This window comes from Coptis chinensis, chromosome 1 (assembly GCF_015680905.1).
Source record: "Coptis chinensis isolate HL-2020 chromosome 1, ASM1568090v1, whole genome shotgun sequence".
Lineage (NCBI taxonomy): Eukaryota > Viridiplantae > Streptophyta > Magnoliopsida > Ranunculales > Ranunculaceae > Coptis > Coptis chinensis.
Window position 1 is genome coordinate 19,911,121 of NC_141456.1, and position 61,467 is coordinate 19,972,587.

Sequence of the window (61,467 nt, forward strand, 5' to 3'; positions counted from 1 at the left end):
CGCAAACTCCACAACTTTTTGGTGCATGGATAGAGGTGTTGAAAAATGCAAACTCCATGACTTTTTGGTGCGTGGAGAGAGATGTTGAAAACACAAACTCCATGACCTTTTGGTGCATAGAGAGAGGTGTTGAAAACACAAACTCTATGACTTGGTGATGCATGGAGTAAGGTGTTGCAAATGCAAACTCCATGACTTTTTTATGCATGGAGAGAGGTATTGAAAACGCAAACTCCACGACTTTTCGGTGTTGCGCGGAGTAAGGTATTACAAACGCAAACTCCATGACTTTTTGGTGCATGGAGAGAGGTGTTGAAAATGCAAACTCCATAACTTTTTTTAGTGCATGGAGAAAGGTGTTGCAAACGCAAACTCCATGAATTTTTAGTGCATGGAGAGAGGTGGTGCAAACGCAAACTCCATAACTTTTGAATTTGTATATGTTTTGTATAGTTTAACCTTCATATCAACTGCTTGTCATGAAAGGTCATTAATTTTTGTGTGCCCAGCTAGTATGAAATTGTAGCCCGTCATTGCTAAACTTTGCTTCACAGTCTTTGAAAGTAAAAACTCATCTAATTGTCCATTTTCAACTAGCTTATGTATCTTTCCCCTGAGGGATCTGCAATCTTCAGTTTCATGACAAAAATCGTTGTGGAAGTGACACCCAAGATTTTTGTCACGTCTAGACTTGGTGTTTTCAGGTAAGGGCATCGGAGGAAAAGTAAATTGCGTCCCTTAATCTTCTCATATATCGTTGCATATTTGGTATTAAATGGAGTGAGCTTCATTTCTTCACAAACTGTGTTCACCTTTTTGTAGTCTGATTTTTGTTATTGCCCTTCCGCAATGCTTTGCTTCTATTTGTCTTTACCATCGCTTGAATCTCTACTCCGAAAATCTCTGTCTCTTGAGGCTTTTGTTCTAATATCTTTTTCGAAGTTAATGAACTGATGTGTTCATGTAAACAAATTGGATTTTGATTGTGGGGGGTCCCAATTATGCTTAAACCGATCTGTGAACTGATTTGCTAATTCTTGGAATGACTTGATAGAACGAGCTGGGAGGCTAGAGAGCCAACGGAGAGCTTCTCCTTTTAATGTAGACATAAATTTTTTGCATAAGAGGGGGTCATCTCCACGCCAGAGAATTAGTCTGCTTTTAAACTCCATGACATGATCGTTCAGGTCACCTCTCGCGTCATCAAACTTGGGAAGATATGGTTGTTTGAAGCCTTCATGATGTTTTGCATTTTGTATTGGCAGAGAAAATCGCCCAACAACATATTTGTTTACGGCAAGGTCTTTCCATCGAGTTTCATCCATACTTGCATTGCTCGTTATTTTCTTGATAATGTCTTTGATTTGTTGTTCTGTAAATGTTGCTCCTACGGCTTCTTGACTTTCGACTTGAGGAGTAACTTCGTTATGCTGCCTCTCACGGTGTGGTCGCCCCCAGTTGTTACTTACTTTTAGAGTTCGTTGGTTCTTTGGATTGCGATATCTTAGTCTATAGTACGAACTATATTGTTGAAGTTGAGAGTAGTTTATTCGATGTGGTCACATTCTAGGCTAGTCTTCAGTAAACATTCTATATTAGTTATCTGTATTCAAACCATCGTGTTTAACTTTGTCGCCCCCAAGTTTTGAGTTGTACATAAAGTATTGGTGAAACATGAACTTTATTATAATACCAACTTCTCGATATGTCTCCAGTTTTCTTTAAGAGCGACTTATTGACCATGTCTTTGTGGGGTTATTTAATGTTTTACGTCAGATTATACAACTTCTTGACGTCGATTTCTTACAGTCGCCCCCAGTTCTATATTTTGTATGCAAGATCCTTCTATTGAGTTTCCACCACACTCGCAATGCTCATTGTTTTCTTGATAATATTTGATTGATGGTCTGTGAATGTTGCTCCTGTGACATCTTGATTTTTAACTTGAGGAGTAACTTCGCTATGCTGCATCTCATGGTGTGGTCGCCCCCAATTGTTGTTTACTTCTATATTTCGTTGGTTCCTTGTACTACGAGACCTATGCCGATAATACGGGATAAGCTGTCAAATTAGAGAGTAGTTTCTTCAGAGTGGCCACATTCTAGACTGATCTTCGTTAAACCTTCTGTATCGGTTTGCTGCATTAATATTCAAACCATGTCTTAGGTCATGTTGCAATTCGTGTCTGACGTCATGGCCTTGTCATCTGACATCGCCTCTTATGTGTCCACCTTTTTTTATCTTCTTGATATGCTGCGATCAACGCGCGATGATCTTGGAATCTATGGGAGGTATGATGACTGCCTGACAATGTGTTTTGTTATTCTTCATGCCTTGTGTTATGACCTTGCTACGCCTATCGTCGTTGTTATTTTGAGATCTGGATCGCCTCCTCGAATGGGATGAATCTCTGCTTGACCTTGAGTGATTTGGATGATTTTTAAAGATAGATTCAAATAGACAGAATTTGCTGTTATTATTATGTATTCACTTCCCTTTGTTCAGTTGCTTTTGCAAGTAGTTGTTGCGTTCATTTTCTCTTATGAACATTTGCAGCATCATTTCTAACGTAATGTCTTTATCTCCTGTCTCTATATTTTCTGGATCTATTTCGTTTGCATTTTTAGTATCTAGATCTTGAGGATGAGTTATTGGAGCCTAAGGTCGTGTACGTCTAGATCTGGGTTGTCGTGGCACTTGGAGATATGAAGGTTGAGCTTGTAGATCTAGTGTGGCTAGTTAATCCATCGCGGCCTGATTAATCGAAACTTTAGGATTTGGTAAGTTATTTTCTTCTTCTTGTCGCTAGTGTTGCCCAGAAGTGTTGCTCATTAGTGCTGCCCACTTTTGGTGCCCAGAAGTGTTGCTCACTAGTGCTTCCGATTTTTGGTGCCCAGAAGTGTTGCTCACTAGTGCTGCCCATTTTTGGTGCCTACGAGAGGGTGTCGTCTTCCTCTGTTCTTATTATTTTTTGTCTTGTATTCAGCCCATATGCTATAGTTTACACTAAATCTGATTGTGTTGTAGAAGTGGCAGCGTTATTGTCACTGTCTATCTTGTGGTTGTTTCCTTTTGCTTTATGCTAACAATATTGTACCGTCTCCTCTGTAACAATGGTATTGTCTTGTGTGCAGTTATGTTTTCTATTGCTGAAGCCTAAGGACAAAAATAAATAGTAACAAAAATTTAAACGAAGAAAAAGAGAAAAACAAAAATTGAAACTTTAAACTATAAAAGTCTGGATCTGCATTGTAGTGGCCTGGTCATTAATGAAGGCAGTAGAGGATGCAAATTAATATTGAGTCTTTTGGCTTATAGAGTCTCTTGATCCAGCGAGTTGTTGTGTTAGACTGATGAGGCCTTGTTTGCCTGCTTGTCTGATATCGAGTAACAACCGTTGATGGAACTTGAAAGTAGTAGATCTATTTCGGTTGATAGCTAAAATTTGAATGTTTGCTTAACTTCTTCATTCCGCTTTCCGCCATGGTTGATTTCGGTGTTCTTTTCTGTAAGGGTGTGAGATCTGATAACATCTTAGAGCACTTGTGGAAATTCTCTTGCGTTTTCTCCATTGTTGATAGTTGTACTAGCCTCCCTTTGTTTAGTTGCTTTTACAAATTGTCGTTAAGTTTCATTGTTTTTATGAGCCTTTGACGCAACACTTCCAAGGTCAGGTTTTTATCATCTGTCTCCATATTTTTTAGATCTGCATCTCGCAAAATTGTGCCATTATGAGGAGAAGATATTAGCTAGCTAGTGAAACCGTGGAAGTTTATATCTGAGCTTTCGTGGTACTTGAAGCCGCAAAGGTAAAGCCTTTTGGTATGGTGGAACTTGATTGACTGGATCTTCAAGATTTGCTAAGTTGTTTCCATCAGACTGTTGTGTTCTTGCCTGGTTGTTTACTTGAGATCTTGTAGTTGTCGTCATTAATGGAGCTTGAAGAAAAAAAGGTGGAAGAGGGCCCGTTGATAAGAACCACAGACGACACCAATTATGTTTGGGGTAAGAACTCACCCGAACACGCTAACGATCTTGTTAGGGAGATTGTTTTTAGAATTGTTGAGACTGTACCTTCAATGGCTGCCTACGTATCCAAATCGTTCTCTGGAATCAAGTCTCTCAAATGAACGTAGTTCTTTGTTTGAAATGATTGTTGGGTATTTATAGGAAAATTAATATGTTACCCTTTCCTTAGTTGATGAGATATTTCCCTCTTTGTATGAAATCTTTCCAAAAGCTTTATATGGAAAAAATCCCTTGACATATCTTCGGACCTGCTATATATAACTTGGGTGCTATATTAGTGGGCAGTGTCATTGCTCCAGGAGAGGGCATGCCAGAATGCAACACTGGTAGGCAAGTGGGAATGCCACAGTAACGGGCAAGCAACCACGCCTCACTAGTAGGCAAGCGGGAATGCCACAGTAGCGGGCAAGCAAGCATGCCTCACTAGTAGGCAAGCGGGAATGCCACAGTAGCAGGCAAACAAGCACGCCTCATTAGTGAGTTGCTCTTATAGTAGTGCCCAATGATGGTCGTTCGTAGGGGTACGAGTACACTGGTACGTATAGTTTCTAATTGTAAATATCATTCCAAAACTCCAATGAAAAGTCCATCAGAAATTGGTGTTAAAAACAGAAAGACTACTCTCCATCAAATAACATAATTCATTGAATATTAGTTAGCTATATATAGAATTAAACCTTGGGTAAATGATTACTCATTAATTGAAAGCAAATCCGGAATTCCCACGGGAATTGAACTTCGGTTTCGAAAACATCCCGTGCAAATTAACACCAACAAATCCCAGCTCTCTCTCTCTTGGACGTCTCCCCACACATGATAATTGCTTCTAGTTAGTTGATTTGGGTGAGGTGCTTGCTAGAAAATTTTAATAGAGAGTTTCTCCCCCTCAATTTCTCTCTGTACGTCACCCCTTTTCCCGCCTTCATTTTCAGATTAACTATTTCCCTCTAATGGAAGGAAATGATAAGAGTGATAAAAGAATGAGTGTAGCAATTTGGTAAATCTAAGGTAAGTATAGGACAAGTCCCGGTTAGGATGACATCCATTTTTTTCTTCTCTATTAGAACACCCAGATTCTTTTCTAGAGTAGAAGGTGCACTTTCTAGTTAAAGCTAATATATGTAGTACAAGGCTTACTTTTGCGTTAACAGTGTAGGAGAATGAGAAGAAGCTAAAGAAGGAGAGAGACCGACAAACCAAGTTGGAGGCAACTCTATTGTTGTTCTTTACCAAGATATGAAAAGAGCGAAAGGAGAGACGGTGAGATATTCTTGGGCTTTTGTTTTTGGTTTTTTGGTTGGTGGCAAATCCATGGCAAATTTGTGTGTTAATCTGTTGTCGCAAAATTTACATAGCTCCCCCCCCAGAGTAAATTTTTCCATCAAAATCATGGTAAAGCACAACTTGTGCAAATCCAAAAAATATTTATAATGGGTCAAAAAACACATCAAACAGTGGCAAACAAATGAATAGTGTCATTTATTTTTGCATTTGCCATCGCAAATAGAGCTATCAAAGATAGCCCAAATAAATGAAGGTTGATAACTAGTTAAAACAGTTAAAACTCAGTCAAGTCAATTTTATCAGTAACATACATAAGAAGGAAAGGCTTCAAGAGAATACAAACTGAAATTACAATGAATAAGATATCGCAAAACGCTAACCTTTGCGGGTGGGCCTCGCTTTGCTACAAAGGTCCACCCATGACACGCCTTCCGGCCGATAGTCTTTGCTTAGGAAGGTGCCTTTTGTAAGGCGGGAAAGGCGTTTAAATCATTATTGGCAATTGAATCAAAATAAGTAGTTAATACATCGACATACACAGAAGTCTCAGTTGCAAGACTGTAATTAGTTGATCGACGAACTACAAATTTTAAAATTATAAAAGTAAAAAAATGACAAAACTAAAAAAATGTGCATAATTAGAACCCTAATATCATTGCCCCTTTGCAAACAAACTACAACATAGTAGTTTCACTCGAAGAACATACACAAAGCAAAAGTAAAAAGCATACCTTTTGCAACAACTTGAACCGAACTCGGACTGAATGAGACCGAACAAACCCCTGCATCATAACGGAGTACAAAGCGAGAGAGAAGTTAGTGCTACTAAACAATTAATTAGCAAACCCTACGTAATTGAAAGGAAGGGGAAGGGGTACTTACGGTGGCGGCAGCAAACATCAGAGAGAGAGAATGAAAGAGAATAACGAGATTTGAGAGAGATGCAAACATAATTGAGAGAGAATCGATGAATCGGCAGAAGTGAAGAAAGAGTCGTGAGAGATCGTGCGATTCATCTTGTTTGTTTGGTTCTTTTTTCTTCAATTTTTACTTTTTTGTGTAAAGCGTTTCTTAGAGGCACGAACCTGCAAGTGTTTGAAGAAAGTAGGCCGGGAGACTGAACGTTGGCTTCGAAGTAGTTATTTAGTGTAGTTGTGGGGCGGGACTAAAAAATTTGAATTTGGCCTTCTATGACTCAACTCACATAATGTCTGGGAACATGTAACTATTTTAGTGAAATAGTCACAAATAGTTATCGACACACATACACCTTCTTTAGAAAAAAAAACTATTAGTGGCCGTTTCGAAAACGCAAGTCACAAAAAACTTTTTAAAACAGTCACAAAAACTTTTTTCTGCCATTTGTGACCATTTCGAACAAAACCATCACAAATAACATTTTAAAACAGTCACAAAAGCCCTTTTTTGTACTAGTGAGCATTGAAATCAATTTTAGAGAGATAAAACCTGATCAATTTTAATTCCATGATCAATGAAAAAAACGCTGAGAATCAAGACACATGTCTGTACAATAAATTTACCATGCATGACTAATTGACATAATTGGAGAATGAGAAAGATTAGATTCCAAGGCAATATAAAATAGAAAACCAATTTGATTCGAATAGCTTGGGCATGTCTACGAAGATAAACCAGAGCAGAAACTGGAATTGCTTTGGTAAACATTAAAGAGATAGATATTCAGGTCAACGGTTGTGAGCATATGGCTGCATGAAAGGAAAAAAAGATCAGCACTGTATATGCACTGGACAATATTTTGACCATGCACACTTTAACTTAGAACAGCATCACTTAGGAGTTGAAACCAGTATAGTTAAGGCGTTAAAGCGCACCTAAGGCATAATACTCTCTCTCGGCCTTAGGGCTAAGGTATAAGCGTGTGTAGCCTTTGATTGAAGTAAAGGCATATAGTAATAAAAAAATAGATATATCAAATAAAAAATAAAATAAATATTAAATATGACATGAATTATCACTAAATTACTTAGCCAAACTTTAAAATTAATTTTATGTGATTGTAAACATGAAACCATTGTAGTCATTTAAAAGAAAAATCTTAAGCAATAAATAAACAGCAAAATAAAACTCGTATCTCTCAAAACAATCTAACTTAACTTTAATAAACTAAAATAATGAACCAATCGAATTGAGCCAAATGAGTTCTTTATGAAATAGAACACGTTATTCAAATTTTAGAATCTCGTAAAACTTCATTTAATTCATCTTTGTGTTTTCTCTCAATCCATACAACTTAACAAAAACTAGTCAAAATTAAATTTAGAGTGTACTCCAAAATAAAACTTACTAAATTTGTAAAATTTATTGTACCATACAACAATTGGATTGAGTGTAAATGTGTCACAAATAGCAAAAATTGTAAAAAAAAATTAAAAAACTGTAAAAGTTAATAAGGCGCGCGCCTTGTGCGCCTCGCGCCTCAACTAAAAACGCACAAAAGCGTGAAAAGCGCAAGCCTCATGTTAGTATCTGCGCCTGGGCTGAGGCGAGGCACAAAAAAACGCCTCTCCGTGCCTTACGCCTTAGGGGCGCGCTTCCTTGCGCATTGACTACACTGGTTGAAACCACCTTGTGCAAATCTGAAATACTACTACATGCATTCAACATTTCCACCCGTAACTAGATACAGCGGACTTCCCGACAAAAAACAATAGCAGGCTAAAGTGCTAAACTCACAGGAAATAACAAACAGCCTGCACCTTAACACCACAGGTACAGTAGGAAAAAAATTAAACAGAAAGAAAGAATTTCATGACAACAACAGGACAAGCTAGTTTCTAACCTGCAACTATACTTTATTTAATTTTAGGAAGGCCATGATGACACGCAACATTTTCATGTTTCAAACCTCCACATTCAACAAGATATTTTTCAGTAACCAAGCAACATGCATGTGATGGTAGATAATAGTCATTCTCTAGTAATAACAAATTAAAGGTACTTGGCATCAATTTTATGATACATAAAGGATGACCCCCATAGCACGCACTTAATTCTACTGATTGTATCATAATATTACACTACTAATGTTGCAAACTCAGAGACATGGAACTATTGTCAACATTAATGCATTAACCTGGGCGCCCTTCGAGCAATGAGGTACTCCTTTTTTGCACGCTTGCAGGTCTTTACAAATGATTCCCAAGAGAAAAGCAACTGTAGAAAGATCAAATAAGATTAGATGATTTTTCTTTCATAGATAGTCACATAGTAAGATACCACCTATAAAAGGATGCACTAAGGTACTCGTACAAGATACACTGTTTTTCAACAGAGAAAACTAAAATGTGGAGAATATAATTGATATGCTATAGTAGTTAAAACCGTGAACACATCATATCATGATGACGAGGAATAACTCCATGCTACTAAAGGATATCTCCTTAGCTTTCCACTATTTTATCTTGCCACAAAATTTTAATATATTTATATTCAGTATTGCATCGATAAAGATCGATCATGAGGATGGTGCACTGAAATTATCAGCTACAGCGGAAATTTATTGTGATTTTTTTATTGACTTGGAATTTCTCATTCAACATAACTTAAAATTAAATGAGAGAATATGAGTAAATGAACTTTGGGTTATCTAAAGATTATTGTCCCTCAGTTATAATATCCACTAGTGAGTGCCCGTGCCTTCGGCACAGAGTGTTTAAATTATTATTATTAGGTGTATTAACATCTCCGAAATACTTATTGTAGTTTTTGTTACCTTATTATATAGTTGTAAATGTTTTTTTTTAAATTAGTATGCTTAATATACGTATCATGATTAGTTATAGGCTTGATTTTGAATATGCTCGATATTTAGTAGATGCACAAAGTCGATTCTATGTAATATAAACTAACACATACATTATTTCTAGTTTGATTGTTTTTTTGAAATGTAGGTAACATGGAAAGTGTAATCAGCCCAAAAAACACTTATTTGGGGATGCAGTTTGGGGTAACTTTATTTACTAAATATTTCTCTAAGGCATTGAAAGTATTTAGAAGTAGATAAATAATGCATAAATTTGACTATCAGGGGAAATAATGGTAATAAGAAAACTCGACAGTTTCAATTTGTTTGTTAAAGGTAAGATAGTGGCAAGTGATGACCGAGTTTAACTCGTGATGTATTACAAATTAATCTATGTCATCCATGGAATTTGAGTCCTGTTCTATATCATTATTTTTTGCGATTGGCTTCTCTCCAACCGAGACCTTTATTTTCATGTCCGATTTGTAGATGTTGTCGAAAATATAATTCACTGCTTTTAGATTTGTAATAATTGAGGTGCTATGGGCCTTATAAATGGTGAATTTGTCTTCAGAGGATGTTGATGATGGCATGCTTGTATTTGGAGCTATGATTGGCAGATTATCCATTCCTGAAAAAGTAAAATATTGATTCAATCAACATATTTGAGAGGAATGAGGTAGGAATAATTCTATCGGACAAAAGTATAGATTAGTAGCAGTTGCAGTAATAATAGGTTATTATGATTAATCGGGTTAATAATAGAGGGAAAAAAATAAAAAATAAAAATAAAACTATTTAGAAAGAAAGAATTTAAAATACATACAAACATACCACAATGAAGAGGGGAAGGAAAAGAAAAACTTTTTAACAAATTTTGTTGTTCATCGGGTTGAAAAATGATTTATATAGAGTTAGAGCTTAACGTGGAACCTAAAAGTGAAACCCAGTGTTAAATAAGTTATAATTGACTTAATTACTAATGAGGTTTAGTTCTGGGTATTAATGTGCTTTGAAGTTACACGTTTTTTTTTGGCGTTAAACCCTCATTTTGTTCAAAGCATAATGGAAGCACTAAATAAACAGGTCATTCAGTTCGTTGTACTCTGCAATTTAGAAGCATGAGCTGTTTGCAACCATATGGCAGTGCCGTTAGGCAGTGTGTGTTTTTTTGCTAAATTTTCTTATTTTTTCAGTGGCGGAATGGTTGTGCTCTCAAACGACTGATTCCAATTGTACCCATTTTGGTTGTCGAAGCTGCTGAAGGCTCTATGCAGATAATTTTGAGGTTGCTGCTATATAAAATCTGTTGAGTGTGGGCACACTCAATATTGCAATATGTGGGTTGTTATGGAAGTGGAGTTCTTGGCTGGGGAATTGTAGGCTTCAGTGAATGCCTTGACATGATGTCGGGCATGATTATAAACACCTTGTATTGCAGCATGTTCAAAGTTGGTCCTATTTCGGGTATTACATATTCCCAAACAACAATTCAAGGTTTTAACTCTTTCTCTGCTGATACATCAGCTCAAACCCACAAGCAATCTTCATGCCCAACTCAGCTTTCACATACCCACTACCATTCGACCCATTCAGCATCGGATATTCTGAAGACATACTTTATATAACCAATAAGAATTAGAGTTGAGGCTCAGGTGGTTCAGGAAATTCTGAAGACAGTACTAATCGTGAATTTTTCAAGTGATTGACATCATTGAAGTCCTCAGAGTCAATGAAATATATGCTATCTAAAGTCAAAGTTGTTGGTCCAATTCCCATGCAAGTAAGATTGGATGATGGAAGTTTCTACCCGTCAATATGCACAGACATAAATAACAGGGATGAATAAATGATAGGAATTTTGTACCTTCAAAGCATGTGAAAATCCTGATTGATAGACTGAATTGTGGGCAATATCACATAGATCACATGAGCTTAACTTCCATACCTGGAACCAAATAACATAGTTTCTTCATACTTGAATGATGAGAAGATTTCTTTAAGCTTGTAAAGTACATAAAAACTTACTGAAGCTGCTATACTAGACTCTTCCACCAAAGGTGCCTTTGTCAAGTGAATTTGTAATGTTTCATCCGTAGATAGAGAAACATTGAGGCCCCATAGAAAAAACATTGGAAAAGAATTTCGATGATAATCCAGAAATAAGGAATTGTTACTCAGACGAGACATAGCTAAAAGCCAATCTGATAGCAAAAGAACATAAGTACACAGAGATATCAAGTTATGTTACACTGGGACTGAATTTGCTTATGTGTGCAAGGTAATACAATTATTGAAGGACAGGAGACTTTCTCAAATTGATTCCATGCGCAATATTATGGGATGTGAGAAAGATCGCTGCCAGGTGGTCTATGTCACCAGCCTGAAATGAAATACCACCTGAGAGACCGACATTTAACAGAACAGGATCTTTCATAATACCTCGCCTGAATGTGGACGCAATTTGATGGTTGTCATGCCCTTTGACTCACGAAGCTGTCAGAAAACCAAAACTCACTATTTTCAGTTTATTCTCATTGTTGGCCAAAAATCAAAAGATATGGAAATTTAATTACTATGAGTAATAGTTAAGTTCAGGGACTAATAACTCATAGGCATCCCAATTTTGGACCTAAGAGGGTCTTAGAACTAAGGGCTCTCATAATCAACTTTAATTTAAATCGGAAAAATCACTATAAAGAAAATAATAAAAAAAACAATAAGGGATGATTAAAAAATAGAAAACTTTCAAAATTGATTAAAGAGGAGAAAAATATTGAGATCACACCTCCCAAGATGAAAATTTTAACATGAAAATGAATAAGTTGTACTGTGTCCTACCTTGAGCAAAATTGTGATAAAAGAAGTGGGACTCTTCAAGTATACGATGGAAGGGTAGACGATAAAGTGATGCACCTGTTAGTTAATTGATGAAAGCATGTAACAAATAAGATTATTCAAACACGGTGATTCATGAAAGCAAATCATGTCATACTATAGATTTGAATAGCCCCTATTTGTAGTATCCTACTTTAACAACCATGTAACAACAACACTCTTGATTAACATTCTTTTATTTGTAGTATAATATATCCTTAATTGTGTGCAAAAAAATGCTAAGCATTCTCAGTCATCTCTTGTTTTCCAATGGACATAGGCGTATAATCTTTGAACCATTCACATACACTTAGTGGAACCTGCACAAGATACATAAACATTAACGATTCTATTGATGACAGCGAGCAAACTGTGGATGAGATAAAATATGAAGTTAAGTCTCACTTTTAAAACCTTCTTCTCAAATATATCAAAGATGCTAAGGAACAGAATGAACGATGTTTTCTGCTAGAAAACAACATTTAGGTGGATAAAAACACAACAATAAATGGTGTGATTCCAAGGTATCCAAGATGAGAACCTCGAAATATGGTTCCTTCATAATGCAATATTGGAAGAGTTCCTTGGTTTCCATCATCCGGTTCTTGTTTTCATCCTCAAAGAGCATCTGATCATACCTAGATTACCATTGTAAGTTCAAAGATAGTTAGACTCTAACATATATTCTGTCCAGCAAGAGGACATTGATCAGCTTAAATAAAATATACCATCTTCTACAACATCTTCGAACCAACTTGTGGCCCATGAGGGTACCCTTCTGAGTTCTGACAACCTAACCTCAATCATAAAAGTAGGGGTTATACACCGTAATAAGTCTCAGTAAAAATATAAAAGCCTTCCACCACCAGCTACATAGTGCAGTAAGCAATTACTTTTTTGATAGGAAAAAAAAATAAAAATAAAGGTTAGAGTTTGTGTGAAAGCCTTGTATTGGAATCTTTCTGCCTATCAACTTAATACCGTGTCCTGTCTTCATCAAATATAGAATGTCTCTGGCTAATTTGTTGGAGTTAAAAATGTGAGTTTGAAGGAGAAAGGATCATTTTTCATGTCACACTAACTCTTGCAAACGCATCTATATCGCATGATATCCTCAACTTGAAGCCTAGCTTTTCCATGAATCTAGGAAGGCATTGGGAGCCCCTTCTAAATTATATGCTTTTTTTAAGTGCTAAGGTGGGACTATGGAAACTGAGAAATGGAGTCAACTTTGAAAATCAGCCCCAGCTTCTTTTCTGATATAACTATGTCCACAGACTGATCCTATGCAGTAATCAACTTATCCAAGCTCACTCCTATAACAACAGCTTTGACACTAAAATACCAAGTTCATTGGAATACAATTGAACCCAGGTCCTGCTCCTATGACGAAAGAAGTTTTTCGGTCCCTCCCTGAAACCAATTTGAACAATATCTCAAATTACTTCATGGAGTATGAACTCCACAAACGTTGTATCCGTCCTTGCACCTTTTAATCTAATATAATCTAATATAATTCTTAATTTTAAAAAGTTAAGCACCTTCAAAGAAAATTCCTCGAATGTCACAAACTATTCAGTATTTAATATAGGTACAAAATGAACTGAAGAGCAAATACTTGAAATATAGATCATATCACTTACATCACATATGAAGGACTCCTCGCGAGAACTCCCCTAGGAAAACACCAATGTCTTAAAAACAAAGTATACCGACACACACAACAGAGTGAATTCATAAATGAGTATAACCCCCTCGGCCCCTTGCATGCGGTAACTCTAATTGAAACATGAAACCCAACAATAACAGCTCCAACAATAAGCGAAACCAATGCACAACTCGACATGAGTAAAATCTAAGACAACAACATCAACTGAATTCAATTAAGTAGCACTGCATATGATTTCAGATCAGCCGTAAGCTTAAAGGCATAAGTTTGATTTCACAGGTTCATTTATTCTTCGTTGAGAACTGAGGGGATGGGAGAGAACGAAAGTACGACCAAAGCGTTTTCACCTCATTCCCAATTAAATTCTAATTCTGGAGCACGAAAGGTTTGAACACGAAGAGTTTCCACATTTAATAATTGTATTTATTGGCCTAACCTCACATGGACACAATTGCGACCATAGATTTCTTGAAAGCTGAGAGAGAGAGAGAGCAAAAGGAGATAAATTATTTGGGGAGATGAATTGAGTGGGAAGACAGAAAGAGAGAGAGTGTGTTATGCGGGAGATTTATTTTTCAAATAATTCCCCCTCGTTAATTCTATTTTTTTAATTTTACAGGTGTCTTCGGTTTTGACCCTCAATTTATACCCGCTCATATTGAATCCCAGCCGTTGGTCATAAAACTTCCTTCTCTTGTTATATTAGATGTTGCAATTATAGCAAATTAAGAAAGAACATACTTCAATTTTGCACAAGAAATAGTGTTTTGGATTTTGGGTACTTGAAATTTAAGTCTTTAGTAAGTGGATCCATATTCTATGGAATGTATAGAGTTTGGTCAAAGCATATGAAAAGAATTTGGGAGAAGAATTTGATGCTAAGAAGCGGGTCTTTTGAAAAACTCCTAAGTGGGTGCTAAGAGGTGCGTAAACAGTTGAGATAGGTTAGTAAATTTTTGGCCTATGGTTAGCGAGTTTATACTATGTTAGGGCTTAATTCACCATAACCGTAAACTCTTGTTCGGTTACACGTAGAAGAACCCTGTGTGAGGCTTTTAGTCTAGGTTGTTAGACCTAAAATTATTTGTCTTGCGGATGTAATTGAGTTATTTTTCTCTATATTCACTACATATATAGGAGCCATTAGTTTGCCATAATTATTTAGATTGCAATAGTTAATTAATTTCCGCTAATTTGAAGAATTGATTTATAACAATCTACTTGATATATAAAAGAATTTTCAATTCCACATATGTGGAATTTTATTTGGTATCAGTGAGGGCCAATTTTCTAATAGTAACTTGAGAGATCTTGGCATTATGCATCAAGAGGGTGTTAAAAAGAAGTACAAAAACTTATCTTTATATCTCTAAATGAAACCCATAAAGTATGCCCTAATGGTTAAAACCTATCATTTAATAAAAATGAAAAATCAAAATTTTAAAGTTTTTCATCAAAAAGGTGACTGGCCTTTGCAAAAGGGTGAGTTGCTCTCAAAGGGAAAATTGACAGGCAGAAACATGAAATGGTGGATGGTTGGACCTGTGCAAAGAGTTAGTAATGATGACATCACGAGGTGGGGGTCGAGTCACGAGACGCTGGGACTATTGAGCATGCGAGTCTTCAGATATAGCAAGTGTTTGGAGTCATCTACAAGTGTCATATGTTTGGGGTCGCATTATACTGAAGGAGTCGTTATATATGAGTCTTGTGCACGTACATTGTCACGTGGGATGTCCCTTACATATCTCTATCTAGAATTATCATACTCTGATCGAAAAGCTTTTCGTGTGGGAGGTTGAAATTTATTTTTTCATCCGGATATAGGATTCTTAGAAACCAGACATGGATCAAGTGGATTTCGAGTGAATATCATTCCTGCCATAAACTGAAGCTCATAATGTGCGGTTCCAAGAGCTAGACTTATCTTGCACATTTCGTACAACCATATTATTGGCATTGGTGTAGAAGAGGCAGAACTTGGATTTATTATAAACATTTTTATCTCTTCTGTAACAAAAAGCTTACATAGTTACGTTTCTTTTCCTTTGGTAGTACATCGAACAAAATTGTTACTAACGTAAGGTCGCCTATTACTCCTTGAATGGTCCATAAAATGTGCCTTTTTAGAATTGTTTCAACATTTTCAGTAGTCTCATATCTCAATTGGTTCGATAAATGATTGCAAATCTGCTCATGCTTGGCTCCTTCGAAACATGCTGGAGCTCGATCACGTAACTTACTGAAGTTGCTAAGCATGAACAAACATAAGCTCATATTGTTTTTGTCTTAGCTGAAGCTCATGCATACAGTACGTATCAGCAGGCTGTAGCTCAGCATGGCCTGAACAGATTAAAAAGCTGGTTCACAAATGAGCCGAGACAAGCTTACTAATGTTACTATAGCTTGTCAATGTCAGGGCTTCAGTTTCTTCTCACAATTGATAAAAAAAAAAATCAGTTTTCTATAAGAGTTTGATGTTAAAACACAACTTGGTTTGTCCTCGTTGAATCAAATTTCTTCAGATTTTTTATGTAAAGTTTTTGTTAGGTTTCCAATTCTTATATGGAGTGACGAAGGATTTGGTTGTTTATAAGTTGGTAAAAGGGTATGTGATGTGGATGCTGAGTTGTCATGCATGGCATGTAATCCTAACAATCCACGTGGAAGGTGCCAAGAGGACACCTGTAAGACAAATAACTACCGTCAATAAATCTTACCTCAACTCATCTCCACCAATCATCAACTATCTCTCACGTGGGACTACTGCCCCCCACCAGCACTAATTCCACCCCCACCACCTACTTACATATCTTGCTTCATCAATATTCATAACAAAGTTTACTACTATATAGTTTAATCTCTAAACATTCAGTTAGAAACCTTTTCAACTGTAGTTATATTGTTCTCCATCAGCATATATCCTATTTGGTACTTATCTATAGTAGTGCTAGGTGATAGATATATATTGTTCATTTGAGTGTAATCGTGGGGACTCTTCTGCTTCATATATTCGTATGGTATGTTTCTAATAAACTCGGTTACATGTGCGAACGTTTGATCTGTTAATTGGTTCATCTTTAAATTGGTAATATAACCAGCTCTACTATACTAGTAGTATCTCCTATAACTAATCTGGACCCTTAAATTCATCCGGGTATTTTTCTTAAATAATATAATATTTAGAAGGGTTGCTTCGTCTTTCTCACCCTCTGCAAATTTAATGTACCCATTTTGTCCTTAAATTGAAGTATTGCTTAACACCTTTGAATGGGAGTAATTGGTTATTTCATGTGGTTGTTAATTAAAAATTCAAATCCACGCCTCTCATTTTGAATTGTACATACAATAAATTTAAATAATTAGCAAAAAAATGAAAAGAATGTAGAGAGAGAGTACATTCTGACTTCTCTCCCGGACTCCTTTTGTCTCTTCCACTCCTCTCTCTTAACCAATTCTCCCCTCATTTGCTCTTTCCTAAAATCTACAAGCAAAAAAAAAAATAAAAAATAAAAAAATAGAGATCCTATTATAATAAATCCCTGCCTCTCCATCTCTCTCACTTCATCTTCCCTCCATTTTTTTTCTTTTTTTCGCTCAAATTCGCATCCTTCAATATGTCCACAGTCTTAGATATTGTTCATCGAATTCCAATCCATCTCGTCTTCAATTTGATTCCATTCTGATGTACAAGTAATTAAGTTCCTTTGCATTTTGTTACATCTAATCTACAATTGTTTGTTTTTCTTCCATTTATTCGATTTTCTACTTTCAATTTTCTTAAATCGATTTTGAATGATTTTTGTTTTGAATTGGTTTGTGGTTTTGATGTTATAGTGATTTGAATTGTTTTGTGGTTTGTGGTTATATTCAACTCTTGACTATTCACATTATAATTGTTGTCATTTTAGTGCCTCTAATTAATTTTGCCTTTGATACCGACCTTTATTGACTTGCACTGTTCTGGCTTCTCTTCTCCCTCTTCCTACCTTATCTCTGTTGCCTATTCCTCCATTGAAAAAAAAGAAAAAGAAAAAACTCTCTGTTGCCTATTCCTTTCCTCTTGTTTTCTTCCAGTTTTGAAGAAATTAAGGAAAGCAAGTGGTAGAATACCGACTTGAAGAAGTGTAAGCACGAAAAGGAGTGGGAGCGGTGAGAGCACGAACGACCATATCGTGGTGTTATAATATCACGTGTATCATCAAGGGTATTGGTCATAAAGGTGAGTTTTTTTCATTTTGCAATCAATTTAAAATTTTGGAGTGCTTGGTCTGATCATGATTTCCTGGTTTAATGGGGTTGTATTTTGTTACTTTAAATGGGGTATGTTGTGAAAATGTTCAATTAGAGTTAACATGCATGAACCCTCAAATCTATAGAGAATGTTTTGGTATTTATGTTTTGTGTGGATTACTATGACCCATGATATTCCATTCTAATAATTTTATCAAAACTTTCAGTGCTTATAGTGATGTGTATGTCTAATATTGTCATGATTGTTTGTGCTATTAGTTTAATAACCTAAAGATGTTTTCTTTCATTCCTTATTGTATTAAATTGTGGACAATTGTGTCACTACTGTTTAATATGACATTGGATTTCATGGCTACTGTTCAAGTTCAATTGCACACTGTTCAAGTTCCATAGTTGGACTGACAGTGAATTGAAGTTTCGAAGGTTGAAGTCATTCTTATTGTTAATCATATACTTAGTAATATAACTTAATATTGATCCATAGTAAGCATTTCATCGTCAGCTTACTCTTAGTAGTCACTACTAAAAAAATGACTTGTGATGACGGCTTTTAGCCATCATGAAAGAGGTTTAATGACATTTTTTTCGTTTAAAAAACAACTATCATTATAGAGCCCGTCATAAAAGTTAACAAAAAATGTCTGATGACGGTTCTAGAGAAGCTGACATCAAAACTCGAACTTAATATGACAAAAATTTATTTATAAACGTCATAACTGGATCATTTTGCATGACATGTTTTACTTAACGGTCATAGTTTATTAGAAAAAGTGTTAAGAACTAAACCTTCATTTATAACTGTTTTTATTTAAGCGACACCCTGAGAAACAAAAGCGTCAAGAAATTAACACTAAAAACTGTCAAGAATTGGTATGCCACACGACAGTTCTTTGGAAAGAAACAGAAGATTATTTCATTTGGGCATTTTGATTCGGATGTGGAAAAGATATCGAAAGAGGTGGAGATTGATATCGCTCCTTGCTATGAGAAATTGGTTGGGTACGCAGCTAGTGAAATAAAAGAAGCCACTGTTGTCGTTGAAAATACTCAAGTCCATGAGTATACTGTAGCTGCAAAGCCACTTGTTGTTGTTGGAAACCATACGAGATTTCGGGGTATTGGAATATCTCTAAATCCTAGAGATGGAATTAAAACATCTCATGATCCAAGAGATCGTATTGGAACTTCTCTAGTTGACATGGAAGTGGAGATGATATTTGGCACTTTTGATCCCTTTGTGTTGAAGTTTGTTGGTGATCCCTTGAGGGACTCACGCCCTTCTGGGCATTGATATGGGCATGATTGTTTATTGACCCCTTTTTTGGGGGGTATGGAAGAACTACGAAGGCTTTATCTATTTACCGGGTACGTAGGTAACCACTTCGTGGTGTAGTCATTGTTAAGTCCTTAGGGTCATTGATGGTTGGATTGGTTGGTTCTCTCTTTGATGTTTGTTGGTTGGTTGGGTGTAGCGCTTTGGTCGGTTTGGTTTGGTGTAACGGATTGGTCTGCTCGAATTTGAGAAATTCTTGCCGAGGTGGATAATTGTTGGGATGGGCCTAATGGGCCTTGATATTTTTGCAATCATTTGCCGAAATGAACCAACCGAAATTTAAGCTACACTTTAAAACAAAGTTAGGGTTTAGAAGAGAAAAAGTGTGAGACAAAATTGGTTGCTAGGGTTTGAGATTTGGTGCCTATCTTGAGAGAGCTTTGGAAGAAGAAAGACTTAGTCTTCTCTTCATTTGTTTATGCCCAAACTCTTTGGTAGTTGTCTACACCATTCAAAGTTGTAGAGTTGAGAGAACATTGTTGTGAGGAGAGAAAAAGAGAGATTTGTGAGTTTCTTCTTGGGAAACTTTGGGGATTCTTTGGAATCAAGGTGAGAGCTTATTGTACTCTTTTAAATATTATCTCTATTGAAAATTTCTTTATTTGGTTGTGGATTAGGCACAAACTAAACCACATAAATCTCTGTCTCTCTTCTCTTGGTTGTTTGTTTGAATTGGTAAGTAGTTTACATTGTTTACTACCACTACAAAAAAAAAGACTTTTAGTCTTGCTTTTTATTTGAGGTTTTGTGTCAATTTTTAGATAAAGTGACACAATATGGCCTAATGTGTCGCTTTAGAAGAGGAGGGGGTATGTTGACACACGGAAATCAATTTATGTGTCCTTTTATTCTTAAATTGACACTAGCAGAGCAACTTTATGTGTCAGATTTAAATTAATTGAGACCTAAATGTTGTGTATGGTTTTCCCACTAAAAAAAGTGACACGAGATTTTTATCATTCTTCTTCTTTCAGTATACTGGGAAAAAACCGACACCAGAAAAGCCTCGCGAATTGGAAGTGAAAAAAAAAATTTTGAGTCTGGCGCCCCAGAAAAAACAAAAAATCGAAACCCAAAAATCGTAGGGCACGAACAGTTCTCAAAGAGCCCATGCTCTCTCAATCTCTCTAGCACACGCTCGCTCTCTCAAACTATTTGTAGGCCAAGAAAGAGAGTAATTTAGGGTTTTGAAGCTCGAATCAGCTCAAAAATCCGATTTTTAACAATGGGTACTTCAGGGAAATGGCTAAAATCAGCAGTTGGCATGAAAAAACCAGAACAATATGACCAAGTAAGCTAAAAAAAAACTCAATTTTTGGTTTATTTCTTCTTGTTTTTTATTGTTTACTAAGTTTTGAGGTTTGGGTATTGTGTTTTTTGTAAGAGAATGTTAGTGGTAATAAGAATAAGAAGTGGAAACTATGGAGAAGCTCTTAAAAATATTTTCTAAAGGAAGTCATCATAGAGCTGCTTCAGAGACTTCTCAGTGTTCTTCAACGGATGATGCTTTTAATGCTGCTGTTGCTACTGTAGTTCGTTCTCCGCCTAAAAGTTTCAGGGTTGAGGCAAGAATGAGCTGCTATTCGTATGGGTTTCTAGTAATTGGGTTTCTTTTGTTTTACTATTTTCTTATATTTTTTTGTTAGTTTAAGTGGGTGTTTGGTTCTCATTTTTTCAAAAAATCATTTTTTTTAAAAATATTTTTATGAAAAGTATTTATTCTAAAAACAGTTTTTCAATAAACATGTTTGGTTGTGATTTTTCTTGAAAGCTATTTTATCAAATCAGATTTCGCATTATGTTTCTCGATATATTTTGGCATATCGTGGCATAAATCACTAAAGTCTAAAACATCCAGGAGTTCATTTGCCTTTAGCACCCAAAGTGTTTTCTTCAAAGAAAAATAGTTTTTTAACTTGAAAAACAAGTTTTACCTAATTATCATAAAACAAGTTTTTTTTTGAAGCAACTCTAACAAAATGCATTACATTATACAACAAAACTTACATCGACCATATACATGTCAGAATGTCAGCCTAATAAACATCAGTAAATTAAGGTACATGACAACAATTCTCAGTCTAAACACAAGCAAGATTCACAATGAAGTGAGACAAAATGTGTACAATTATACCATTTAATGAGCAGGCCTCCATCATCCGCCAAAAAGAAACTTGTCATTACCCGATGTATCATCTTCAACTACCTACTTTGACAAAGCTAAGTTACATAAAATAAAAGTTGCTTTTCAAACTTTGTTGCTCTAACAAATAGTTGACTGAATTGCGCAGCTCAGTCTTTCAAACTCACAATGATATTCTGGATATCTTAGTGTAATTGATTGGATAAGAAAATATTTGCACTGAATCATCAAAAGTTACCTTCTTTGCTTTCAACTTTTTGGTAATTTTCGGAGCCTCCGGAACACAAAGTGGACTAGCTTGAGAATGCTGTGCTTGACCTTGTAAATAACCACAACCACTAGGATGACTCAATCCTTCTTCCTTATCACCCCCGAATATCCTAGTCTCCAAATCATCAACTGAAACAGACCCCAAATATTCACTACTTAAAGGCACACCGCCCTGTCTTAGACGTCCCCTTGGCAAAATTTGACACTCTGCAATAGTACCCACATTGCCTTGTTTCATCCCCATCTTCACCAAATTCTCAGTATGCTTACCCCCTCGTCGTCTCTCCACAATAGACCCATCCACATTGTCTTGTTCCATCTCCATCCTCTCAAAATTTCCACTACTCAAAAGGCGTACCGCCCCGTCTAAGACGCCCCCCTTGCCGACTCAATTCACTACAATAGGGGTTTGAGTATTTAAAGGCGTTGAAGTATACACAATTGTCTTGTTTCTTCTCTTGATTCCACTTGAAGAATGGCAACCTTGATTGAAGTGACTTCACCAATTCTAATCAAATCCCTATCTCTAAGACTCATCCACTTTTTTGGATGAATCAAACAATGATTCAAGAGTGTGCCATTTGTGGAACACAAATCACAAATAACCCATTTCCGAGACTTATCATCAAACTCAATTAATAAATGTTTTTCAGATACTCCTTCCTCCTTGATTTTCAAACTGTTTTTCCATACTCTACCAATTCGAATCCTCTTGGAAGAAAAACTGGGGTCACGTAATAAGGTTGCTCCTTTTCTTGGACCTTTTACCACCTCCAATTTCAAGATTGGTCCTCGTTGTGCTCCTCCTCCTCCTCCTTCCATCCAAGTATCATAAAACAAGTTTTTAGGACCAAAAAGTGTTTTTTTGATGAAAAACTTTTTTTTTTTTTAAATAGAAACCAAACACATTTATTTTTTCAAAAAATATTTTTTCACTAATAAACACTTTTTAGCAATAAATAAATAGGATCCAAACACCCCCTAAGCTTGTTTTTTCAGATTGATGGATTGTTAGATTTTGATGGAATATATGTTGTTGAGGTACTATTAGTGATGTTGGTTTTCTGTTATGATGAAGTGTTCACTTATTGGGAGAAAGTGAACACTCTTGTGGTCAATTGAACAAAGTGAAAATCTCAACCGGTTAAGGCGTTTAGGCAGAGCAAAATTCTTTAACATCTAAGTTTTATCAAGAACGATCGCCATTGTGCTGAGGTTGAAAATTTATTTCTATACTTATTTTGTAATTTTAATTGCTTATTGTTATGAACTAAACTTTGTTTGTGGATAACTTTTGATGTGAATTTCATTATGAATGATTTTTTTTGTGTGATATACACATTTACTTTCTTTTAGTTGTAGAAGTTTATGATATTATGGAAGAAATTGTGAAATAGGATCATTTAGTTGGAAGAGATATTTAAAGTTTGGCAGAGACAGTGAGAAGTTCGGCCATCGTCTCGTTCCGTTACCGAACTCGATGTTGGGTATATTCCTTTGGGAACTCATGGCGATAAGGAAACGTGCAAAGTTCATGCTTTGATGGAGGAGCAACTATACACACTTTCCATTCCTATAGAAACACGCTAATTAATAGTAAGAGCTGCTACGTTACTTGATTTTAATCTTGAAAGATTGGATACGTAGGCAACCTTAGTTGAAGGTGCAACCGTTATAGTATATATATTATATTTTTAGTTTGTACGCTAATATATGTGTGATAGTTGTCATATCTGTGTATAAATTTGTGTCTTACGTGCGAGTCAAGAAACTATATGCCTCTACTTAAACGAGAAACTATCCCAATAGTCTCGGAAAGTATAAGGAACTACTCGTCTTGATGTAAGTAGGGGCTAAATATTATTGTTGTATTCTTTTGAGCTGTTTAAACTAAACGGTGGTCATGTAGTAATATATTTATATGTGATGATGATCACGTTCGGATTTAGTGCAAATTTAATATTTATTTGGTGGTGGTGTTACCACGGGAACTCAGGGTTCTTAAGAGGATATAAGAATTGAAATGGATGAAACTTGGATTGTTTATTGATAAATGGGTATTGTAAGTATACCCTGAAAAGGCTTGAAATGGTATCGGTATATATATTGGCTTCATTCTATTTTGTTGTGATATGATTATTTGGTTCATTGAGAGTTTTAATTATTGGTAGATTGCTTAATGGCATGTTATAAATTGTGGACTTTTCTTTCGTGAACTTTTATATATATCTTATAAGATAAATTTGCATGTTGTGTGTTGTCCCTAGTCCTCCGCGACTCCTGGTTTTGTTATTTTATATTTATTTTGGGTTTGGCATTAATAAAAATGCCGGTAAAATTCCTTGTTAAGTTTAAGGTATTAGAAAAATTCCATGGCTGATCATTGAGGTGGATAAGTATAGCCCATGTTAGCCCAAAGAGTGGCGCTGTTTTAATCCTCGACCTCAAGAGTAGCAAGAGATATGATATATAGCACGCAAACGCATAAATCTAGCTTTCTCAGCATTCTGTGGGCCTGAGTCAATATCCCAACTGCATGTTACTGAGAGCGGGGACTGGTTATGCAAGGAGACAAATGGATATATGTGTCAGTCACAACAGTGTGTAAATGTGACTATCGTGGTCGTGGCTAGGGATATTTGTGTGTTATATTATAATAATTTTAGACTATGTAGGTAAGTTTGAATTATTATGTATGGTCGTGGCTAGTTTTACTTGCTTAAAACATTCTTTGCAGGATGGTAAGCATACTAACCTTCTTACAGGGGTGGATTATTATATAACAATTTTGCACAAGGCAAATTTATTTGATTTATTGGTTAATTTTGCTAAAAGGATGCCTCACATTATATAGAGGAACTAATAGTCCTGATGTAAATTATACAATATTTTTAGTAGATTTTAGATGTACTAGAAAACTAATGCCTTCCGAGGGAAGGAACAAAATTGTCTCGAGGCGTAAGGGTTACTTAACTGTTCTGGCATTCGTCGAGACGGTTAAGTAGCTGGGTTAAGCAATGATATTTATATTGTTATGATTTTCAGGATATGACAAGATTTAAGTTTATGAAATGTTGAAAATACAGTGGAGGCCCTGTCAAAATTTTTGTAGGATTTTCTGTCTTCGTATAGTTTGGGTTTTGCTTGGTTGGTCCGCGTATCACGTCTCGAGTTTTGTAATAATTGTAGAGGCCACGTGTCTTTGATATTCAGTCATTATAAAATTTGGGGCGTGACACTTCTATAATTGGAATGAAGTACATTATACAACATTGTATTCTCCTGAAGCTTTCATTAGCTAATGAGTTCGTCTTTCATGTGCAAAGGACTCATGCAATTAGGCAGGAGCTGACAAAGCAATAAGACTATGGGCATTCAGTTATTTTGTACTTTATAAGTTGTGCCTCAGGTACTTTATTATTGCTTTCGTCATGTGAAAGAACTAGATATCAAGAAAGACAATCCGTGTTGATTTTGGTAAACTCCCCCTCTGAGAGTACTAATATTTTAAGTTTTCACTTCTCTAGTTTATGAATTTTCTTTTGTGCCTGAGATGTCGCATGTTTTGGTTATGTACTAAGATGATTAATGGTTGCATTTTTTTTTCCAGTAATATTGGTTATTGATATTATTGATACATAGTCATATTGTTATATTTTGTAGGTGTATGAAGAACTTGAACGGAGATGGAATGATTTTTGCTAAGTGAATCTACTTTAGGTTAAGATGATTTTGGTTTGTTAGGGATTTTCAAAAATTGTTTTGGGTGTAACTTGTCTTTTTTCAGATACCTTTGTCAAGGTTTTGGATTATGTTGTGCACTTTGGTTATGAAGGTTACCAGGGTCTAGGTTTATGGATGAATTTAAATTGATTATGATTTGTTTAGCTAGTTTGTTTCAGTCGATCAACGAGCAAAAGTGCGGTGATGAATTTCCAATTTAATGAAATGATTCTTTTTTATTGTTGCTACCTTAGATTGTTTTGCATTTTTTGTAAGAAAGGTTTAGTGATAATAATACTGTAGATTATGCTCACTATATTTGTAAGTGATCCACATATTCAGCAGGTTATTAGTAAATAGTAATAATAAATATAATACAATTTTAGTTTAAAAAACAATTGATGTTATCTCACTTTTATGAAAACTGCCACAACAAATGACCAGATTGTGTCACTTCTTGGCCCGAAAACACCTACTAGATCATTGCTACTAAAAAGTGACACAACAAAGTTCTCTTCTAGTGACACTTTAAGCTATTTTAGTGTCGTTTTTTGGTATAAAGTGACACAACTAACCAACTTTTTGTGTCCCTTTGTAAATAGAAACACAACAAATACATTTCTTGAGACGCTTTTGCGAACTTTTAGTGACGCTGGCAGATAAGACGCTTTTATCTTAATTAGAAAAGTGACACAAATCACTTTTTAAAACACTTTAAAAGTGACAAATCACATTTCCACATTTTAGTTTTCTCTGTTGAAAACAGTGTATCTTGTACGAGTACCTTAGTGCATCCTTTCATAGGTGTACCTTCTTACTATGTCACTATCTATGAAAGAAAAATCATCTAATCTTATTTGAACTTTCTACAGTTGCTTTTCTCTTGGGAATCATTTGTAAAGACCTGCAGGCGTGCAAAAAAAGAGTACCTCATCGCTCGATGGGCGCCCAAGGTTAATGCATTAATGTTGACAATAGTTCCATGTCTCTGAGTTTGCAACATGAGTAGTGTAATATTATGATACAATTAGTAGAATTAAGTGCGTGCTATGGGGGTCATCCTTTATGTATCAGAAAATTGATGCTAAGTACCTTGAATTTGTTATTACTAGAGAATGACTATTATCTACCATCACATGCATGTTGCTTGGTTACTGAAAAATATCTTGTTGAATGTGGAGGTTTGAAACATGAAAATGTTGCGTGTCATCATGGCCTTCCTAAAATTAAATAAAGTATAGTTGCAGGTTAGAAACTAGCTTGTCCTGTTGTTGTCATGAAATTCTTTCTTTCTGTTTAATTTTTTTCCTACTGCATGTACCTGTGGTGTTAAGGTGCAGGCTGTTTGTTATTTCCTGTGAGTTTAGCCTGCTATTGTTTTTTGTCGGGAAGTCGGCTGTATCTAGTTACGGGTGGAAATGTTGAATGCATGTGGTAGTATTTCAGATTTGCACTAGGTGGTTTCAACTCCTAAGTGATGCTGTTCTAAGTTAAAGTGTGCATGGTCAAAATATCGTCCAGTGCATATACAGTGCTGATCTTTTTTTCCTTTCATTCATCCCACAACCGTTGACCTGACTATCTATCTCTAAGCTGTTATTGACCAAAGCAATTCCAGTTTCTGCTCTGGTTTATCTTCGTAAACATGCCCAAGCTATTCGAATCAAATTGGTTTTCTATTTTATATTGCCTTGGAATCTAATCTTTCTCGTTCTCCACTTATGTCAATTAGTCATGCATGGTAAACTTATTATACGGACACGTGTCTTGATTCTCAGCGTTTTCTTCATTGATCATGGAATTAAAATTGATCAGGTTTTATCTCTCTAAAATTGATTTCAGTGTTACCCAAGACACACCGTTCGGAAATTAAATGTTTAGGTGGGACTCACAAAAGACATCTGGTCTGCCGCAGCCATTGCTTGTCTTGTACATATTTGGAAAACAAGAAACCGAGATCTTTATGATGGTGGAAAGGTTAAGAAGGGACAGGTCAGAATACATATCAAAAGGGCTATTCTAAGACCACATGAGTTCTCTGGTGGCACCATGGACAACACCCCTCTGAAATTGGAAGCACTTCATGCCTTGGGACTGAGGAACAAACTGAGACGAGCACCAAAGATTCTTGAGTGTTATTGGATTGCTCCATCACCTGAATACTTAAAAATCAATGTGAATGGCTGTGCTCGAGGCAACCCTGGTCCAACAGGTTGGGAAACACTTTTCAGAAAGCATACAGGCGGAGTGTTTACATTGGGGGAATAGACTCAAATACAAACTATGTGGCTAAATCAAAAGCTATTGTTGAAGATATAACTAAGGCAATTGAAATAGGGTTCACAAAAGTATGGGTGGAGTCGGATTCCACGGCAGCAATTAAAGCATTCCAAACTAACTCAGTGCACTGAAAAGTTAGAGCGGATTGGGAAAGGACTAAAGCAAAGGCAGATATAGTTCTAACAAGCACATGGAGGGAGGCAAATTTCGAAGCAGACTTGTGTGCAAAGAAAGAAGTGACCCTAGCAAAAGGCCATAAGCAATGGTTGAATAATAGACTTAATTTTGTTTATAAGGTAGAGAATTAACACTCTACTTATTTTAGATTTATTTTTTTAAAAATTTAGAAATATATGTTGGAGTGGTCTACCCAGGGCCCTCACAAAATGTATACTGTTTTTTCTTTGCTATCTTAATGCAATTACCTTTTAGCCTAAAAAAAAAACTAAATTGCTATTTCTTTCGTTACATAATGTATTCTTACTCTGTAGTTTTTTTTGTAATCTGCTTGATTTTGCATTTATCCTATAGAGAGATGATTTAAGGTGTTTTCACGACCAAAAGGCTATTTAAGTTGCTCCAATAGCCTATTTTTCTCTCGAACATATAGGATGACGTTACTTTGCTTTTCACTTTACGCTTCTGTAAGTAGTTTTTTCTCCTAATTAAGATGATAATTGAGTTAGTTATATTCGTTTACATAAGATGCCGAATATACGTTTAAGTTCGTCCAGAACCATACAGATCATTTATTTTGAAAATTCCTACTTCGCCCAAAATAAGGGTGCAAACGGATAGGTTCGGATTTGGATATGCCTCTATCCAAATCCGAATCCGAAAATTTATACCGATATCCGAATCCGAATCCAACGGATATTAAAAAAATTATCCGAATCCGATTTCAGATATCCGAATCGGATATCAGATAATATCCGATCCGAAAATTAATATTAATTAATATTTTATTTGCTTTGAATAATTCATTTTACCACTATAAAAACTATTATAAATATATATATTTGTCATTTATTATTATTATTTTGTTATTATAGTTTTATATTATTAGTTTATGATTTTATATAATATTTTATACAATAATAAATTAATTAATTAATTTTATATAATAACTACTAAAATTTTAAATCGGATCGGATATTTTCGGATGCGGATATTGCAATATCCGAATCCGAATCCGAAACCAGTTCAGACCTAAAAAATTATCCGAATCCGAATCCGATATCCGAAATTTTCGGATAATATCCGATTTTTTGAATACAAATTCGAATCGGATTCGAATATTTGGATATCCATTTGCGCCCCTAGCCCAAAATAGGCAAGATACAGTTTGGTGATATCAGGAAAAAAGACAAATGGAAATAGGACTAAAGATAATAACTTGGTGATTGAGATACTTAGGCTGATGAATTCTCTTCTTTATCACCTTCAGTGAGTTGCATAAGTGGGCGGAAATTCAGTCCTAGTCATCAACACTTTGTAAAGTCATTGAGCAAGATGTGGCGAGGCAAGAATGCCTATCCCTCCTGAGGCGTAGTTACGTTGAACAAGGTAAAGGAGAGAGAGGTCCGAGTTCAAGGACACGCGTTTAGATTCATGAAGTTGATGTGCTATTATTGTTGCACATTTAGATGATTTACCGGGTTTTGGATGATCGGACTTGAGAGAATGTTGTATCGCAAAGAAAGAAAGTATTTAGAACTCTTTTTGCACACAAGTAAGGTATTTTATTGATAACAAATTAAAAATGTTACTGCAAAGAAAGAAAGAGCATGTCGATACAACAATGGAGTTCTGGATCGAAGACCTAATCAAATCTATAATATGTCCTATATGGGCATTCTATAGTTGTGATGTAGGGTGGTCTTGTAATACTCCATGTGGGTCACCAAGGGTCATAGTATGTAGATCATTTCTTTCTTTGCAGCCAGACACAAAAATTAGCTTCCATCAAGGTATGAGAGATGCATCGGTATTCAAGCTTACGAGCTGCGTTCTTCCACCTAGCTAACAAAACCATGGGAGTCACTCTTGAAGGCAAAAGCAGCAACAATTGAGTCACTCTCTATCCATAACTGCTTCCAATTCTTCTCCCCGACCACTTCATTTTGCAAGAACAATAGCTGTGCATTTAGCATCATAGTTGGTGGTGACTCCTAAACCATGAGCTAGTGCGCCCAATATCTCTGCATTAGGACCTCAAAAGATGACTCCTGCTCCTCCAGTACCAGGGTTGCCTAATGCAGACCCGTCTACATGTGTTTGCTTTTACAAAGCCATGAAGTGGAGGATTCCATGAAACTTCTATTATGTTACCTGATCTTCTAATTCTTCCCTTGATGTTAATGAAGTACAGGATAGTTAGGTCATGTTGGGAGTTAAGCATTGTGCCTGTAGCAAGCAATCCTGTTGTTTGGATTCCCTTAATAACTTCTTTCTTCATGTGTCAAGTATTCAACTTTCAAAGAAAATTTTATTTCTTGTCTTCCAAATTTGTGTCACAAGTTGAACTGCTGCTGCATTCCAAAGTTCATTTCTTATAGGACTGAGTAATTTTGCCGCTCTCATTACATTTTGAAGGTCCAAGCTAGTAAGAGTGATCTTGAAAAGGTCAGCTAACTAAGACCATAGTAACTTAGCAGCTCTGTTGCATGGGTACACCCTAATTTCCTCTGTATCGCGTACCCATATCGTGCGGACACGGATACAGATACGGACACGGACACCCGGACACAAGCAAAATGGTACCCTAATTCTCAGATCTCGCCGTGTCCAAATCATCGTACCCGTGTCCAAACCAGACACTCCGTCCCGTACCCATGCAACATAGCTTAGCAGTATCACACTCCCATGGCATGTGGATGACACTCTTTTTCTCCTTGTTACACAATCTGCAATTGGAAGCAAGATGTACCCCTTTCTTTTTGACACTATCATGAATCATCAGTGGTAACTGCCTTTTGAAGCATTCCCCATTTGACCTGCTGCTCTCGGGTGAGTATGTTGTGTGCTTAGACCAGACCCATCTGTGCCAGCTGACCTTAGACCCTTTTTTTCTAACAACTTCAAATGTTTCTTTGACTGTAAAGACCGCGTTCTCATCTGAAAACATGGATATCTCTGAGTTCGACTAATCTATCGATGGATAGCAGTATATCTTCTTTTCCTCCTCTTCCTTCCCATCCAACTTCACTTCCTCAGCCTTCTTGTGCTGGTCCTTCGCCCTCAGCAGATGCTACACCGTCTGATCCACTTATCTCCTCAGTGGCAGCACCTTCCTCAGCTGGAATTCCACCAGTTGTTTCAGTACCTATTGCATCATCATGAAGTAGCTTATTCCTTCAAAATAGAGCGTCTGCTCTTAAAAAAACACTAAAGCACTTCACTTTACAAGAAGTGAATGGTGTTACTCAGGTACCGATGGATTTGATTATGCAAGGATGTAATGAATGAGTGACTATGTGGTGGGATTCTTTATAGAACAGCGCCTCTCATTCCCATATGTGAAAAACGTCCTTCAACAAAGTTGGAAAGATAAAGGGTCATTTGAGATTATTGCGGATAAAGATCTGTTCTACTTCAAATTCTCGAGCAATGAAGCTCGTTAAGCAGTTTTAGAGGAAGGTCCAATTTTTATTGGTGGTCATTGCTTTATCATAAGTCCATGGACTCGAGGTGTTGAAAAACAGCGAGCAATGGTAACAACAATCCCTGTGTAGGTTAAATGTTACAACGTCCCTAAGGAGCTATGGACTGATGATGGTTTGGAGTTCGTAGCTAGCAAGGTGGGCATTCCTTTCAGCCAGGATGAAGCTACAAAGCAAAAGAAGCGAATTGATTATGCTCGACTATGTATCGAGGTAAATGTTTCTACCAAGCTTCCAGATTCATTTACAATTGAACTAGCACAGGAGATGAACGGATCATCTCGTTTGAGTACCCTTGAATCCCAAAAAGATGTGATAAGTGTCAAAAGTTTGGGCATGAAACTGAAAAATGTTTGGGTGATGCAAATTCAAGGAAGTTGGATACCACTAACAAAAGTGGAAGAATGAGTAGACTCAATACTGTACAATCTACTGGATTGGATGCTAACAATGTAACCAGTTCCCAAGAAGGAAGGCAGAGTGAAAGAATGACTTCTAATGCCAATGTAAGCTATGAGACTGTTATAAGGAATATTGTAACGTATGCTGGCAATGGAAGTCGAGAAAATGTGAATAGAATAATATTGAGAGTTAGGAGTCGTCCTAGTGCCCTCTTTGAAGGTATGCAGGAACATGTTGCATAAGAAATGATAGAGGCAAAGAGATCAGGGAGCAGCCCATTGGTACAACTTCCCAACATGAACCAAATAGCCAGAGTAGTGGTGCTCAGGGGAATGGAACAGAGGTTGAAGAGCTCAATACTGGTGTACATGGGACTGGAACCAATCCTTCCATTGGACTTCAGCTGGTATTTTATGTGCCTGCTGAGATAACAACTCCTATAGTAAATATGATTTGGTGAAACTATGGATATTCCTCATGTGAACACTTTTTCGCAAAGAGGAACTTCAAGTAACCAGAGAGATAAGAGTAATATGGTTACACCAATCCAAAGTCAGCCTAGAGATATTTCGATTAACCAACTGCCATGTAGTAGAGAACGAAACATGTATGAAGGGCTAGTTGCTGGAAATGAGGATGAAGATGATGATCTCTCATAAAATGAGACTGAGTTCTTTACGGATGCAGTATCCCCAACACTTGTTTTGCAAAAGAGTTCATCAAGGTATGTAGCGGCTTCTAAGGATAAAAAACAATGGACTACTGTGAAGCCAAAAAGAAGCAAGTGGATCCAAGAGCGTGATTCAGGAGAAGTAGAGCCTACGCTGGCAATGATGAATAAAGTAAAGTCGTTACTGAAAAACAAAAAGATGAGAAATCTTGAGGACTACACCAAAAAAAAATTGGATGATACTTTGGGACTCATTTATGTGTGTTGTGTTTGGAAATGTTTCTTTTGCAACTATGAGAAAGCGCAGACTCATCTTAGGAAAGATCATCCTAAGATTGTTAAAGAAATCATGACTAGGAAGTAGGTTCGATTGTCAAAGACTCTACTTTCTTAGGTTCGATTTTAGGACGATTAGTATGTTATTATGTATGTTAGGCTTGAAGCCTGTCGGTATAGAGTCTTTGTGTTTCTCATTTTAATGATCTAACTCTTAGAGAGGCTTTGTAAGGTTTGACTTTTTGCAATAATAACAGGTGGGGATCTGCTCTAACCCCAGCTTAATCTTAAAAAAAAAAAAAAAAAAAGCGTTCTTGGCTGGTTTCCATATCCTTGTATCATGCGCTTCACCTGTCGGAGGCGGTAGTGCACTAACATCAATGCCAACTCTACCAAAGACTGCGGAAACTTAAGCTGGTATATCCCAGTTGTTGGCAGTGATAATGTCAGAGACTCGAGATGAAAAATCTTTCCTGTTGACCCCGAAAATCGTGTCTGCTACTATACTGCCTCCCCAATCATCTTGCCATAGTTTTATCTCCTTTCCCAACAATCCAACTCAAATGACGGGCCATTTCATGAAGAGTCCATCTGAGACCAGGCCACACCGAGGATTTTTGTTCTCCCATTTCAGCGTGATACCTTTCCTAATAGAAGGATCCCCTGACCATCCTTAATACAGCTTCACATTCTTTTAGAGTGCCATTTGTAAAGTGACATGTTATAAACTGGGAGGCTGTGTTCAGTATAGATTGTGCAATGACCATTCTACCTTGAAAAGAGAGCATTCGACCTGCCCACCCACTAGCTCTTTTTTTTTTTTTTTTTTTTTCAACTTTCTCAACTAGAACTTGAATGTGAGCTCTTCAGCTCTTGTAGCTTTGCCTTTGAAGATCGGAGCACCCAAATATTTCTCAGGCAAGTGTACTTCTTGGAAACCAGAAAAGACTTCCATGCACTCTTTGCTTCTTAGCTTCAGTCACAGCACCGAAGAAGAGCTTGCTCTTTGAAGAGTTAAAAAATTGCCCTGCTGAAAATTGATTGGAAGTAAGGCTGTAAGGGGCTTCTTTAAGAGTTTGAGACCTCTAATTAATATCTCCATTTGCGAAGATGAAGATGTTATCTGCAAATAAGAAGTTGGTAGAATTGTTTCGCATGAGCTTATGGATATTGTACAGGAAATTAGTAAGCATATTTGTCCAACTGTTGCAATCCCAATTTGATGAAGGATGTATCATCCTTTTGTTCTCTCTAGTAACTGTTGCATGTCTGTGGATCCTGTTCCTGTTTAAGCTGCTGTTGGTTATACGTATAGTATGTGCTTAATTAAGACCGCCACACGCTGAACTTCTGCAATTGACTCGAACTGTCGGGCTTTTCGAACTGTCATATACTCAAGAATGAAAAAAAATTTTAGTAATTATTACAAAATGCATAATGGTTGAGAAATAAACTTCATATAAAACATACTTTGATGACATTAGATTTAAGTCTTTTAAAATTCAAATCAGACATTTAATCAAAAAGAAAAACGTCTAATCGGTAAAGTTAATAGCTAACGAATTTTAGAGCAACTTTTAAACTGGTGCTGCATTTGGGATATATAATTTTGCAGTCTGAATGAGTAATGGTTACCAATATGAATCGTCTTCTAAACCGGTCTTTGCATTAGATGGTCTGTTCAGTGACTTCTAGCCTGGATTCTACAATATTGTCATACCTAGATTTTAGATACTAACTACTATATACTATATTATATGTTATAATGCCAATTTGAAGTTCGAATGTGCATAACTTTTGGGATCATTACTGTATTTCACTATATATATACTGCCACTGTTACTAACAACTGACTTAATTGTGTCATATGGGCCTTCCAAATCAAGTGTACAATGCGTATTTAATACCTGTAGTGTATACAAGTAGGGACATAGCTTTCTATTATCTAATCAAAGACTATTAATACTGAGTAGTTGAGAATGCTCCCAGTGATCCACGTCAACCCCTCTTTTTTCTCTGAGACTGACACATCAGATTTTTTATAAAAAAAATGAATTCTACGTCTTTTTTTTTTGATTTCAATTGTTAGTAATCCAAAATAGATAAAACCCTCTTTCCAAGCTCTTTTTTCAATTCTACGAAACACTCCAAACCCTCTTTCTCATTCCGATGGAGAACGATTAACAAGATTTGAAGTTGAGTAGTTCATGGTTAGTTTTCTGTGGGGGTGGTGGAGAAGGTCGAAGTGGAATTCCAAATTCGCTTTTGCTAGCTCAATTCGATTCCAATTCTCTCTCCCATATTCTTCTGTGCAATATAGTTTGGAAGTAAAATTTATGAGAGGAAAATTATTAGTAACAACGCTTTCAATATTATCAAGGTTCGTTTTTCTTCTAGCGGCTATGGCAGCTGCACTTATTTACTCTCCACCTGATTACGCTACAGAGAAGGACGACACCACCACCCAAAAACCAACAAGTGATTCAAAGGTAACAATTTTTTCCTCTCTATTCCAGATTTACAGCTGTCTCCTTTTTTTAGTTATATTAAAACACCCATATTATCTATATTATATTTTCTGAAATAACATTATCTATATTATATTTTGAAATAGAAGTTCACTTGGAATCATGAAGTATTGCTTTGAGCATGCACCAGATTATTGTTCAGTGGTTACAGTTGGAATTAGTAGGCAATCCCAACAACATTTGGACTCGGAATGTTCACCCTTAGAAGGTTAGACTAATTAATATTGTTTTGAGAAATTCTTATGATATTTTAGCTGCTTATTAACGTTTAACCTTCATGACAGCATCATCTTGTCAAATAAGTTCAATTTTGTTCTTCCGAACAAAGGATACCGGGTTGGAAACGATATACCAAATGTACAAGTTCTTTGATTCAAATATAAGGGAGGAGCAATCATTCAGGGAAGAAGAAGAATCAACAACGTTCCCTACCGAGCAGCAATGACAAGCCTTCACCAAGATTTTGTTCTAGATGGACCACACGGCAAAGAGAAAGGCTACTTAAGTCATGAAGAATCTAGCATTGCAGAATCCCCTAAGATGCAGTTAAAAGAACAAGGTCGCTCCAATATATGGAAGCATTTTTTCACCAATGAGGCTTTTATTTCCTTTCCGTTCCACATTTGATGGAAGAGTAAAGGGATATAAGTCGAGTTTCTCGACAAAGAAAACGAGCAACCTTCTTCTTCGAGTCACTTACATCTTGTGTACTTTTTCCACTAGCATCCTCAATTACAATAGGTTTTGCCGGCTATGAGGAGATCTCAAATGCTACAAATCACTTTCACCAAGGTGAACAATCATCGTGCAATTTTGCTTTTGGTCTTAACATGAATTCTCAAAAGCTTTCAAATTTTTCACCACTACTATGGGTTTATCCAAATAATGATAATTATTTTTCTATATTTCTGTTGGTACCAGTTATCATGAACAATATATGATTCTTAGTGAGAGAGATATGTCAAAGACACAACTCTTATTTAAGTTCTTCTTCATTCTTATGTCCAAAGAATTGCTTTTGCAGATAATATCGTGGGACGAGGAGGATATCTATTGTTCCTTTGTATACGAGGTGATTTATGTGATGGGAGAACAATAGCGGTTAAGAGCCTTCCGACAAAGGACAACATACGATGAAAATAAAGAAGAAAAGAATTTCTAATGGAACTGGGTGTATTAGGCCATGTTTGCCATCCTAATAAGAAAACATGCTTAATTGGTTTGCTTTGAGAATGGGCTTCATTTGATTTTGAATTTTCTCCAAATGGAAACTTGTCATCAACATTACATGGTGAGGATCTCTTGACTATTTTTCCCTTAATTTAAGATCTTCCTCTGTTTTGTAATATTGATCCTTATTTGGCCCCTTTTAGGCAAAGATTGCAATATCTTTGGAGTGGCCGGTTAGATACAAGATTGTCATTGGAATTGCGGGGGTTTGCGTTATCTTCATAAATGTTGCAAACGCAGGATAATTCATCGGGATATAAAGCGTCCAATGTGCTTCTTGGGCGATTTGAACCACTCAAAGGTGAAATATAGTTAAAAGAAACTGGTTCATGGAAAATGTGATCATCTATTATAAACTACTTCATCTTTATGCTGTTATGCCCTGTGCAGATTACAGATTTTGGACTTGCAAAATGGCTTCCCAAGCAATGGACTCACCACTATGTAATTCCTATTGAGGGTACATTTGGTTACTTGGCACCGGAGTATTTCATGCATGGTATTGTGGATGAGAAAACAGATGTTTTCGCGTTTGGTGTTCTTCTACTAGAGATAATAACTGGGAGAAGGCATATAGACATGTCTAAGCAAAGTCTTATGTTTTGGGTATGAACACGCCAACAACTAACTCTTAAATATGTTTCAGCTAACTTCATTAGTAACTAAACTTGAAGTATACAATGTTTATTTAGGCAAAACCTCTTATTGAGTCTGTAAACATTGAGGCGCTAGCAGATTCAAAACTTGAAAGTAACTACGACGTGGATGAGATGCGTAGATTGGTCCTAACAGCTTCATACTGTATAAGGCAATCCTCATTATGGCGTCCATCAATGAATGAGGTGAAGGATTTTTTTTTATACAATGATTCTTTACTTTGACCAAGGTTTTCAACACTTTTATTATGTGATTTTCATATAGATGGTTTGAGTGGGACGTCCCAGAGTCCTCTGAAAAACATCAAGTAGACCTAAAGTCTTTTGAGAAGATGTTGACCCAGTTGGAAGATGTTGGACAACAGTTAGCAATGACTTTTTAGACGGTTCTGCATTTCTTTGTTGGTGGTGAGGTATGTTCAATCTGTTTTGATTGGAGATACATGCTTGCGATTCGATACACATTTGGTAAGTGAAAAATCAGTAATGATACTTTTTAGTTGTAGCCTTTAGGCTCAGTTATTGAAACCATTTCCAGCGTTGTCTTTAAACCAGAGTACTAGATTTTACTTAGTGTGGGGTAATTAAGTCTCTATATTTTGTTCTTCAAAGAAGATAGGAGGCATGATTATACCTTTTATCTAGGTGGCAATGATTTAGAGTGGTTCTTAGGTATTATGTGACAAATGATACACTACAAAAAGATGGAGATGGTTATTCCTTTGGCTTCATTAACATTATGTTTATTCTGACAAAAGTATATTTATAGGTGAATATGTATGTATATGTATTTGCAAGTATTGCCACTTCTTATAAGTTTAAAACTTAAAAAGTATCTCAATTCTTAGGTAACTATTTATTTTCAACGGGATCAATTCTGATTTGTAACTTGCCTGTTCAGAAACATAAAAAAGTGGAGGATATCAATTTGAAAGGGATCAGAGTATGGCAAAGAAAAAGAATGGGGAAGATTGACTTGTAGCCATAAACATGGGGTTCCAAGTTCCGTTGGGCAATAACCCGTATTTGGGCTCCAACAAACAACATCTTCGACAAAGCGAAACCGATGGAGAGCGATGAACAAGATTCGGAGTTGTCATCATTAAGAAAGGGTCTCTCCTTGATTTCAATCTTTCATCACATACATGCAAATGCAGTCAATATCACATTGAATTCCATCGATGTCTTCAACTTCCTACCTAGACGTACATTTTTGGTTTGTCTTCTAGATTTTTTTCACGTATTAATGGGGATATGCTCAATATAGTTGTAATAAGAAAACCTGTAGTTTTACCCATTTTTTGGCTTCTCTTTGTCACACTCACACCTTTGTTTAAAGCACATCCCATGGTAGAGATGTACCATAAGATGGTCTTTTTCATTGAATTTGATCGGATATTAGTGTTGTGAAGTCACTAAAGTTGATACATGTTTCTGTTTTTATATTTCATATGAGCAACCTTGATTTGTTTACTGATGCACTATCGCAGCCCTTAAGTGCGTTGATTAGCAGCGATTAGGGTATTCTATAAGATAGTAGATAGTACTTTCTTTTCCATCTAGGAATTTTGACTGCATGTACTCATCGTGTTTCTAAACGGAACAGCTCATGATAAAGGTTGTTTGGTACTTAAGTTCAACTATGGATTAAGACTTAATTATATGCCACAACAAGGTGATGCAAGCACCAGTATCGGATATGTTATTCTCAATAGCTTAATGTGTTTCACTTGAGTTCGGATAAAAGCGGATCACGTAATGACATAAGTATTACGTAACATGCATTTAAGTGAGGATTAGAGTTCATTACTTTCGGAAACTAATGGTCTTCGTTAGAAATTATGTGGCGAAGAAGTGGATTAGTTATTATATCGATGACAAAGGGTTGCAAACTTGCGGCAGATGGGCCTCCTCATATTGATTGAGAATTATTGAAGCTCCCTATATTGTTAAGTCAATATGTTTTAGTTTAATGAGACGACGATGTACATGTTTTGAGGATGCAAAGATGTTATACATTTTCCTAAATTACCCGGCTCAAAACCTATAAAGATGATTGATATACAATAGGCTGTTGATATAAAGATTTCAGAAACATTGGAAATATGCCAAACACATCACAAGTTCACAACTTGTGAAAATTTACACTTCAAATAATCACCATCTGCCTGACCATTTTTTTCATAAACAAAACAAACATGTTTACAACATTCAGAGCTTTGCATTCAAAGGCTTTCGGAGGTAGGAGAGGGCACATTCAGATTTTAGCATTCAAAAGCTAAAAAAAACCAAAACTGGTCCTTAACTCTAAATTTCAGACACGCCCACAGATAAATGAGAAGCACATTGCATTCAGAGGCTAAAAAATCAAACGGCCTCTGACTCTAATTTTCTGACACGCCTATAGATAAATGAGACAGTATTCATAACAACATACCCTTCTAAGTGACTAGAGAATAATATCACAACTACAATTATATTCAGATGGCAAATATTTGTGTGGTGCAAATGTGACTTATCTTAGCCCAACCCGGTCTCAAAAATAACTGCCTCAAAGACAAGCTCTTAAAGTTGTATCTACTTTGAAAGACTATAGAATTCAGCTATCATGTATAACAGTTTCCTGAAGTAGTCTTAAGTACAAGGAATTGATGAAGCAATTGTCAATCTCCAAAGCAAGTAACCTGAATGATCAGATTGACTTGGAAATCTAAAGAAATTACATTTTTGTTGTGATAACTATTATTTGTCTCAATACTTCAATATTGCAAATGGTGCAATATAGTGTACAAACAAATATTCATTGTCACCTATATCATGATATTTATCTATATTTGAAATTGACATCGATTTGTCTTTCGCTACTGCTGATGCATCAGCCAGAAAAAATGTACGCATTACACGTACTAGATCATGGTTTGAGAGCTTGTAATCTCTTAAAAAAAATAGAAAAACATAAACTCTTCAAACAAAATATGCAATAAATCATTAGCTATCAATATATATATATATATATATTATTTATTTAAGTGGACTTTAGGCTTTTGAGTCATTAACTATCTATGTAGCAAGTCCGGCCATAGGCCGGGCCAAATGGCTAGTCTAATATAAATGTTGAGCTTCACCATATGCATGAGCATAGTACAAAATATCCCGATATATCGTGATATTTGGGGATATCTATCCGGATTTCAGAGAAAGATATATAAATATCACGATACGTTTAGAGATATATACAACTGCAAATATCGGCGATATTTTAACGATATTTGTGATATTTGGAGATATTTTGCGATATTTGGAGATATTTGGCGATATTTTATGTATATAACAATTTTATTTAATATTTACCATTATATTTAAAATAAATATAAATAATGTATCATGATATATCAAGAAATATCCACAATATCTATGATATTTATCGATATTTTGGATATATCTACGATATTTGCATGTGAAACAATGTCAAATATCCCCAAAGATGAGGATATATCCACGATACATATCTAGAAATTGAATATCGATAAATACCTATATCCTGATATTTTGTACTATGTGCATGAGTGCATGACCGCTCTTTTCATTGGTGGCCTGACCTGGAGCAGTGGTGATGAATGTGAGAATTATTTCTCAAGTTTTATAGCAGCCTATAACAAGATACAAAGTAGGACAGAACCATAAAGAGTATCTCCTTTGAAAAAAGATGCTATCGGGGTTGGGATTGTCTAGGAGCTGCTAAGGACTCCACAATAACAATAATTAATGGAGTTGAAACAATTCATCAGGAGGACTCATTTTGTGTTTGTATTTTGTAATGGGAACTGTTTGGACCCCCACCTACGTGGCAAACGTTTATTGGTAGGAGTATCCACTTTATTCGTTTAATCAACCGGGATAAAGCCCAATTTGCAATATCATAAATTAATGTACAGTCCCATTAACTCATGTGTCTAGGGCTGAACCCTAACTAGCCACATGGCTTGCCACTTACGTACATTAATTTATGTCTAGATTCGTTTCATATCAAAGAGATAATCATCAATTAAGAGTCAGATTCAATTACAATTACTTGAGCAACACGAAATCTCTACTCTACAGATATAAATACCAAACTATTTTTCATACAGAACTACGTTCTTGAGACTTGATCTCATCGATAATTTGGGTACGTAGGCAACCGAAAGGTACAGTCTCATTATTCTCCCGACCACCATCACTTTTCTAACTATTTTTCTACGTTCTTCATCTCTTTTGTCACCACTTAGTGTTTTGATCATATTTGGTCGAAACATAATTGGCGCCATCTGCGGTTCTTATTCAACACCCTCGATCACGTTCTGCAAAAATTATGACGAATAATAGAAGAGCTCAAGTTCCCGATACAATTACTATCGATCAACCCAACCATGAGTCCATGATGTTCAAGGTCAACCTGGCGACAACGGACAAAAAAAAAACTCCCGTCTTACTCTTCTTCAGCGCCGCACAACATTACTACTTTTCCATGAAGATATAGTCTCTGCAATCTGATACTGATAATATAAGTCAAATGCCTCGAGAAGCACTTCTTCAAAAGTTCAAGCGTGTACGGATTGGAAATAGAACTGTTACTACAAGCGTCGTCTGAAATAAACCATTCCTCTCAAAGATGATGTTACATCTATCGCACCACAACAGAACACACGCCAACGACATCGTAGCGTGTGGGATCGTTTACGTGGTGAGGATGAGATTCTCGTTGTTCGCAACGTAAGTCATCCACGAGTTCTCAAAAACATGTGTTGCATCTGTCACACCACAACGTAACACACGCCAACAACATAGTTGCGTGTGGGATCATTTAAGTGGTGATGATTAGATTCTCGTCATTCACAATGGTTACCCACGAGTTCAAGACAATAAATACAGACTTCGCAATGATTATTTTTCACGAATCTCAGCAAAGCGTATCTAATTCATATTTGTCCATTGTCGTTTGATAGTGACAATGGTCGTTTCATATTATTTGTTAGTACGACTCTTATATCAGCTGAATGGAGACATTCTTGCTTTGAGAAAATTGTATTGGCCTTGTTTCATGTTGTCAGACGTCTACTTACGGTTTTTAACCGTTACAAATTCTTTTTAGTAACAGTTATTTAGCGTTACTAAAATTAATTACTAACGGTTTTCTAGACTCAATTGCATTAAATATTTTCAAGAATAGTAACGATTTCTTTCAATTTATAACGGTTTGTACACGTAACTTAATGAAGATATTAGCAACAGTTATGAGAAATTAGTAACACTTTTTTGTGTAGTATGCGTTGCTAATTGAATCATTTAGTAACAGTTTTTGCACCCATTTCTAACATTTTTCCTACTTTATAAGTGTACTTAATGAAGAGCTTAGTAACGTTTTTTTGCCGTTACAAAACAATTTTGTATTGAAAAAAAATTAATTGGCATCGACACTCCATAAATCTTGAGTCCTGAGAATAACATAAATTAAAATATGTAAGACAGGCAAAATGAAAGAAGCATCCATACTTGAATTCAGTGAATGCTAATTTCAAGTCTAATTCCAAGTGTTACCCAAGTACTCAAAAACTTTCCAGCTAAATGATTTTTTGCAAGACAAAACCTATATGAGTGCATAATGCCATAATCATACCATTTAGTGTTGTAACCGTACCAAATATTAGCTAAAATGAAAAGTCTATTACAACTAAGAACGTAAAAAAAACATCCCAGCCAGCAAGGTGTTTAACTACTAACTAGTAGTAGTCCCAGTTAACTAATGTAGTAATAACTAAACTTTTCTTATTTAAAGTTACTATATGAAAGAATTGAACCAGCCCACTCTAAAGAGTATTAAGAGCTGGTCCAACTTCAATGAGAAGGATAGAATAACAATACCCCATTCTTATTTGAAGGGAAAGACATAGTCTGATAGGTTGATTCCTCAAGAGTCGAGAGCCCTTTCAAATTCCAAGAATTAAATGTCCTTTCTAATTAAATTGACCACAAATTCAATCAATTAAAGTGGGGTCGCTCATGTAAGTATTTAATCTCCCATGTGCCGATGGGTTTTCCTCATCTTACCCCAACCTTAAACAAACAGTGATTCTGGAACATTAAATGGCAACCTGATCCTCATATGAGCATCATTAACCCTCCCCTTGGGAGGATTTTAGCTTATGGTCATTGGATGATTGATTAATCTTGTTGTATACAATAAATAAGTCAATGAAGAACAGGAATTTAATTTGAAGAAAAATGAATTTTATTAAAGTGAATACTTACAGTACTTGATACCACTTGAATTGAAAAGCTACAGAAGGAAATGTAAACTACGGAAGGAAATATGCAAGAATATAAAGTCCTAAACCCACCAAATATATATAACCCCCTCATGTGAAGCCCCCTTTTATTTTTTGTTTTGTCTTTTTCCAATTACTAACAATCCAAACTTTGTACTAACAAAGTTTGTCTTTTCTTGTTTTAATTTGTTTTGTTTTTTTTTCTTCATTTGCAACATCAAATCATGCATTAAATTTTGTTTTGTCTTTTCTTTATTTGTAAGGTGGCACACAAGTGTCTTGCCACTTGTTGATGCATGATAACTTATCATGTCTTGTGGGCCTGCAGAGTGGGTCTACGTACTGTGTCCAGTGGCAGCTCGGATTTTGGTGTTTTTACAACTTTCTATCTTTGCGTAGAGCTCGTCGCCCTGGTTGTTCTGGCAATTCACTTGCCAAACTCGGCGTCTAGGTTTGAAAGATGTGAGCTTCGAAAGTTTGCTGCTTTTTTACATGTGGACCCGTTTTGCACTGGTTTTGTCCTTTTGGAATCTTCGGCTCTAGTCAGGCTATGTTGGGCTTCACTGAGGCTGAGTGGGAAGACTTCAAGTACACACAATATTCTCGTACTTTGATGCATGTTTTATCATCATATTCACGTTAACTATGAAAACCTGCAAAAGTACAAAAATATAATTATTTCATGATTATTAAACACATAATTAACCAAATGCTATGTCTCTATGGGGTTTAGTATTACAGTTTTGGGTGCTTATCACTATGATCACTGAGTTTAAGTATATTTGCAGCAAAGGCTTTTTGAGAGAGTTAAACAACTAGAAGTTTTATCCACTAACCCTACATAAGATAACTTCAGGGCCATCTAACATGAAATACTTAGACAACTCCAAAAGCTTAGATAAGATTATTGTTGTCAGCCACAACCTTGTCTTGTTGTTCACCGCCTTCATAAAGAGTCACACATTCAGCCAAGGTGTGTGGACTTCCAATTTTTCTACTACTTTATATTTCGTCATGGCCTCTTTCAACTTCTTTCTTAACTCTACTAAGCAATTTAAGTATCCTAGTTTAAGCTACACACTACACTACTTCCGGATAGCTAGACTTGTTTTTACGGCGTACCGCTTACAGCTGAGCGAGCAAACTATAGTGAGTTCTACAGAGTTCTCTACTAGACTGAACCACATATTTGCTATCCAACCACTATCATTTGCTAGATGCGTCAAACACATAATTTACCTTTATCTTAGTCCTTATTTACTTACTAGCTCAGGTTCGTTACTTCTTCAACTATGCCACATATACTCAATATACTTTATAGCTATAATTGGTAACCCTACCAAAAGATTTTTATTGCACTTGACAGGGTTGGAGTTACGTTGGTGATAGACTTCTATCTGCAGTGATACTGATAAGAGCCCAAAACTGTAGTTTTAACCCCTTAATAATATTACCTTTAGACCAATTATGTAATTAATAAGTAAGAGTTAGTACTGTTATCGTGTTCTTATGTATTTTAGGCATTGGAGTCGAATATGTACATAAATGCGTCCTTTTTGCTAGATAAATGAGCAAATGTTGGTTGCTAAGAAGTTATATGATTAAAGGCCAAGATTCAAGGAGAAAAAGCCTTTTTAAAGCTCAATCAAAGCTGAAAAGTCAAAGGCAATGCGGGCAGAAATAGCGCACAAAAGTCAGCAGAACTTCCGAAGGCTGTATCTTTGGACTCAAACCTTAGAATTAGGCCTACCTTATGTCAAAACGATCGGCTCGGAAAGGGATTTCTAATGGTCCAAGCCTTGACCCAATCAGAAGAGTAAAAGTAGATAAAAAGTCTGTTGAAGTCATTTCCAGTTGAAAACCCCTTTGTGGATTGAAGTAATGAGGTTTTGGGCTCGATTTTCCGGCCCAAAACATGGCTCCTCAGCCTATGCACGAAATTATGGATCTAGTCTCTTCTACATAAAGGGACTAAGACTTAGCTCTTAAGCAACTTGGTTTTTTACTTAGTCAATTATCCAAAAACTTAGTTCTAGTTCAATAAAATTAGTTTTAGAACAATAAATTAGTTTGTTAGACTTAATTACTTAGTTAAGAATCAAATACTTAGTTTCTATTTCAAGTTTTAGTTTCTAATTCAATATTTAATTCATAGATTTAGTTGATCTTAAATTGATAATTAGTTATTCATAATCTTAGTTCTAAATTAGTTTTAAATTCAATTTTAATTCATTTTGAATCATTATCCTCTTGTTAAATTAGATTAATAAAGTTTATTGCTTACTCAATAATGACTTGTTCTATTTGTTCTTGTGTTAGAAATAATAGTGTAATGATTCAAGGCTAAAACCTCCATTAGAGGGGTTTAAGGAAACCTTGATGAAACTTGATTTCGATTAGCGTAAAAATGGTCGTAGTAATCTATTCCATTCTATAAAGTAATTAGTTCTCCATGAGAATGAGTTTGATTGCTTCACATGCTGATTGTTAGTTGGTAGAGATTACCATGAACAATTAGGGATTAGATAAACCCAATTGTTATGCGAAAACATTACAATTCGGATTACGACAATTCTTCGTTAGTTTATTAAATCGAATTAAGGTGAAATCAAATCCCCCTAATTCCTCCCCTTATTATCAAATTAGTATTTTCGTAGTTTGATTTATATCATCTTGATTGTTGATTCACCATCGTAGTTAAAATTCAATTTCATTACTCTCACGACTTTGTTAGTTTACACGAACTAGGAAACTTTACATCTAAACGAGCTAGGAGTGGAACAAATTCTCTACTCTAAACGTGTTGCATTGATAAAGAGAGTAGATAACTTTGATATATAAGCAAGAAAATAGTTTTAGTTTCACTTACATTTGAGTTTCATCACTTATTCGTAGGTAAAACTATCGTTTTACGTATTATCAAATGGCGTCGCTGCCATCTTAGTTGTGTTTAGTTTCATTTTCTTTAGTAGTGATAATCCTACCAAAGTCACATTAAACCCACCCACCCTTGTTTGGTTCTAACTGTGGTTGTTTGCTTCAGAACTGATTTTTTTTCGGAGAAATACACTAAGCGCGCCCCGCGCCTCAATGGCCTAAATTCAGAGCACACCACGCGCTGAAGCCCCTGGAACTCGAGATAGGCACGAGCGCGCCCTGCGCCTATCCAAGGCAAATTCAGAGTGCACCCCGCGCTGAAGCCCCTGGACTTCGAGTCAGGCAAGAGCGCGACCCGCGCCCTTGAAAGGCAAACTCTGAGTGCGCCACGCGCCCTTTTCTGAACAGCCCAATTTCCATAGGTTAGTCCAAATTTCCATTTCTTCAAGTTATTCAGTGTTTCTAACTTGTTAAATACAATGAGCTCGCGTATACAAGATGATATTCATAAGTGAAGCAAGGAGGCATTCAGGTACTTCTTTCTTCCACTCCTCGCATCTCTTATTAGAGGATTTATACTAGCATATCAGGGTTGTTTTGACTGTTGTCGTGTTTCTTTAATATTGGACTTAGCCTTGCATGAAATTAAGTTCAGGTAGAGAAAAAACAACTAACGTAATCTATCGTGAACGTCAACACACACACCTATCTAGTATACACACACTACATCTGAAATAATGGCTGAAGAAAGAGAGTCACCTCTCTCTGACTTTTACAAAACCTTGAACGATTGCCCCAAATCTTGCATATTTCTTGCAGACCCAGTGGGGGATTCCGAATCCCCCCGAATATATTTAATTTGTTATCAGTTTTTCATTGGTTAGACCATGAAAAACCTTATCAGCATATGTGTAGGATTGAACAAGTTCTTATCACATGCCATCATCCTACGGTAGGTGCAGAACAAATTAAACTGAGGGTGTTTCCTTTCACCCTAGCCGACAAGGCGGAGTCTTGGTTAACTGCCCAAACGCCTAATTCTGCGGACTCATGTGCCAAACTTGTTCAATTGTTTATGGAACATTTTTACCCACTACTGAAGACAGATGAAATGCTTTCCAAAATTTATTTTTTCCGCCAGAATCCTCATGAATCCTTTTCAAAGGCTTGGAATCGTTTCACTGACCTTCTTATAGATTGTCCACATTATAACCTTGCGAAAGACACGTTAGTTCGTGCTTTTTTCAAGGGAATTTTACACCACCATAAAGAGGTCCTTGATATAATAAATGGGGGTAGTTTCCTCAGTAAAGGAACCTCATAGGCTTATAGGTTTTTAGAAGATCAAACAAAGTGTAATAATAACTGGGGAGGACGATATCCCCCGCTCCGCTAGTTCTTATTCAACAGTTAAGGATGCCGGTATGTTTGAGATTAAACCCGATCCTAAGCTTAAAACTTTAATTGAATCTCTCACTAAAAAGTTAGAAGTTATTTCTGTTCAACAAAAGCTTATCCCCATCATGAATGTCAACTCTAATCCATGTAATTTATGTTTGAGTCCTGAGCATCCCGACTCCTATTGTCCTCTCGCCTATGAACAGCAAACATCACAACCAGATAATGTTTGCTCCATTAATAGCTATCCTACTCCTAACGCCCCTTGGAGACAAAATCCCAACTTCAATTGGAGAAATAATCAACAAGTTACACCTCCATGGTATAATAATCAAAATGTTAGGCCAGCAAACAATTACAACCAAGCTCCACCACGACAAGGACAAGGACAAGGGAATTATAATAATTCTAACAATAATAATTATAATGCTAATAGAGGTATCGTTCCAGTTAATCATAACTATCACAACCCACCTATTAATAATCAACGTGACATAGTTCCTGTCACACAACCTGTAACAAACACTCTTCCATAACCGGATCGTTTCGACGCCTTTATGCAAACCCAACAATAGATTTTACAGTCCATCCAACTTTCCTTACAGCAGTTAGCCCATGAGAAAGTACAACCCAAAGGTTTGTTTCCAGGTTAAGCGACACCTAATCCTAAAACACCAAACACAGCCTTTGAGGTAAACGGTAATACTAGTAATAAAAATGGAAACGTAGGTGAGCTAAATGCCATCACCACTCTCCGTTCTGGCAGAGTGGTTGATAACGCCGTAACTATGCCTGTAGTTACCCCACCAGTAGTCCATACACCGGATATTGTACTAGATACCGAAATAGTAACTGAAGATCCTACCCCTGAAGAGATACCAGTTAAACCACAACCTAAGAAACAAAAGCCAAGGTTAGACATCCTGTTGATCCATACGCTAAATATAGAGAGAAACCACTGTTTCCCCAGAGATTAGCCATGTTAACCAAGGATACGAATTTCGATGAGATTATGGAGGTTTTTAAAAATCTAACGATAAACCTATCCTTTCTGGAAGCGATTAAAATGTTACCTCACCATGCTAAGTTTCTTAAAGAGTTGTGCACTACTAGGCGTAAGACAAATATTCCTAAAGACGCCTTTTTAACTAAACAATTTCCAACTTTAACCGAACATAATGGAATCGTTAAGTACAAGGACCCTGGTTATCCTACTGTACAATGCACCTTAGGAGATTCCCACACGACGACTGCGTTATTAGACCTGGGGGCAAGTGTTAACTTACTCCCTTATTATTTATATAAACAAATAGGTCTACAGGAGATGCAACCTACTAAAATGACGTTGCAATTAGCGAATTAGTCTATTAAGTATCCTAAAGGTGTGGTTGAAAACGTGCTTGTTAAGGTTCAGGATTTCTACTATCCTATTGATTTTGTTATCCTCGATATAGAAGTCGCTATTGACTCTGTTTCGATCATCTTAGGGCGTCCTTTCTTGGCAACTGCCAACGCGCTTATAAATTGCCACGATGGTTTGATGTCCATGTCTTTTGGCCATCTTTCTGTTGAGGTAAATGTTTTTAAAATGATGAAACAGTTACCAGATTCGTCTATAGATGGAGAGGTTAGCATGATCAAGAGCTTAGCTCAAGACTATTTTAATAACACATTTCCAGAAAACCAGATGCATAAATTCCTTTCCTTTGGAAGTTCAGTTTTCGCCGATGACTCCTACTTAGAGGAAGTCAATGCCATTTTCGAGTCTACTCCTATAGTAGACCCTTATGTTGCTCTATCTACTGAGTTTGAAGGCCTGTTATCTAAATAAGTCTTCACTACTCAAGATGAGGACCCTCTAGAAGCATTTATCGATATTCCACCGACCCCTCTTCTTAAACCTCTTCCTTCTGAGTTGAAGTATATTCAACTTGATCCGGATGGTAGTCATCCGATAATTATATCTTCTCTGTTGTCTACGGATGAAGAGGCATGGTTGATTAGGGTAATTAGGGAACATCGTTCAGGGATTGGTTGGTCTGTAGATAACATTGAGGGGATTGACCCTAATGTTTGCACTCATTGTATCCATTTGGAGGATAATGCAAAGACTTCTCGCAAACCTCAGCGTCGCTTGAACCCTGCCATGAAAGAGGTGGTTAGGGAAGAAGTCTTACGTTTACTCGATGTGGGTATCATATACCCAATCTCCGATAGCGAATGGGTAAGTCCCATTCATGTATTTCCTAAGAAATCAGGGGTTACCATGGTACGTAATGCTAAGGGTGAATATGTTTCCACACGAGTCCCTATAAAATGGAGGATCTGTATTGATTACAGACATTTAAATGCCATGACAAGAAAATATCATTTTCCTTTACCATTTATAGATTAGATGCTCGAACGTCTAGCTGGTCACGCTTATTATTGTTTTTTAGATGGCTACTCTGGCTATTTTCAAATTATTATCGATATTGATGACCAAGAAAAGACTACCTTCATATGTCCTTTTGGAACATATGTCTATAAATGAATGTCTTTTAGCCTTTGTAATGCTCCTGGTACCTTCCAGCGGTGTATGCTTCATATATTTAGTGACATGGTAGAGCGCTTCATGGAAGTTTTCATGGATGATTTTTCTATCTATGGAGACTCTTTTACTGACTGCTTGTCTAACCTGTCTAAGGTTTTAACACGGTGTAAAGAGAAAAGCCTAGTTTTAAATTGGGAAAAATGTCATTTCATGGTGAAAAAGGGAATAGTGCTAGGTCACATTATATCTAGTGATGGCATCAAAGTAGACAAGGCCAAACTAGATAAGATAGCGTCTTTACCTATATCACGGACTGTCCGTGATATTAGAGCCTTTTTAGGCCATGCAAGTTTTTATAGGCGTTTCATCAAAGATTTTTCAAAAATAGCTAGGCCTTTAACTAATTTGTTTTTAAAGGATGCCATTTTTTATTTCAATTATAACTGTAAACAGGCTTTTGAAACTTTAAAAGTCGCCTTAACATCTGCACCCATTATACAGCCTCCCGATTAGTCTAAACCTTTCGAACTCATGTGTGATGCTAGTGATTATGTCGTTGGTGCTGTGTTAGGTCAGAAACTAGATAATAAGTCCACTGTCATTTATTATGCTAGTAAAACTTTAAACAATGCTCAAAGAAATTATACAACTACGAAAAAAGAATTCTTCGCTGTCGTTTATGTTTTAGATAAGTTTCGTCCTTATTTGGTTGGTACTAAGACTTTAGTTTATACGTACCAAACAGCCCTTAAGTACCTTCTCGCAAAGAAGGATGCTAAGCAGAGATTGATCCGATAGATTTTTCTCCTGCAAGAGTTCACCTTAGAAATTAAGGACAAAAGAGGGGTCAAAAATATAGTTGCCGACCACTTATCTAGACTAACAGATGACGATGATAGTGATTTTGAGTCCATACCTGACTCTTTTCCTGATGAGCATTTGTATGCTATTTTTTCTGCACCATGGTATGCAGACATTGTGAATTATTTAGCTTCTGATATTATTCCTGATGTTTGGTCAAGAAATGAACGTAAAAAGTTCTTGGCCAGAGTTAAGCTATACTACTGGGATGAGCCCTACATTTTTAAATATTGTGCGGATCAGATTATTCATCGTTGTATTCCCCAATGGGAATATAATGAGGTTTTATCGTTCTTCCATGACAAAGAGTGTGGTGGCCATTTTCGTGGTACGAAAATAGCTGCTAAAATTCTTCAATGTGGGTTTTATTGGCCTACCCTTTTTAAAGATGTCCAAGTGCATTGTAAAACGTGTGTTCATTGCCAACAACTTGGGTGAATCACTAAGCGTAATATGATACCATTAAATCCAATCATGGTGGTAGAAATTTTTGATGTATGGGGCATTGATTTCATGGTTTTATATATATTCTAGTTGTCGTAGACTACGTGTCTAAATGGATAGAGACCATGGCTTGCCATAGCAATGACCATAAGACAGTTGTGTTTTTTGTTAAGGAATACATTTTCTGTCGGTTTGACATTCCTAAAGCCATAATTATTGATGGTGGAACACATTTTTGCAATAGAGTTGTTGCGTCTCTAGTTAAAAAGTATGGAGTTACACATAAGGTGGCAACTCCTTATCATCCACAAACTAGCGGCCAAGTAGAAGTTTCTAATAGGGAAATCAAAAATATCTTAGAAACAACTGTAAATCCTGATAGGAAAGATTGGTCTAAGCGTCTAACTGATGTTTTATGGGCGTATAAGACTGCTTTTAAAACTACTATAGGTATGTCTCCCTTCAAACATGTATTTGGGAAACCTTGTTATTTGCCCGTTCAATTGGAGTATCGTGCTATGTGGGCTATAAAAAGCCTTAACTTCAATTTTGATGAGGCGGGTGTCAAGCACAAGTTGCAATTGAATGAGCTTGAAGAAATCTGTAGCGATTCTTATGATCTCGCGAAGGATTATAAAGCTAACATGAAACGTATTCATGATAAGCAAATCTTGCGCAAAAAGTTTGTGGTTGGTCAAAAGGTATTGCTTTATAACTCCCGTTTGCATATTTTTCCCGGGAAATTAAAAACCCGTTGGTCTGGACCTTTTCTGGTTACTGAAGTCACCCCTTACGGGGCAATCACCTTGGTAAATCCCAAGGACAACAGTACATTTCAAGTCAATGGCCAATGGTTAAAACATGTTCACGAGTTAATGTCTCTTGATGTAGAGGAAGTCCTTTTACAGGACCCTGTCTATGAGGACTGACCTTTGTTGTTTGGTGTACTTCCTTTCACTTCCATATATTGGTGAGTGCACCATTCAGGTAACCGGGCCCTCCTATTGGAGTGTGTGGCTATAAGTACCGGATCCTAAGTTCACGTTTAACATAATTCACGTTTTCCACTCTTGCATGTTTTCTCGGTTTTTGAGTCATGTTTCTCTATGGTGTGAATTATGTATTTATTGCTTTATTGTTTTCCTTATATTAAATCTTATTCATAAAAAGTAAAAAAAAAAATATTAAAACCATAAAAATAGTAATCTAAGAAGTCTCGGGAATCTGACTTTAAAAGACCCATGTTTAAAACAAATTTTCTAAACGCTGTTCTATAAAATTTGTTTTGGGGTGGGGTGTTGGTCTTTCCATCCTTGATTGCTCAACTTTCCATTTTTGTTGCTTATGCCGTTAAATAGTATTTTGATTCGGGTTGACATTATCTATAAATTTAGATTTCATTTGTTCGCATAACTTACGTCATTCACGCACTTCGAGGTGTTTTCCACCTTTTTATATATCAACAACGGTTAGAATAGAGTGTTTTATGGATCAATGGATTGGAAATTTTCTCTTGATCGTTTTCATATATCATTCGCAAAATTCGGACCGTTAACGAATCGAGAATTTTAGTTTGAAGTTTGCGCGCATAAAAACAAAATGGGTATTTTTCAAAATTTATTGGGCTTGGGCCCAAATCTTGCACGCATGTGCGACTTCTTCACACTCAAAACCAGTTCGTGATTTCTCTTTCACGCCCCATCAGCCTCCATTAAACCCTAAACAAAAAAAAAAAAAAAGTTCTTGATTAATAACTTAACATATTAATAACGCCCAAACAGTTATGGAAATAAGCCGTTACAAATATTTTTAGTAACGGTTCTGAGCCGTTAAGAATATCCTGTTTTGGTATAGTGTATAGCAATGCTCAAAAATCCTCTCCCCCTTCTTCCTGTTCATCCAAGTTCAAAAATTGAATCTAGAATTTCATTTTCTATCTTCTTTACACCTCACCTCACTATAATTCTCTCTCTTCCCTTAACTTCACCTAATAAAAACAACATTTTGCTTAAAGAACGTTAGGAATTTTGTAGGCGTCTCAACTTTCAGGCTTTGAACATCACATTTCTTCCAGTATTTCTGTTTGTACACTTCTGATGCTTAGCAATGTTGTTCTTGTAAAACCTTTGAAGCATATCATCTCCCAGCAACAACGTAGAGATCGAGCTCATTTTGATCTTGTGAAATCTCATTAGTTTATGCTATAGCATGGGAATAAAATAAGGCCAGAGTATTCACCTTGAAGTACTTAAAATTGTTTCACAGGAATTACAAATGATTCTAAAGATCCATCAGTGGATACATTCAAGAGGACAACATTGCCTCTGCTCAAGCGTTTTGGAATTCCTTCAGAAGGACTGGATCTAAAAATAGAAAGTCGTCGTAGTCCTCGGGGTGGTGGAGAAGTTCTTTTGGGTGTTCCGATTGTACCGAACAGTCTGTCAGTGAGTTTTCACTACCTTTCTTATCCTGGACTCGTGCTCAGCTATTAGGCTGCTGATATATATATTTCTCATGTAGGCAGTCACATGGATTGATGAAGGAATGGTAAAGAGGATTAAAGGTACCGCTTTCTCTACGAAAGTTTCCTATCAGTTTGAGAAAACCATGATAAATGCTGTTCGTGGGATATTTAATCGGCTACTTCCTGATGTTCACATATTTCAAGACCACAGATTTGGTCAGGAGGCGGGAAAGTAAGTCTGCGTTTGTTTATTATTTCATATTTTTTTTTTTTTTTTTTTTTTTTTGTAACGACTCTTCTATGTATTTATATAGCCTATTTATTCATTTTATTCCCATGATTATGGTTTCATGGAAGGAATTTTTTTAATCTAGTAAGAGAATCTAAAGACTTGACTGTGATTTATTTTGTTACTTGAAAATTGAAATAACCACCTCTGCACTGTTGGTTTAAAGAGGAGATATGTGAGGAAATGTGGAACTTCAAAGTCTGAATAACAAAACTTTTAGTTTATTTAAGATTGAAGTCTAAGAGAAGGAAACTAATACATACGAGATTCTCTTCTTTCTACTGGAAGAGACTGCCTAATATATAGGACTCAATACTCGTAGTGGGCATTCCCACTATGAACTTCTAAACTGAAATACAGAACTACATGCTCTAAAATAGCTAACAACTAAATACTAAGTCAAACATGACACATGGCAGAAACATCTACCTAGCAGACTAACAAATATACTTGCATCAATTCTCATCACTCTCCCTTGATGCAAATGCCGCAACACCTAGAGAAGATCTGAACTTAACAAACTTTGGATATGATAGTTCCTTGGTAAGTCCATCAGCTACCTGTTCATCCGTTGGGACATACTTCATAGTGATAATTCCTTTTTCAACCATGTCTTGAATAAAATGATGACATATCTCTATGTGTTTTGTCCTCCCATGGAAGACGGGTTCTTTGTCATACAAATTGCAGACTTGTTGTCGCAATAGATTGTTGTTGCCTCTCTTTGAGTCTGGTGCAAATCTTCCAATATCCTTCTCATCCATTTTGCTTGACCAGCTGCGGATGCTGCTGCAACATATTCAGCTTCTGACGATGATAGTGCAACAGTGTCTTGCTTTTTTTGAACTCCACGAGACAACTCCTGAACCAAGACTAAACACTAGACCACTAGTGCTTTTCCTATCATCCACAAAACCAGCCCAATAGCTATCACTGAAACCAATCAAGTCAAACTTAGTAACTGGTTTGTACCAAATTCCATAGTTGCTAATTGACCTGACATAACAGAGAATCCTCTTTGCTGCTCCAATATGATGTACGGAAGGACTATGCATAAATCTAGAAATTAAACTCACAGAGTACATAATATCTGGGCGAGAGTTTGTCAAGTACATGAGTCCACCAACCAAACTTCTAAAATAACTTTCATCAGCCTTCACAGTCCCATCATTAATAGACAACTTCTCACTGGTGTTCATCGGTGTAGAAGACGTCTTACAGTTCACCATATTGAATTTCTAAAGTAAATCCACAACATATTTCTCTTGAGAAATAAAAATGCCGTCAGGAGTCTGCTGAATTTGAAGACCCAGAAAATAATGCAATAAACCCAAGTCAGACATATCAAACTCATGCATCATACTATCCTTGAACTCTTTGATAAGACTGCTAGAATTGCCAGTGTATATAATGCCATCCACATAAACACAAATAATAAGAGTTTCAGTACCTTTGACCTTTACGTATAAGGTTGGCTCACTTTTACTTCGGTTGAAACCATGGCTTTCAAAACAAGAATCGAGTCTGCTGTACCACGCTCTTGGCGCTTGCTTAATCCCATAAAGTGCCTTTGTAAGTTTGTACACTTTCTCTTCCTTTCCTTCGACAATGAACCCTTGTGGCTATTGAACATATACCTCTTCATTCAAATAACCATTGAGAAAAGCTGATTTGACATCAAATTGATATACACGCCATGTCATTTGAGCTGCTACTGCGAGAACAAATCTAACAGTTTCAAACCGAGCAACCAGAGAGTAAGTGTCGAAGAAATCTACTCCGTGTTGTTGCACATACCCTTTAGCCACGAGCCTTGCTTTGAACTTTTGCACTGTCCCATCAGCATTGTACTTAACTTTGTAGACCCATTTCACCCCAATTGCATTTTTTTCAGGTGGCAAATCCACAAGAACCCATGTCTGATTTTTTTCAATGGCTGCCATTTCGTCTTGCATAGACTACTCCCACTCTTCTAGTCCTTCCGCTTCTTCGTAGCGCGTGGGTTCTGTAGCTATAAGGGCAAAAGTTGTATCATAAATATCCTTGATGCATTTAAACTTACGCGGAGGTGTGTCAGTATCAAGTGTAGGATCATATAGATTGATGTCTATTCTACTTGAATTCATTGATCCCTCACTACTTGAACTCCTTGAACTTGAGTTAGTTGACAGAGATGAACTTGAAGAAGGACTCATATGCACAGGAGAAGAACGCTGAGGTGAATTCAAAGGAGAAACTCGAAAAGGTGTACTGGTACCACTCATCTCCTTTAACTGATCCGGCTCTACTTGGTCTTCAACAAATGGCACATTCGGTTTGTCCTTTTCTTCCCAATCCTAGAAACTTTTCTCATCAAATATAACATCTCGACGAATAATAAGTTTCTTAGATTCGGGATTATAAAGTCTATAGCCCTTCGTATTAGCACAATACCCAACAAAAATGCACTTCTCATTTTTCTTGTCAAGCTTGCTGCGAGAACTTGAATCAATCAAAGAATAAGCTATACATCCGAAAACTTTTAAATAACTCACATTTGGTTTACGATCCCACCATGCTTCATAAGGAGTCATGTCGTGCACTGCTTTTGTCGGAGAAATATTCAGAAGAAACACGGATGAGGACACCGCTTCTGCCCAAAAAATATTAGGCAGCTGCTTTTCAGTTAACATACTTCGAGCCATCTCTACCACAGTCCTATTCTTCCTTTCCGCGACCCCATTCTGTTCTGGAGTTCTCCGTACTGTGAGTTATCGTCGTATACCATGTTGCTTGCAGAATTTCTCAAACTCATCGGATAGAAATTCTCCTCCTCTGTCAGTTCTAAGAGCTTTGATCACATGGCCACTTTCTTTCTCCACAAAAGCTTTAAACTCCTTAAACTTGTCAAATGCTTCTGACTTATAAGAAAGAAATACACCCAGCTCATACGAGTAAAATCATCCATAAAGAGCAGAAAATATCGACTTTTGCTGAGGGAATGAGTACGTGTCGGGCCACAAATATCTGCATGGAGTAGTTCTAACGGCATATTTGCTCGCCAAGCTTTACCCACTGGAAATGGAAGACGGTGTTATTTCCCGTATATACAACCTTCACATACGTCGTCAACACAAGTAATAGATGGCAAACCAAACACGAACTTCTTCTGACTTAATAATTTCAGCCCATTAAAATGGAGGTGTTCATACCGTAAGTGTCACAATCTAGAATCATCATTAGCATGAGCAACAAGTGCAAAATCATCAATACAAGATAGCTCAAGAGGAAACATCTTGTTTTTCGTCCTGGGGATCGTAACCATAGGTTTTTCATAATGCTTTTTTCTGATTTCACATGTATCATCATGAAATAAGACTGAAAAACCTCTTTGAATTAATTGACCAACACTTAGCAAGTTATTAGCTAAACCAGGTATATAATAAACACCGTGAATAAGTCTATCAATACCTGACTTAGTCTTAACTTCTATACTCCCCTTACCTTCAATTTGAACTTGTTTATCATCACCAAGGCGAACTTGCAACTTCACAGATTCATCTATGCTTCTGAAAAAGGTCTTTTCACCTGTCATGTGATTGCTGCAACCACTATCCAAAAACCACACATCGTTCGTACTATCTTTCGGAAGTAGATAAGTAAGAAACAGGTTACCTTCTTGCTTTTCTTCAGTGAAATTGGCTTCTTGTTGTCTAGCCTTTGCAAAGCAATACGGTTCTGTGTGCCCGACCTTGTTGCAAAAATTGCACTGCTTTCCCCTATAATCCTTATAGTTCTGCCTATAGCCGCCTCTATCACCATTTTCTGACCTTCCACGACCAAAATTAGACCTGCCTCGGCCTCTTCCACGACCACGATACCCACTATTTCCTCTTCCACGGCCTGAATACTTATGTCCAGAACCAACTTCACCATTTTTATCTTTATTACTAATCTCTACTTTGGACTGAAATGCCTGCTCAATATTATTTTCTGCCGACCTATTCATCCGTTCTTCATGTGCTAAAAGGGAACCCATCAATTCATTAAGGGTGTACACCGACAAATCCTTAGACTCCTCAATAGCTGTGACTACATGATCAAACTTGGAAGGTAGGCTTCTTAGCACCTTCTCTACAACCTTATGGTCAACAATTTTCTCACCAAAAGTTTTCATTTGATTCACAATCACTGAAAGTCTACAAAGAAAATCTTGTACCGACACACTAGCTTTCATTAGAAGTGTTTCGAATTCTCTACGAAGAGTCTGCAGTTTTATAGTGGTTGCCTTGTCACCATGAAATTCCTGCTTCAGAATTTTCCAAGCTTCTTTCGATTTGGTTGCACTTGCTAGTCGAGGGAAGATGGAATCCGACACAGCCTGTTGTAATACAAGTAAAGCCTTTGCATCCTTCTTGCGAAGCTCCTTCAGGTCAGTTGTTTCCTTCGCATCTACGTAACCACGCTCAACAAGATCCCAAAGGTCTTGTGAAATAAAAAAAGTCCTCATCTTTATACTCCAAAACTCATAATTTTCGCCATTAAAAATGGGCACAACGGATTGGGAGAGGTTTAGGGTATTCGAATTAGACGACATCATGAATTACCCAAAAACAAATAAGAAAATACCTCTCTCTGTGAAGATTTTGCTACAACAATTCAATTCTCCACAAAACACTAGAAAACGCCCAATTGAAAGAATCAAAGGCTCTGATACCACAATGTTAGTTTAAAGAGGAGATATGTGAGGAAATATGGAACTTCAAAGTCTGAATAACAAAACTTAGTTTATTTAAGATTGAAGTCTAAGAGAAGGAAACTAATACATACGAGACTCTCTTCTTTCTACTGGAAGAGAAGTTCATAGTGGGAATGCCCACTAGGAGTATTGAGTCCTATATATTAGGCAGTCCCACTATGAACTTCTAAACTGAAATACAAAACTACATGCTCTAAAATAGCTAACAACTAAATACTAAGTCAAACATGACACATGGCAGAAACATCTACCTAGCAGACTAACAAATATACTTGCATCAATTCTCATCATGCACATCATTGAGTAATGATCATATCATTCCTTTGGCAGATCGCCTGGTTATGGCATTTCATTGGTTGCTGAGACTACTACTAGCTGCTTCATCTCTCTACTGATACAGCAGTCTGTTATGCAAGGGGAGAGGACACAGATGATTACGACGATGATGAGAGAAAAGAACTGATGCCTCCTGCAGAAGTTGGCGAGCAAGCTGCTTCAATGCTTACTTGGAGAAATAGAGCAGGGCGGAGTTGTAGATTCTATGCACCAGGTTTGTTTATCAAAATGTATGTTTAGAAAGGGAGAAATGGGAGAGAAATGAGCTAAGCATGACAGGCGCAAGTGCATCCTGATTCTCTCTCTCAGCTCACTTGGATTATTGATTAGTCAATTTAAAGATATGTACGCGTGTGTCAAGCAACTTGATTTTTAATGTGATAAAGGTCGTCCAGTGTATCTCCCTCTTTCTTTTATGCAAAATTATGACGCAATTGTTCACCTTTAGCATCTCCATGTTTTACTTATCAAAATCTTGTTCTTGCAGGGGATTTTATTCATCCTCTGCACTCTATGTCCACAAGATGTTTCCAAGGTTCGTGTCAGGAAGCTCTTACCATATGCAATAGAAACACTCAGACACATTAGAGATTTCCTCGATGCCAAGTTTGTCATTACACCGGATTCATCAACAGAGACGGTCATACTGAAGTGTGTTGGTTGCGGGTTGAAGAACCTGTCCCGAAAAATTTCTTCAATTCAAATTAGAGTGTTTTCTTTTGTCAGCACAGGGTTTTGGTTCTAATCCTGTGTGTGTTGACCATCTCGTGTTGCTCAAAATGTTGATCACGGACTATATATATAGGTCAGTGAAGAGGTTTTGTATTGTGGAAGAGCTGCTGATTTGGGTTTGACTTGGCTATATTTGTCAACCCATAGGATTAACTTATTCTGGACCATGCTGAACTCATCAAACTAGAATATTTTGGAAGAAAACAAGTGGAGCACCACTTGGGTTATATTTTTAGCCTACACCTTATAGCGTCTTGCAGAGCTTGTGAATCACATTGATTAATCTATTACGTGAGGTTTACATGTAAAAACTAAGGATGTGCCAATTGCTAGTTTGTAAATATTGTTTTACAAAGTTGGATATGGTTAAACAACAATCCAAGTGATTCAGGTGGAGATGATTCATACTCGGCGTCGATTTAACTCTCTGAACATCCATTGTCTTAAATTATTGATTGAAGGTTGAGTGAACATAATCCCACAAAATGGTGTCACAAATTTAGGCCCAAACATATATATTGACCAATAATTTTGGTTTTAGGCATGGTTGACTAATAATTACGGTTTTAAGACAAAAACGGGCTGACATTAGCATCTATCACTAATAATTTCGCTATAAGGATATTTTCGGCATTTCGCTATAAGGACATTTTCTGACTGACGTCTGCAAGTTATTTTTTATTAATACCAATTATGATCTTTTTCTCCATCTAGCAAAAAAAAACTCAAACTAGAAACTTGTAAAATACTTTTGAGATCTAAATGTTTCCATCTTTGAGCTAGTTGATTTGTGTATTGTGAACTTGTAATTAGTGATTTAAGATATGAGAAAACATTTATCTTTGTAAAAAATTTTGAGATGTAGTTGTTTCCATATTTGAGTTAGTTGATTTGTGTGTTGTGATTAGTGATTTAAGCTATAAGAAAATATATTATTCTTTTATGACAAACACTCTTCTCATTTTTCAATTCTAGATTATTAATAATTGAAAAATAATTAGGTCGATTTCGGCACCGGTTCGACAAACAATTGAATTTCTTTTTCAAATCCTCGAATCTTGTGTTCATCAATTGTGTGATTTATCTCGATTTCAATATTGTTATCGTCAATGATATTTTTAAATTTGGAGTAGTAGGCCGATACACATGCAAAAACCACTATACATGTGTACAACACACATGCCCACATCATTATGCATGTGTACAACACGTACACATACAAATACAAACATGCACACACTATTATGCATGTGTATAGCACACATGCAAACATCATTATGCATGTGTATAACACATATGCAAATACTATATATGTGTATACATGTGCAAAACAAACATGCAAACACTACTATGTATATATATACCACACATGCACACACCATTATGCATGTGTGTAACAAACATGCAAACACTACTACCA

The 61,467-nt window shown here is 36.4% G+C and overlaps 1 protein-coding gene and 1 pseudogene across 3 annotated transcripts; both read left to right on the forward strand.

The window, feature by feature from the left end:
* Nucleotides 1–34,586: 34,586 nt before the first annotated feature.
* On the forward strand, nt 34,587–38,367 carry LOC147522751 (receptor-like cytosolic serine/threonine-protein kinase RBK2). 3 transcript variants are annotated; one of them, XM_086560623.1, is made up of 10 exons: nt 34,587–35,145; nt 35,271–35,392; nt 35,469–35,875; nt 35,926–35,976; nt 36,209–36,475; nt 36,558–36,715; nt 36,805–37,020; nt 37,107–37,256; nt 37,336–37,538; nt 37,972–38,367. In XM_086560623.1, exons 6-9 carry the CDS (start codon nt 36,683–36,685, stop codon nt 37,342–37,344), a joined length of 408 nt encoding a protein of 135 aa, XP_086416749.1. In that variant the 5' UTR covers nt 34,587–35,145; nt 35,271–35,392; nt 35,469–35,875; nt 35,926–35,976; nt 36,209–36,475; nt 36,558–36,682; the 3' UTR covers nt 37,345–37,538; nt 37,972–38,367. The 3 variants fall into 3 exon arrangements, with proteins under 3 accessions (XP_086416749.1, XP_086416748.1, XP_086416754.1); XM_086560628.1 differs by having other exon boundaries at nt 34,733–35,145; nt 37,336–37,483; XM_086560622.1 differs by having other exon boundaries at nt 34,698–35,145; nt 37,107–37,538.
* Nucleotides 38,137–60,251, forward strand: LOC147522752 (putative RNA 3'-terminal phosphate cyclase-like protein; annotated as a pseudogene).
* The last annotated feature ends 1,216 nt before the right edge of the window (nt 60,252–61,467 follow it).

Excerpts from the sequence above, each read along its gene's own strand:
- LOC147522751 (XM_086560622.1), top strand. The coding sequence starts at position 36,683 with ATGTGCTTCTTGGGCGATTTGAACCACTCAAAG. Across the intron at positions 36,716-36,804 it reads GCGATTTGAACCACTCAAAG|ATTACAGATTTTGGACTTGC; the intron begins GTGAAATATAGT and ends TGCCCTGTGCAG. Across the intron at positions 37,021-37,106 it reads AGCAAAGTCTTATGTTTTGG|GCAAAACCTCTTATTGAGTC; the intron begins GTATGAACACGC and ends ATGTTTATTTAG.